We start from the raw sequence: 72,089 nt of genomic DNA, 5'->3' as shown, positions 1-72,089 counted from the left end.
GAATGCCTAAATATGACTTCGTAGGAGGAAGTTATGACTTTTAAAAGTTTCAACACAGTAGCGTGCGACACATAAATGATAATTAAAATTGGTCGATTGTTAGGTAAAACAATCTAAACGAGAGTTGAAGATCTCGTGAATAGGAGTTTAGCAATATATAGACAGTCAAGAACGAATGTCGTATGAAAGAGTTACGATTTTTATACGGACTTTAACAATCTAATGCTAAGTAAAATATAACTTAAAAAATAAAGTGAGAATTAGTCGATGGAGTCTAAATGAAAGTTGTAGTACTCGTTGATAGCTACGTGTTGATATAAATAACATCGAAAATAGAGATCATATGAAAAAGTTACGAAATTACAAAATTTACATTTAACGCGGCGCACAAAGAAGCACGACACATGCTTCTAGAAGCATGGAATGTGGACCACATGGAGCTTGACGCATGGCATAATTATGGAGAAACAACATAGTAGGATTATGCACAACGCTCCTTGAAAGATGTGACACGCGTCCCAAAATCCGCCTTTAAATAGCAACTCATGCCTTATTCTTCCTAACACTATTCTTTAAACTCTCTCTGAATCGATTCTCTTAAGGTGTTTAGATCTCCCATGGATTTTTAACTAGCGGAGCCCTGATTCATCGAAGGTTCCGACAAATAGAAGCTTTCAGATCGGAGTTCTGTCAACGCCTTTTCCAGTTTTCGCTAGAAACTCTCTGTAAGTTAGGCTACACTTACTATGCTTCAAGTGTAACTTATATTTATATTCATAGTTGTTGTATGAATGTATAAATAAGATTTATCAATAATTCCAATTACAATATTGATTGATCTACTTGTTGGATTAGGTGTTTAAGCCCATAATTATAATTGGTATATACTTGAATTGATAATACTACAGTCCTTTTTGGGTTGCCCTCATAACTAGCAACTAGACATGATGAATTTTAGAGAGTGGTTGAATTTATTATTTGAATAATAAATTGAAATAAATGATTTATTAATACATTTGGGGACAAAAGTTCATAATATCATCATATACACAAGATATAACAAACTAATCACCAACGTATGAACTTTATATCTTCTAGATATTGAGGATGATGCAAGACTTGCAAATCCAAGCTTGCTTCTAGCTTCCAAGCTTCACCACCACCTTCATCTTCTTTTAAAACACACAAAAACACACTCTTAAGCTTCAAAATGCAACAACGGGGTTAGGATTTGCAAATGACAACGTTTTAAGTGATGAAGGATGGAAATGAGACTTAAGGTTTAATATATATATGGTGTAAACCCTAAAGATTAGGGGTTATGTCTAGACGGAGTACGCCCAACATACTCCCAAAACAGCGTCGTTCCACTTATACCCCCCTTACGCTCAACATACCCACTAGGTACGCCCCGTGTATGGGCCAAAGTTGCCAAATTCATAAATTAAAGGATTAGAAGGGGAAATTTACCAGGATTTGAGTATAACATCAAATCTCTAGATTCATTATATATATATATATATACACACACACACACACATACACGCACACACACACACTTCGGTTACACAAGATGGTATAATATAAACACAAATTCTTCTACGCAAAATTTGCATTTAATTTATGAGAACCAAATGTATCAAAAAGTTATAAGTAATTTTCAGGTATATCCGAATATCCCTGACCCGAATTAAAACCCCATCTACCTGAACCAAAGTACCTAGAGTACCCGGAGTGTAATATAGGTCGGATATCAGTTATTATTATTTCTTTTAAAAGCCCAAACTACCTGAAACCCAAAATCTATACCCGATCAACATCCCTACTTGTTGGTCCCAACTATGTAGGTCACGGTTGAAACTGTGATATCCCCATTTTCATGGACAGAAAAGACCGATTTTGTTTATGCTTTATAAAAATCAGAGTACCTCTTTTAATAAAAACGTTGCAGAATTTGTTCCCAGTAAAACATGATAAATACATTATCAAAGCATTTCCAAAGAAAAGTATTTTTATTCATTTTAAAACATTTGAGATGTCATCGTCAATACAGAAACTTAAGCATATACAGAACTTACATTCATTATCACTAGTGATTTATGTCTCCTTAATCTCTCAGTGTAATGTGACTTCATACCAACACCTGTGATATAAATAAAATGAGTGGGTCAGGTTGAGGAACCTGGTGAGTATATAGAGTTTTCAACCCACAATAATATAATTATTATGTTTAAATAATCAAACAATCAACCCAATTACCCATCCCCATTATCTTTTTTACTCTTAAGGATCTATCCTAAGATTTATATATCTTGCATTTGTTTATTTCGAAGTCCCTTGCTTCCAGGGTTATAGGACTGGCACTAAATCCATAGCTGCCAATACTCGTTTGTAAAACACTAATTCCATAGCTGCTATAGTTTATTCATCGGGTACTAAATCCACAGCTACAAATGTTTATCTAATAGGTACTAAGTCCATAGCTACCAATTCCTAACAGGTACTAAGTCCATAGCTACCAGTGTTCGTCCAATAGGCACTAAGTCCATATCTGCCGATGTTATTTATTAGGCATTAAGTCTATAATTGTCAATGTTTACTCACATCATCTTTTATCTCTCCTCGTTCATCTACCCATGTCATACCCAACATATTTGTATATATAAAATACGTATACAACTTAAATCATTTAAAACATGTATAAAAATGTTCATCCAGCATAGACAGCAAATATTCAGATAATATGCACACATAGCACGTAGTTTATATTAAATACTTCATATCTATGTGTAAGATGAAAGTAACTATGCACTCACCTGATAAGGTGATGACTTGATACTTGGACAACACTTTTTTACTATTAAAACAATTTCACTCGGACAAAACCTAGTATCATTACCACTAGAGTTTAGTCTAACGTTAACCGCAACTAATTAATAGTCTATATATTATTACTATTATATAAGCGTTAAGAAACACTCTTATATAACTCATAATAGTATCCCAAATACTCATTATAAGTTCCTAATAACGTTACTATATTAAAACATAAGCTATACTAAAGATAGGGTAGGTATAGCTCACTTACAACTAGTTTCCTTGGAAATCGGGCTCTGCCGGAGCAGAGTTTCTGAGCCGAAGGCTCTTCCTTTCGGAGCCGTCAGGCGCTCCGGGGCTTCCGCCTCATGCTAGGGGGGTCCCTAGGCTTTTTTTGGGGAGGGGGGGGTTTCGAGAGGTTTAGAGAGTGTTTCTAGAGAGAGAAAGAAGGGGTGAAGGTGTGAGGTTGGGGGTTGCCCCGACACCTCTATTTACAGTGCTCCTGGAGCGTCACCACGTCGTGGTGCCTCTCACCACGTTGTGTGCTTGAATAAAACAGACTCAATTATTGGCTTCTTAGTAACCTTGTGACTTTCCCTGATCTAAGTGTGATTCCTGTGCTTCCGGTAGTATATGCATCTACTACCTTTCACACCAACTCATACTCGTCCCAAGTATTGTCTCGCAGTTTTCCAAGTCATCATGCAAGAAAATCACATAACAGTTTAACACATTAGATACAAAACGAAGACTTTATTATTTCTTGAAACTATTACATAGGTGTTCAAGTTCACCCTAGACTATGCCTCTAATAGGCTACATCATATTGTTCTATCTCTTAAGCTACCTCATAACTCGATCTTCGGGTGTGGATTCCTCATCCTTGGTTCCTCGCGTTGTTTTCTGCTTAATCGAGGATCATGTGGAATGCCTTTGGCCTTGGTGGCGTTTCTGGTCTTGCTGCTTTATTTTTCCTCGGGCAGTCTCTAGACATGTGCCCCTTGCCTCCACATCCGTAGCATACTTTATCATTATGTGTACAATCCTTGGAATAGTGACCAGTCCTTCCACACTTGTAACAAGTCACTTCTTTGTTGCACTTCTCACAATGCTTCTTCTTGCATTTATCACACCATCTCGCTTCACCTCCTTCTCCTCCTCCAAGCTTTGAGATTTCTCTCTCCTTGTTGATCCTTGAAGATCCTTCAAACTTCCGCTTCTCTCCCGCCTTATCTTTTTCTAGACCCTTTTCTCTTATCTGGGTCTCTACATTCTTAGCTGCCCTAACAGTTGTTTTCAATGTAGTTGCCATTTTAACCATTGGGCCAAAGTCAGTTGGCAATCCGTTAGCTAACCTATTAATCTTTGAGAGTTCACTAGGAACCAAGTAGGGAAATAGCTTCATCCTCTCAGTAAATGTGGTGGCATACTCATCAACACTCATCTGACCTTTCTTCAGGTTCTGAAACTCGTTGTTCATGTCTATCAGATCTATCTCTGAGCAGTACTGCATTCTCAACTGTTCCAAAAACTCTTCCCATGACATCCTTAGGGCTTCTCCTCATGGCATCGTATCTGCCAGTAGCTTCCACCAGCTCAAGACTCCTGTTTTCAGCTGTATTACTACAAAGACAATCTTCTGTTTCTCGCTACAACTGAAGCTCTCAAACACCATCTCCATCTCAGATATCCAATCCATAATCTTAACTGGCTTCGGACTTCCTGAGAGACTCAGTGGTTTTGAACCCAAGAAATTCTTGTACATTTGCCCATCCTTGTTGTTTCCCTTTTTCGGGCCATTCCTTCATTCTCTTTGAGTTCCAACTTGACTCACATGGCGGCTATAGTTCCCTTCCTTTGCTTGCTCGGGAATCAGCTCGGGTTGCTCTATGAGCATGGTACATTCGTCCCTATTTTCGTGCAACATCCGCCTCATTTATTCCCTTTGTTTAGCTAACATAGCCCGAATCATGTTTTGTACTCCAGCCATGGTGATTGGCTCGGGTACATCTTCTACTACAACAGGTATTTGCTGAATCACTGGGGGTTGATTCCTATTCCCATTTGTATTCCCAGCTCCACTACGGGTTCTTGCCATTTTGATATATACACTGAATAAGGTGAATCTAGATCTTGATTTAGGATTGATGTTTTAAATCATCCTTATCACTCATAAACGTTTATATGCTAGTTCTAATATCGTATTTGTACGTTCAGAATCCTAAACAAATAAGGTTTCCAGATTCGGTCGGCAACAGACCATAGATCCGATCAAACAATAGCATAAAGTATAACAAATCATTTAGCACGTAAAAGCAATTTAGGCATCATTCCTAAAATAAGCTAGTGCTTGTGTCTATTCAGGTGTATTACCTAAATCTATTAGACACAATCCTCACAATCATTGCTTAACATTCTAAGTTTAAGTTTAGAAATAAATCCTTATTCCTAGTTCGCTTAAACTAATGCTCTAATACCAACTGTGACATCCCCATTTTCACGGCCAGAAAAGACCGATTTTGTTTATGCTTTATAAAAACCAGAGTACCTCTTTTAATAAAAATGTTGCAGAATTTGTTCCCAGTAAAACATGATAAATACGTTATCAAAGCATTTCCAAAGAAAATTATTTTTATTCATTTTAAAACATTTGGGATGTCATCGTCAATACAGAAACATAAGTATAAACAAAACATACATTCAGTATCACTAGTGATTTATATCTCCTTAGTCTCTCAGTGTAATGTGACTTCATACCAACACCTGTGATATAAATAAAATGAGTGGGTCAGGTTGGGGAACCTGGTGAGTATATAGAGTTTTCAACCCACAATAATATAATTATTATGTTTAAACAATCAAACAATCAATCCAATTACCCATCCCCATTATCTTCTTTACTCTTAAGGATCTATCCTAAGAGTCAGTTATCTTGCATCCGTTTATTCCGATGTCCCTTGTTTCCAGGGTTATAGGACTGGCACTAAATCCATAGTTGCCAATAATCGTTCGTAAAACACTAATTCCATAGTTGCGATACTTTATTCATCGGGTACTAAATTCATAGCTACCGGTGTTTATCTAATAGATACTAAGTCCATAGCTACCAATTCCTAACAGGTACTAAGTCCATAGCTACCAGTGTTCGTCCAATAGGCACTAAGTCCATAACTGTCGATGTTATTTATTAGTCACTAAGTCTATAGTTGCCAATGTTTACTCACATCATCTTTTATCTCTCATCATTCATCTGCACATGTCATACCCAACATATTTGTATATATAAAATACATATACAGTTTAAATCATTCAAAACATGTATAAAAACATTCATCCAGCATAGACAACAAGTATTCAGATAATATACACACATAGCACGTAGTTTATATAAAGTACTTCATATCTATGTGTAAGATGAAAGTAACTATGCACTCACCTGATAAGGTGATGACTTGGTACTCGGACACCACTTCATTACTGTTAAAACAATTTCCCTCGGAAAAAACCTAGTATCATTACCACTAGAGTTTAGTCTAACGTTAACCGCAACTAATTAATAGTCTATATATTATTACTATTATATAAGCGTTAAGAAACACTCTTATATAACTCATAATAATAGCCCAAATACTCATTATAAGTTCATAATAACGTTACTATATTAAAACATAAGCTATACTAAAGATAGGGTAGGTATAGCTCACTTACAACGAGTTTCCTTGGAAACCGGGCTCTACCGGAGCAGAGTTTCTGAACCGAAGGCTCTTCCTTTCGGAGCCGTCAGATGTTCCGGGGTTTCCGCCTCGTGCTTGGGTGTAACAACCCAATTTTCTCGTCCGAAAAATTTCGTTTTGAAAACATTACTTTAGAAAACATTAACAATTAAAAACATTGTTTGATCAAACCATAACACAACGTAAACCATGTCTAAAAGCCAAACCATACAACCCATCAAAATATCAGAGTACAAATCCCAGTGAATCTCGTAAATGCGGAAACCAGAGTGTGTGCATGATGTGCCGCTACCGCGCCAGCTCCTTCCCTTTCGAAGAAGAGGTACCTGAAACCAAAACTGTAAAACGTAAGCACAAAGCTTAGTGAGTTCCCCCATCGTACCACATACCATACAAACACATAACATACATACTGCCAGGCTATTCGCCTGACTACCCGGTACGACCATTCTGGGGTGCCGACCTACCCATACGGCCATTATGGGGTGCCGTCCTACCCGTGTCAAGCCATTCCGGGGTGCTGAATACCCATGTCAAGCCATTATGGGGTGCTGACTACCCATCGGTCCTAACAACCGATCCTTGGGGACTGGTCCCCTCCTACTACCTCTATCGCATAACATAACAGGCCAACATACAAACATATCATCACATACTGTCAAACATTTCTGGGGTGTCTGACTACCCTTCGGTCCTAACAACCGAACTCTACTACTATCACATATAACGTATCATGCTAGCATATAACATATCAGGTAGTAGCAAACCTAGATGATATTACAAAGACAATCATCTATCACACGTCTCCTACTGGTGGGCCGGCATTGTGGCCTTAAACCCACCACTACTGGAAGGTAACTCACCTCAAAGTAGCTGCTGAACTGATCGGGAACTGACTGACTGCTGCTGCTGCTGCTCCGGAAATCCTCCGGCTGCAATGCCCACAACATACTCAATCAAACACTGCTAACTGTCTTTGGGTAAAATGACCATTTTACCCCTGGTCAAGCCCTAAGTCAAGGTCAGGGTCAACTTTCAGTTAACTCGACTCGCCGAGTTGGCTCTCCAACTCGCCGAGTTCCTATCCAGACGATTGTCCTGAGTCCCTGTTTCTACTCGTCGAGTTAGGCTATGACTCGACGAGTTCTTCTTCTAAACTGACATTCAAGTCCTTCATCCTACTCGCCGAGTTGTATGAACAACTCGTCGAGTTCATCTTCATCCTATGAACACTTATGCGGAGACTCGTCGAGTTGTATGAACAACTCGTCGAGTCTGTTCTTGATCTAAGGAGATTGCCTTGAACTCACCAAGTCAGGGAATCGACTCGCCGAGTTCCTCCATAGATGAGTTCAGCTTCCAACTCACTGAGTCACACCCCGTGACTCACTGCACACTCGACACTACGAAAATGGGACAAATTCGGAGACTCGCGAGCAGACTCGCCGAGTCACATGAACGACTCGTCGAGTCATTGCCATGCACCTACAAAATACACAGATTTGCTCGATTCCAGTCAATGCCATTCACAGATCTGGGTTTCTAGTGTATGGATTACACGTAAAGTTTCCAACTTTACATGTAGATAATCACCAATGAAGGTTTTAGGGCTCAAAGTGCACCAAAAGGGGTAGATCTAGGGCTTTCATGCAATATGACCCCATAAAGGCATTAGATCCAAGCTCCAGGGACTAAATCATGCCTAGATCTAGAGGCTAACAACTTATTACAACCCACAATGCACAAACAAGCTTGGGGAATGGCTTAAGAAGGACTTTCATGAAGCTAAAAGAGACTACAAGCTTGAAAACAGAGGGGAAACCAGCTATACCTCAAGGAAAACGTTGAGATGACACAAAGATGCCTGGCCTCCTTCTCCTCTTCTTGATCTACTCTCCTTTCTCCTCAAAATCTTCAAGAACACACCAAAACACTTCAATCTCACAAGGAATAAGGGTATAAATGATGTTGGGAGCTCTGAGGGTGAATGGGGGCGAGCTTGGGGCGGAAATGAGGGTTTAAATAGGGTGCAAACCCTTGAAATTTAGGGTTTCATCCAACAACGGTGACTCACCGAGTCCAGGATATGGACTCGCCAAGTCGCCAACTTAAACGTGTCCCGGGTCCCGTCCCTACTCGGCGAGTCGGATCTATGACTCGCCGAGTCCAAGGCTAAAAATGGAAAATACCCACATAAGATTTATATACCAGGAACCAGGTGCTACAAATCTCCCCCACTTATTTTAGACTTCGTCCTCGAAGTCTGCTGCTCGATCCTGAAACCGCTCGGGGTAATGCTCCATCATCTCGTCCATCGGCTCCCAAGTCCATTCCAAACCCTTGCGGTGCTGCCATTGCACCTTCACTAGCTCCACCCTCTTGTTCCTCAAATCCTTCGACTTCCTGTCGAGGATTGCGACTGGGCGCTCAATGTAATTCAGGCTGTCATCAACCTGAATATCCTCTAACGGCACTACTGCTGAATCGTCCACTAGGCACTTCCGCAACTGAGAAACATGGAAAGTGTTGTGGATCTGACTGAGCTCGGCTAGCAGATCCAGCCTATATGCCACCTTGCCCACCCGGGCTACAACCCTGAACGGTCCGATGAATATCGGGCCCGACTTGCCCCGCTTCCTGAATCGAATGACGCCTTTCCAAGGCGACACCTTCAGGAGAACCATATCCCCGACTTGGAACTCCAAGTCGGATCGACGCTTGTCGGTGTAACTTTTCTGCCGACTCTGAGTGGTCTGAAGCCTGCTCCGGACCTGTTGGATCCTCTCGGTCATCTTGAGCACCACTTCGGTGCTCCCAATGACCCTCTGGCCAACTTCACCCCAGCATATCGGGGTCCTGCACCTTCGTCCGTACAACAGCTCAAAAAGAGGACGGTCAATACTCGCGTGATAGCTGTTGTTGTATGAGAACTCGGCCAGGGGAAGATAGGTATCCCAGCTACCACCGAAGTCTAGCACGCATGCCCGCAACATATCCTCCAAAGTTTGGATGGTCCGCTCGCTCTGGCCATCCGTCTGCGGGTGAAAGGCGGTGCTAAAATGCAAACGAGTGCCCAACTCGTCATGAAATCTCTTCCAAAACCTGGAAGTAAAACGCACATCCCTGTCCGAGATCACTGATACCGGCACCCCGTGCCGCGCCACGATCTCCCTGATATAGATGTCGGCCAATTTGTCGGCCGATATGCTCTCCTGAATCGGAATAAAGTGAGCACTCTTGGTCAGTCGATCCACGATGACCCAAATCGAATCCACTCCACGCGCGGTCCTGGGAAGCTTTGTAATAAAATCCATTGTGATATCTTCCCATTTCCACAGTGGAATGTCCAACGGCTGCATCTTACCATGCGGTCTTTGATGTTTGGCCTTGACCTTCCTACAGGTCAAGCACCGTTCAACGTACCACGCCACATCCCGCTTCATGCAGGGCCACCAATAATCCAGACGAAGATCCCTATACATCTTCGTCACCCCCGGGATGAATAGAGAATCGGGACTTGTGCGCCTCCTCCATCAAAATCTGGAGCACGCCCCCGTGATACGTCACCCACACCCTACGGTGTAGTGTCAACAGTCCCCGGCTATCATAATCAAAGGAGGACACCTGACCCACCACGCGCTCACTCTTCCGATGCTCCTCCTTGATAGCCTCCTGTTGAGCCTCCCGAATTCGCTCCAATAGGGGAGTCACTACGGTCATCCTCATGCATACGTCCCTGATCGGCGCTGCCTTGCGGCTAAGCGCATCGGCCACCACGTTGGCTTTCCCCGGGTGGTAAAGGATCTCGCAATCATAATCCTTCACCACATCCAACCACCGACGTTGCCTCATGTTCAGATTCGGCTGATCCATGAGGTACCTCAGACTCTTGTGGTCCATGTAACAACCGAAAAATCCAACCAATTTAAATTTTTCAAAAACAACCCGATTTCATTAAATTATTACAAAAAGGTTTTCAATACAAATCATTTAGAGTATTCCCAGAATCACATTGCTACAAAATCATGAGGAGTGGTACGATCACGCCTTCGCCTCGCCACAGTCTCTTGAAGAACCTGAAAAACATTAAACCAAAACTGTAAGCCCGAAAGCTTAGTGAGATACCCCCAACATACCAACCACATATGCCATACACGTAACATGCTATCTCATAACGAATCACATAACAGTCATGCATATCGGGTCTACTGTGGGACTGGTCCGCCTGGTCGGGCCTTCAGTCCCCTGGTCCACCCTCCGTGTCCAATCACGTACCTCAAGTCTGCAGTGTGGTTGGTCCGCCCGCGTTGGGCCTTCAACTCACCTGGTCCACTCTCTGAGTCTACAGTATGACTGGTCCACCCGCATCGGGCCTTCAGTCGGCCTGGTCCACTCTCCGAGCCTCGGCACGTCTGGTCCGCCCGCGTGGGGCCTACAGTATATCCAGACCGCTCGCTGGGCCTTCGGAATAACTGGTCCGCCCTGGGTATCTTGGCCTACAGCACAAAGCAGGACCCGCCTCAACCCATCTCCAGTCCAAACAACCATGTGCACATAAACATATAATCATATAATAGTTCTCATTCAAACAAACCGATCTAACAGATCACATAGCATAACATACTCTAAGCAGTATACTGACCTAACAGGTCACTAGCATAGCATTTCCCTATCTCTCAGGATACCGATCTCAATCAGGCCTCTAACATATACCGTCCTAACTCTCAGGATGCAAGCATATCACAACAACAAAATAACAACAACTACCCGGATCTCAATCCGATAAGGGCCGACCTTGGTGCCTTAGACCCTGTTGATATAGTGAGGATAACTCACCTCGAAACTACCGGCTGAAAGGATAAGATCCCGCTGCTCCGAACTCCTCCACTGAACACCAAAACACTCAACTCAATATATACCCTTAATTACCAAAATACCCCTGGAAGACAACTGGTCAACCTTGGACAAAGTCAAAGTCAACCCCCGACTGACTCTACTCGCCGAGTCAACCCGATGACTCGCTGAGTCCCTATGCTCAGAACTTCCCTCAATCCGCGACCCAATTCGCCGAGTCACCCCAAGACTCACCGAGTCCAACAACTCTGAGTCCACTCCCACTCAACTCACTGAGTCATCCCTTGACTCACCGATTCTCGACTCAACCAGAAAATATTGGGACTCTTTGACAAGACTCGCCGAGTCCAAGAACAGACTCGCTGAGTCTAAGGCTATCTTCAACCTACTAGTCGAGTTGTTCATGTTGGATAAGGTGTCTAAGTCCATAACTTATTTGGTATATACTTGACCCGACCGGCATGGTCCATTTGGGTTGCATCTCATCCAAACTATTATGGATAATTTTATGAGAGTTATACACATATGTTTATTAATATATTATGAGTTATAATATATTAATATGAAGTTACGTTATTTAATTAGTTTTAGTCTTAAATTAATTATGAATTAATTTAGAGATTAAAAGGAATACTAATTAAATTATGGGCTATTTGTTTTATATAGTGTAGGCTAATACTCATTTGTTAATGGGCTAGGCTTATGTGGAAGTCCATGGATGATCCATGGAGCTTTTAACCCATGGATCCTTGGAAAAGGAAAAGACATGGGTTATTAGGGTTTCACCCTAACCATGCATACTATATAAGCATGCTTATGGAGCATGAAATGAAGCTTAAGAGAAAACTAGTGATCTAGTGTGTGTGTGCATGTGTGTGGCCGAAAATACAAGAGTGTGTATACTCTCTCAAAGTTTTCCAAGAGTTTGTGGTGTTTGTGATTCCATTTGAGGCATTCACACTATTGGTGCTTGGCCCTCAAACTCCTAAGAACCCAACTCACCAAAAGGTATGTAATCTCTTCTAACTCTTTTATGTTGAAATGTTCCCCATGCCATGTTAGATAGGTTATAAACCTTGGAAAATTATTATTTTGCATGTATTTAGACAAACATAGATCCAAGGTTTATTAGGGTTGCATGCACACTTAGGAAGTGTTAGATTGCTCAAAACCCAACAGTGGTATCAGAGCCTAGGCTTGCTTGTTTGATACTTGATGCAAAATAGTGAAAAAAGTCGAAATCGTTGCTGTCTGCATGGTGGACTCGCCGAGTCCATTGGGGGGACTCGCCGAGTCCAAGGCAAACTTCAACCTACTCGGCGAGTAAGTTCGTGCACTCGACGAGTAGGATCGAAAGAATGCAGAATCTCGACTTTTGCTGCTGGAAATGGACTAGAAACATTACCCTAAATTGTTTTGGTGTTATAAAACTTATTTTAGTTGGTGTAATGGTTGTTCTAATCCATTTACAATAGCATATATCAAAATTCCATGATTTTATGTGTTCATATAATTCTTGAATTTTTGATGATCATGTTCATATTCTTATGAATTTAGAAAATGATAGGAATTATTTGCTGAATTGTTTAGGATTAATTCTTTATCATTTATGTGTTTTAATGGAGTCCATAATTTGTCCTCAAGTTATGGATTACCAAAGGTCACTTTCATTTAACACACACTTAAAACACATAAGTTACATGAAAATGAAGAGTCTTCATTTTTATGAACCTTTAATTCATAAGTTATGAAATGAAGAGAGCAAAGTTACAAAACTTGCCCTCAAGTTTTGGAATTTGTAAAGTTTCACACACTTTAATAAACTTTAATTCCAAACCTTAGAGTTTTAATAGTTAAAATTCAACCCTTATACTATTTATAACATTAATGGTTAATTATTATATATATGTATAAGAATAAGTCGTTTTACCGTTAGTAGGCCTCATTCACGAAGCCGGTCTATAAGGTGGGTATAAGGTTGTTGCCTATAAAATGGCGACTTAATGGGTGTATACTCTCACCCACCGCTTGCTTGATCGGTGGAGGGTCGTTAGCCGAACGGGTAGAACAATGACTTTAAATCCTCATTAAAAGTATAATGGATATTATAAAATAACTAAACTCTTTTAATTCCCAATCTTAGTTATTTTAGGAAAATGTGAACATGGTGCTAATCCATGGAATTCACACTTTGTACCTTACCAAGTCGTTGGTGGAGCGTGTGTGGTTAACCGGCACACTAACTAGGACTAGTAAGGATCACGAAGGGTGACTTAATGTTTGTCATAGATCAATGGAGCGTGTGTGGTTAACCGGCACATTGATTAGGTGATAATATTAAGAGTACCAAGTGAATTAGCATGGTTATTCACACCTTGTTTTGTGATCCTCGGCATCCCAGTCACAAAACTTGAAGGGCACAATCGAGATTGAAACATGCCATTGAAAAGTTCAATGAATCTCAAAAGAATCTAGGAATTTCAAATCCAATTAAACCTAATAAATCATTTCGTTTTCATGGTGGAAATTGGTGAATCGTCATTCACCTACCTTTCAAATATATTATTACTTAGATTACGGCATCCCTCTTCTAAGTGTAATATATTGTGATTGGATCCTAGCCTTAATATTACATTTGGGTGTCTTATTAAGGATCCTAAATATCTAATCTAAACTTACTTTCTTCTTTCAGATGTCTTCCAACACTAATGCTTCAGGCTCTAACCCAACTGGTTCTTTCTCTCTCATGAATCTTTGTGGGAGGGTCATCTTTGATGGTTCCAACTTCATGGATTGGATTAGGAACATCAGGATGGTTACTCGTTACGAGGACAAGGAATATGTCCTCAATAAGGAGTTAAAAGAACTTGATGAGTCTACTGCTACTCCTGAGGAGATCGCTGAATTCAGGACTCATGAGAGAGATGCTACTAAGGTGGCATGTATCATGATGGCCACGATGACAGCCGAGCTCCAAAAGTCGTATGAAGATTTCTACCCTTTTGAGATGCACCAAGACTTGATGGAAAGGTACCATCAGAGTGCTCGTCAGGAGCGGTATGAAATAATCTCCTCCATAATAACTACCCGCATGAAGGACGGTGAATCCGTCACGGGCCACATGCAAAAGATGCAAAGGTATGTGGACCGTTTGCTGAAGCTGAATGTTAACATCCCCGAGGAGTTGGCAATTGACATCATTTTGCACTCCTTGCCTTCTTGTTATGATCATTTTCGAATGACATATCATATGAACAAGGAGGAAGTTACCCTCAGCAAGCTTCAAGGACTCTTGAAGACCGCGGAAACCGGTCTTAAGGGTAAAGCGGTTGTTACCTCTACTACTCCTACTCCAACTTCTACCCCTGTTTTAGCTATTGGGCAAGGCAAAGGGAAAAACAGGAAGTGAAACCCACCTATGCAGGTATTTACACTATATTGTCTAATTACTCAACATATTCCAACTCTTGGGTGCTTGATACAGGATGTGGTATTCACATATGTTCTGATTTGCAGGGCCTAAGAAGAAGTGAGGATGTGGAGCACGGGAAAATAAACTTAATCATGGGGAATAGGAAGGCTTCACCTGTTTCCAAGATTGGAGTTTATACTTTGTTGCTTAATAATGGGTTAAAATTAGATTTGAATAAATGTGTGTACTCGTCTGAAATGGCGAGGAATATTATTTCTTTTCATGCTTTGTACAAACAAGGTTTTACCTTTTCGTTTGATAATGAATGTGGTGGTATTAATGCTTTCTTTAATAATGTGTTTTATTTTAAAGCATTACCTTGTGATGGCGTGTATGAAACTGTGTCGATTGTAGACAACTTAGGAAATAATGTGTTGTATATTGATTCTTCTACTAGCCTAGATAAAGCATCATTGTGGCATTGTCGTCTTGGACATGTAAACAAGAAACGCATAGGCCAACTCCAAAAGAGTGGAGTCTTGGAATCATTTGACCTTAAATCAGATGATAGTTGTGAATCTTGTCTACTTGGAAAAATGATGAAATCACCCTTCACTGGAACTTGTGAGAGGGGTGAAGGTTTGTTGGACCTAATACATACTGATGTATGTGGGCCATTCAAAACCGCCACAAGGGATGCTAATCGGTATTATGTGACTTTTATTGATGATTTTAGTAGATATGGGTATGTCTACTTAATCAAACACAAGTCCGAAACCTTTGAAAGGTTTAAGGAATTCAAGCAGGAAGTAGAAAATCAATTGGGCAGGAACATTAAGATACTTCGATCCGATCGAGGTGGTGAGTATCTTAGTACCGAGTTCCTTGACTATCTTAAGGAGTGTGGGATTGTCTCACAATTGACTCCTCCCAGGACACCACAGCTGAATGGTGTAGCTGAGAGGCGTAATCGTACCTTGTTGGACATGGTTCGCTCTATGATGAGTCGAGTTTCGTTACCAATCTCTTTTTGGGGGTATGCCTTAGAGACTGCCGCCCATATCCTTAATCTAGTCCCTACAAAGAAGGTTACCAAAACACCTCATGAGATGTGGACTGGGAAGGTTCCCAATTTGGACCACATCAAAATTTGGGGTTGCGAAGCCTTCGTGAGGCGTGAAACTCATGATAAGCTTGAACCCCGAAGTGAAAGGTGTATTTTCATCGGCTACCCACAGAAATCCTTCGGTTACCTTTTCTACAGACCCAGTGAGAATGTGGTCTTTGTAGCACGAAGAGGGATCTTTCGCGAGAAAGAATTTATAAGCCAAGGAGACAGTGGGAGGCAGATTGATCTTGAAGAAATTCAAGAATCAATTGATGAAGGAACCTTAGACACTAGCAATCAACCTGAGGAAGAAACTCCTGTTGATCCAGCTGACGAGTCTGTACCTCCGAGACGTTCCACACGGGTTAGGAACACACCTTCGTTTTATTATGGTTTTCATATTACTACGGAAGGTGATACGTTTATTAGTGATAGTACACTAGTAAATCTGGATGAACCTAGCAGTGTTAAGGAAGCCATGGCAGGCCCGGAGTCTGCTAAATGGAAGGAGGCTATGGACAGCGAGATACAGTCCATGTATGACAATCAAGTTTGGAACTTGGTTGACAATGTACCGGGCCGTAAAACAGTCGGGTGCAAATGGATCTTCAAGAAGAAGACAAACATGGAAGGAAAAGTGCATACTTATAAGGCTCGACTGGTTGCGAAGGGTTTTACTCAAACTCAAGGTGTTGATTATGATGAAACCTTCTCGCCGGTGGCCAAGATTAAGTCTATTAGGGTTATGTTAGCCATTGCAGCATTTCATGATTATGAAATATGGCAAATGGATGTCAAAACCGCTTTCCTTAATGGAAAGTTGGCTGAGGATGTGTACATGAATCAGCCAGAGGGTTTTGTCAATGCAGAGTACCCTAATAGAGTATGCAAGCTTGAGAAATCCATTTATGGATTAAAACAAGCATCTCGTAGCTGGAATCTTTGTTTTGATGAGAAGGTAAAAGAGTTTGGCTTCTTGAGAAGCGAAGATGAGTCTTGCGTGTATGTCAGAGCTAGTGGGAGTATAGTTAGCTTCTTGGTACTGTATGTGGATGACATACTACTCATAGGAAATGACATCCCAACCTTGCAGGAGGTTAAGTCCTGGCTTGGGAAGTGCTTTGCTATGAAGGACCTAGGGGAGGCTACCTATATCCTAGGGATAAGGATATTAAGAGAAAGGAGTAGAAGACTAATTGGACTTAGTCAGAGTATCTACTTGGATAAGGTGTTGAAAAGGTTCAACATGGAGAATTCCAAGAAAGGAGATTTACCGATCCAAAGCAATACCAAACTGAGTAAGACTCAGAGTCCGAGTACAGAGGCAGCGATAGCTGAGATGAGCCAATTACCATATGCTTCCGCAGTTGGCTCGATCATGTATGATATGACTTGTACCCGTCCTGATGTGGTATTTGCTTTGAGCATGGTCAGCAGGTTTCAGGGGAACCCTGGCAAGGCTCATTGGACCGCGGTAAAGAACATTCTCAAGTACCTGCGGAGGACTAAGGATTGGATTCTTACCCTTGGTGGCAGTGATGACTTGAGAATATTAGGGTATAGTGATGCTGGTTTTCAGACTGATAGGGATAATTTCCGCTCTCAGTCGGGCTGGATCTTTACCTTAAATGGAGGGGCAATTTCTTGGAAGAGTTCCAAGCAGGAGACTGTGGCTGATTCGACTTGTGAATCAGAGTATATAGCAGCGAGTGAAGCAGCGAAGGAGGCGATATGGCTAAAGAACTTCATCGGAGACCTTGGAGTTGTACCAGCTATTAAGGAACCTATAGAGATTTTCTGTGACAACAATGTTGCGGTTATCTTAGCCAAGGAACCAAGAGATCATGGCAGATCCCGACACATTGACAGAAAATATCACTTCATAAGACACAAGATTGAAGAAGGACTCCTTGTGACAAGGAGGATATCGTCAGATGAGAATCCTGCAGATCCCCTTACGAAGGGACTGACGAGGGTTAAGCATTTTCAGCATGCAAGACGCATCGGGCTGAGGGACGATATTAGTTTTACAGATTAGATAGTTTTCCTGAAACTTGTAAAATGTAATCGACGTTTGATGATGAATAAAATTTGTGATTTATTTATGAGTAAAGTGTTACTATCATTGTCAATTATTTACTATTGTTTCAGTTTTGCATGTTTTGACTTCCAGAATAATTAATTTATTCAAACCTCCACAATCGATCATACGTCGGAAGTAGGTATGAATCAAGATTGTCATGAATTGGGTTTGTAGATGCCTTAAAGGTGTTTAGACATGGCAATGGTTGCTGCAACATTCATGAGTACTCATAAGTTATGAGTATTGGTATAAACCCACGCTCACTTGTATCACTTCATGGAATTTATCTCGAGGGATCGTGAGACGATAACATCATATAAATCTTTAAACCTAGAGATATGAGTTGTTACCTATGAGTTGGTTGTGCATTGATTGCACGTAAACGCATCAGTAACTTGATGTTATAAAACGTGCCTTTGTGTACAATTCAATGAGTAGTAGAACAAGCATATCAGTCGAAGTTTATCTGTTCCTTCTAGAAATAGAAGCGATATCCGGGCCCCTCGATGATTTTGTGTTGACCCATGTACCAGGCCTGGTCAGAACTAAACCGATGTGTTCAGTGAAGTTCTTCGTCAAACAAATCGGAAAATCGAGAAACAACTGCTAGACAATAAGCAAGACATAGTTCCATGTGTTTGTCCGGCTGATATCATGAGAACAAAGGATTATGTGATCACTTATCTAAAATGGCGCTTCATAGTTCGACAGAGTCTTCATTGTTCGAGGGAGTTTTCGAGAGCTACGATTGTTGGTTGGTTCCTGAAGTTATAGGCAAATATAGTTATTAGACTTATCCAAGTGGGAGTCTGTTGGATAAGGTGTCTAAGTCCATAACTTATTTGGTATATACTTGACCCGACCGGCATGGTCCATTTGGGTTGCATCTCATCCAAACTATTATGGATAATTTTATGAGAGTTATACACATATGTTTATTAATATATTATGAGTTATAATATATTAATATGAAGTTACGTTATTTAATTAGTTTTAGTCTTAAATTAATTATGAATTAATTTAGAGATTAAAAGGAATACTAATTAAATTATGGGCTATTTGTTTTATATAGTGTGGGCTAATACTCATTTGTTAATGGGCTAGGCTTATGTGGAAGTCCATGGATGATCCATGGAGCTTTTAACCCATGGATCCTTGGAAAAGGAAAAGACATGGGTTATTAGGGTTTCACCCTAACCATGCATACTATATAAGCATGCTTATGGAGCATGAAATGAAGCTTAAGAGAAAACTAGTGATCTAGTGTGTGTGTGCATGTGTGTGGCCGAAAATACAAGAGTGTGTATACTCTCTCAAAGTTTTCCAAGAGTTTGTGGTGTTTGTGATTCCATTTGAGGCATTCACACTATTGGTGCTTGGCCCTCAAACTCCTAAGAACCCAACTCACCAAAAGGTATGTAATCTCTTCTAACTCTTTTATGTTGAAATGTTCCCCATGCCATGTTAGATAGGTTATAAACCTTGGAAAATTATTATTTTGCATGTATTTAGACAAACATAGATCCAAGGTTTATTAGGGTTGCATGCACACTTAGGAAGTGTTAGATTGCTCAAAACCCAACAGTTCATCCAACTCGTTGAGTTCTAGCTCATCTTCAAGCAACTCGTCGAGTCCACCCATGTGACTCGCCGAGTACCACCGGTCTGAATCCATACAGAAGCACTCCAGGCCATGCAATTGATCCAAAACACAGATCTACTTCTCCTAAGGCCATCCGTCACGTAAAGTGGAAATCTTTACGTGAATCCATGAAGATCTAGGTATTATACACATTAGGGCTAAGGTTTGGGACAAGATAGCTTCACTACATACTCAATTACAGGGACTTTCAGGCATTCCAACCCTTCTCTATTCCAGATCTGAGGTAGCAACCTCAGATCTAACCTCTAGACTCCAAAACACCAAAAGATATGATCTCAACACCCCCAAAAATGAAGAATCTAGACAATAGCAGCTCAAGAACGAGATATTACCTCCAAAGAATGCCCCAACAGCAATGAAACTCGGATCCAAGCAAAACCCTTTGATCCAAGCCTCTTTTCCTTCAAGATTTCTTCAACAAGCACCTCTCCAAGCTCCAATTTGCTCAACAATGGTGTTCTTCCATGCAATTAGGGTTTATGGGACTCAAGGGGGATCAAAAAGGCTGGGGAGGAAACATAATGTTCTTTATATAGGGCTCATTCCCCGGATTTAGGGTTTTCTTCACCCAACACCTACTCACCGAGTCCATCTTTGGACTCGCCGAGTAGGCCACTTGACACGCAACCAAAGTCGCGACTCTACTCGCCGAGTCCATCCATGGACTCGCCGAGTCGCCCTTCGAGACTTACACTTTTAGCCCTTCAACTGTACTCTTGCTATTCCGGGATGTTATAGTCCGTGTAGATGGTACATCGAACCCCGTAAAGGTAATGTCGTTAAATCTTGAGAGCAAAAACCACAGCCCCCAACTCCAAATCATGCGTCGGGTAGTTCGCCTCGTGAGGCTTGAGCTGCCTCGAAGCGTAGGCAATGACATGCCCCCTCTGCATCAGAACTGCGCCCAACCCTGAAATGGACGCATCACAGTAAACCACAAAATCCTCTACGCCCTCTGGCAGGGCTAAGACCGGCGCCTCGTACAGTCTCTGGCTCAGTGTCTCAAATGCAGCCTGCTGCTCGGGTCCCCACCGAAAGACCACGGCTTTCTTCGTCAGCCGCGTCAGGGGTACGGCTATCTTGGAGAAATCCTGGATAAATCTCCGTAGCCTGCTAATTCCAGGAAACTCTGAATCTCAGATGGAGACTTCAGAACCTCCCATCTCATCACGGCCTCGACCTTGGCCGGATCGACCAAAATCCCGTTCTGGTTGATGAGGTGCCCAAGAAATTGCACCTCGCGCAGCCAGAACTCACACTTGGAGAACTTGGCATACAAGCTCTCTCTCCTCAGGGCCTCCAGCTCCTCTCTCAGATGTTCCTTATGCTCCTCCTGAGTCTTGGAATAAACCAAGATGTCATCGATAAAGACTATCACAGACCGATCCAGCATTGGTCTGCAAACGCGGTTCATGAGGTCCATAAACGCGGCAGGAGCATTGGTGAGCCCAAACGGCATCACCGCAAACTCATAGTGGCCATAGTGCGTCTGAAATGCGGTCTTCTGCGTATCCTCCTCCCTGACCCTCATCTGATGATAACCCGAACGCAAGTCAATCTTGGAGAACCAAGATGCTCCCTGAAGCTGGTCAAAGAGGTCATCAATCCTCGGGAGTGGGTAACGGTTCTTCACCGTTACCTTGTTCAACTCCCGGTAATCTATACACATCCGATGCGACCCATCCTTCTTCTTCACAAATAGAATCGGGGCTCCCCAAGGCGAATTGCTCGGACAAATGAATCCCTTGTCTAGCAGCTCCTGCAGCTGCGTAGACAACTCCTGCATCTCGGGAGGAGCCAACCGGTACGGTGCTTTGGCTATCGGAGCCGCACCAGGGATAAGGTCAATCCTGAACTCCACCTATCGCTCCGGAGGTATCCCAGGTAGCTCCTCCGGGAAAACATCTGCAAAATCTCGAACCACCGGAACCTCGCTCACTGTCGCCTTACCCGCCTCCCGGGTATCCATCACATACGCGACATATCCTGCGCATCCCTGCTGAAGATAGTGCCTAGCCCTCGCTGCTGAACATACAGTGGGTCCACACTGCGGCCTTTCGCCATGAATCACTAACTCTCCCCTGCTTGGGGTCCTGACCCGTACTAGCTGCTGCACGCAGTCTATCACCGCCCCATTAGGGCTCAACCAATCCATGCCAATAATCACCTTGTTCCCACGTAATGGAATGGGAACCAAGTCCACCAGGTAACGTTCCTCAAACAGTTGCAGAACGCAATCTCGAAACACCATCGATGCTCGCACCGATCGATCATCAGCAATCTCTACCTCTAAAGGGAAATCTAACTCGCCTGAAGTCTCATGAAACCTCTTGCTAAGCGCAAGAGAAACGAACGATCGGGATGCACCCAAGTCGAACAATACCTGAACTGGGATGCCGTTCACATGGAACGATCCTAATGCATACATATACACACAGAGCACATATCAATATCATAACATCATAAAACAAAAGATAGAGGGAAAGAATCATACCTGTCACCACATCGGGTGCGGCGCGTGCCTCCTCGGTAGTCAACTGGAATGCTCGGCTCCTCACCACCGGAGCCTCTGCCTTGCCCTGCCGGCCATCCGTGATCCGCAAGGTCGCTGGAGCTGGCGCCTTCACCGACGTTGAAACTGTCAACTGGGGGCAATTGGCCTTCTTGTGGCCCCTCTGGTTGCAGTGGAAACACAACAACTCCGATGTCTGAATAATTGCTGCCGGAGCAGTGCAATCCCTACTGATGTGCCCTGACTTGCCGCACTTGTAGCAGCCTGATGATCCCACCCTGCACGCCCCCTCGTGCGGCCTGCCGCACTTCCTGCAGCGGCTCGGTCCTGACTGGCCTTTCGGCCTACCATCTGATCCCTTGGGCTTCTTCCCCGAATCCCCTCCTGCCTGTCCCTCCTCTAATTTCCGTTTCCGGATGTGCTCCAAAGCTATCTCCCTCTCCCTATCCCTGGCAATCATAGAGTCCAAGGTAGGGTAAGCCGAAAAGCTAACATGCTCCCAGATGTCAGCTCGAAGCATATCGTGATAACGAGTCCTCCTCATATCCTCGTCACCAGCATACTGGGGCACCAACAAAGCCCTCTCCCGGAACTTGGCGGTGATCTCCGCCACAGTCTCCGTCGTTTGCCTCATATCCAGAAACTCCCTGGCCAGTTATTGAAGCTCGACAGCCGGTGCAAACTCTGCCCTGAACCTGGTCACAAAGTCCGACCAGGTCATAGCCTCGATAGCTGAGGCTCCCAACGAGTCACCCACTAACTCCCACCAATCCCGGGCTCGGTCCTGTAAACACCTCACTGCATATCTCACCTTCGACCCCTCGGGGCAGAAGCTAGTCAACTGTGCAGACTCGATGTCCGCAATCCATCGCCTGGCAGCAATAGGGTCTTTCACCCCATGGAAGTCCAGCGCACCACTGCCCCTGAAGTCCTTGAAGGACAGTGTGCGAGATCCCGACTGGCTAGATGCCAAATCACTCCTGAATCCCCACAGGCGATCCTCCATCAACTCCATAATCCCTTCCTTGATCGACCCAAAGAGAATGGGGGTCGACTCAAGAATGCCTCTGGTGATCTCTGACGCGATGAACTCGCGTAGCCCCTCATCTACCGGCTTGGAACCTGATCTCGAACCTGACCCCTCTCCAGAACCGCCATCCACCAGCCTCGATCGAAGTACCACCATTCTGCAATACATCACAACAATCATTAGATATACTGATACTTCCTGAGGGATCACAGCTACTTACAAGTTCCCTGGTCTTGTGTTGGCCTTCCTTGGTTCGGGTACGGATCCTCTACTTTCAGTAGTACGGGCCCATACTACCTTCCACATCTATCTGTACCTTCTTCAAGGACTGCATCGACTCCACCAGGTCCCTTACACTAAGGCTGGTTACTACTATACTCATCCCAGGCTCGCCCTAGGGAAATCTCCGGCTCTACTCGATTCAGTCCTCAGCTGTTGCAGGCCTCCTTGTAATGCCAATTAGCCATCACGCGAATACCATCACATGCGACGAGACTCAGATAATCCTTCGAGTACCCGACTCGCCCCTACAACGGTTGGACTCAAACAAGAGCTGCGCAGTAGGATCCAATCCAGTACTATAAGATTATTCAACTCTGATCACATGTGATGTGACGTATTCGCCTAATGGCTAATTCCCATTATTCGGAGTCCCACGTAGCACGAAGCAGGTAACATTCAGACAAGGGAAACAATCTCAAGCAATTCCACTCTCATAGAGAGAAACTGAACTAGCACACCATGCTAACTCATACTATCAGGCACACCCTAACAGGCTACCCTACTGTTGTCTACTCTATACTAGCATGCAATTCTCATGTAGGTGGAATACATAAACCAGACACATAAGGCATCACTCCTAGATCCTTAGTCCTATTCTAGCATGTTGTTCTACAAAAGCTGGTAAACATAACATAAACTTGTATGGGTACTTTGGGGAATACTTACTTGAGCTCGGCCGGTCGCGCACATCAAACACACTTTGTTCTTTCTTAAGCTCTTTTCTCCATTTAGAAAACATTTTCTTTTTAAAAAAAAAATCTTTTAATCCCTCGATTTGAGTTCAGACACCCCCGAAGGTGAGTCCGAATCCCTCAAACCAGGGCTCTGATACCAACTTGTAACAACCCAATTTTCTCGTCCGAAAAATTTCATTTTGAAAACATTACTTTAGAAAACATTAACAATTAAAAACATTGTTTGATCAAACCATAACACAACGTAAACCATGTCTAAAAGCCAAACCATACAACCCATCAAAATATCAGAGTACAAATCCCAGTGAATCTCGTAAATGCGGAAACCAGAGTGTGTGCATGATGTGCCGCTACCGCGCCAGCTCCTTCCCCTTCGAAGAAGAGGTACCTGAAACAAAAACTGTAAAACATAAGCACAAAGCTTAGTGAGTTCCCCCATCGTACCACATACCATAAAAACACATAACATACATACTGCCAGGCTATTCGCCTGACTACCCGGTACGACCATTCTGGGGTGCGGACCTACCCATACGGCCATTATGGGGTGCCGTCCTACTCGTGTCAAGCCATTATGGGGTGCTGACTACCCATGTCAAGCCATTATGGGGTGCTGACTACCCATCGGTCCTAACAACCGATCCTCGGGGACTGGTCCCCTCCTACTACCTCTATCGCATAACATAACAGGCCAACATACAAACATATCATCACATATTGTCAAACATTTCTGGGGTGTCTGACTACCCTTCGGTCCTAACAACCGAACTCTACTACTATCACATATAACGTATCATGCTAGCATATAACATATCAGGTAGTAGCAAACCTAGATGATATCACAATGACAATCATCTATCATACGTCTCCTACTGGTGGGCCGGCATTGTGGCCTTAGACCCACCACTACTGGAAGGTAACTCACCTCAAAGTAGTTGCTGAACTGATTGGGAACTGACTGACTGCTGCTGCTCCGGAAATCCTCCGACTGCAATTCCCACAACATACTCAATCAAACACTGCTAACTGTCTTTGGGTAAAATGACCATTTTACCCCTGGTCAAGCCCTAAGTCAAGGTCAGGGTCAACTTTCAGTTGACCCGACTCGCCGAGTTGGCTCTCCAACTCGCCGAGTTCCTATCCAGACGATTGTCCTGAGTCCCTATTTCTACTCGTCGAGTTAGGCTATGACTCGACGAGTTCTTCTTCTAAGCTGACATTCAAGTCCTTCATCCTACTCGCCAAGTTGTATGAACAACTCGTCGAGTTCATCTTCATCCTATGAACACTTATGTGGAGACTCGCCGAGTTGTATGAACAACTCGTCGAGTCTGTTCTTGATCTAAGGAGATTGCCTTGAACTCGCCGAGTTAAGGAATCGACTCGCCGAGTTCCTCCATAGATGAGTTCATCTTCCAACTCACTGAGTCACACCCCGTGACTCACTGCACACTCGACACTACGAAAAGGGGACAAATTCGGAGACTCGCGAGCAGACTCGCCGAGTCACATGAACGACTCGCCGAGTCGTTGCCATGCACCTACAAAATACACAGATTTTCTCGATTCCAGTCAATGGCATTCACAGATCTGGGTTTCTAGTGTATGGATTACACGTAAAGTTTCCAACTTTACATGTAGATAATCACCAATGAAGGTTTTAGGGCTCAAAGTGCACCAAAAGGGGTAGATCTAGGGCTTTCATGCAATATGACCCCATAAAGGCATTAGATCCAAGCTCCAGGGACTAAATCATGCCTAGATCTAGAGGCTAACAACTTATTACAACCCACAATGCACAAACAAGCTTGGGGAATGGCTTAAGAAGGACTTTCATGAAGCTAAAAGAGACTACAAGCTTGAAAACAGAGGGGAAACGAGCTATACCTCAAGGAAAACATTGAGATGACACAAAGATGCCTGGCCTCCTTCTCCTCTTCTTGATCTACTCTCCTTTCTCCTCAAAATCTTCAAGAACACACCAAAACACTTCAATCTCACAAGGAATAAGGGTATAAATGATGTTGGGAGCTCTGAGGATGAATGGGGGCGAGCTTGGGGCGGAAATGAGGGTTTAAATAGGATATGGACTCGCCGAGTCGCCAACTTAAACGTGTCCCGGGTCCCGTCCCTACTCGGCGAGTCAGATCTATGACTCGCCGAGTCCAAGGCTAAAAATGGAAAATACCCAAATAAGGTTTACATACCAGGAACCAGTTGCTACATAGGGGGTTCCCTAGGCTTTTTGGGGGGTTTCAGGAGATTTAGAGAGTGTTTCTAGAGAGAGAAAGAAGGGGTGAAGGTGTGAGGTTGAGGGTTGCCCCGTCACCTCTATTTATAGTGCTCTTGGAGCGTCACCACGTCGTGGTGCCTCTCACCATGTTGTGGTGCCTCTCACCACATCGTGGTGTTACGTAGGCTCTAAGTGTTCACCTGGTGCTGACACGTGGCATCGCACACAGGGTGCAAATCAGCCGATTTTTAAAAATTCATAACTTTCGCATACGAACTCTGTTTTTGACGTTCTTTATATCCACGCATAGGTAAAAATAAGATCTACAACTGTCATTTAGACTCCGTTGGCTAATTCTTGACCGATCTTAAATTTAACAGTGAGAGGAGATTATATTGTTAAATGTCCGCGTAAAATTCATAACTTCTACATACGGACTCCGTTTTCGTCTATGTTTTTACTGTTGAGTTCCTATTAATGAGATCTTCAACTCTCATTAAGGTTGCGTAAGCTAAAAACCGCTCGAACTAAAATTCGAGTTTCGAGCTGTACACCGATAAGCCGAATCTTAGAAAAAATCATAACTTACTCATACGAAGTCAGATTTGGGCGTTCTTTTTATGAATGTTCTCGGTTTAATGTATACTACAACTTTGGTTTAGATCACTAAGGCTAAAACGTCCTCCATCGTAAATTCACTATTTACGTCTCCCGATGCTGTGTCGGTTTTGTCGTAAAACTTCGACGAACCATAAATTCTTTGTTATAACTCGAATTTCGGCGTTCTTTATATGTACGGAACCCTTGAGACATATTATACAACTTGGTTAAGATTATTTATTCTAATTAATCTTTTATCGAAAAGTCATTTTCGACCCCTATTATCTCTAAATCGACTAGCCCGTATCTACAGGCGTTACAGATACCCTCTTTTCGAGTCCAAGCCACCACTTCGAGTCATGCCATAAGCTCAGGTGTAATACTTACTCCCAAAAGCAAGCTTGTAAGAGGAGAGGACACTTAAAATTTATAGGCCACAAACTCATTTTACTTTTGATGTGAGATCTTAAAACCGTTATTTTGTATACTTTTACTTTGTATCAACATATTGCTTCAAATAGATTGTAATTTGACTGATGATTATTTTTCGTGTGTATAAAATCTTAAAATCAAGATTGAAACTTTTAACAACATTGATTTCGTTTTCATTTATTTCTAAAACAACTATTTGTAACTTTTATTTGCTTATTTTTAGATTGTTATATTTTAAAAATCTACATCTACATAAGTAAATATAAATATGAGCAAACAAAAAGTAAAAAAATACGTTACTTCATTTAACATGACAAAAGTTACTTCGAAAATAGCTGTCACAGGCAAGAGAATGAATACTCGCGGTATGACTGTCAATCGACCAGCAGCAGGAAATCGTCGTTTGCACCTCCCATTTCTCTCTCATCTCTCTTTCTCTCCCTTTTTCCGATCAACAATTTTACAAATTAAACCCGTACCCTAAATCATTCATCACCATCACAATTCAGGAATTATAGCTTTCTTTCCACTACATCTTCGATGAATTCACATCGATCATAAAAACGGAATTCCATCTGGCTACCTCCGCTTTCTTCAGATTGTTGTTATAATTCCGTCTTATTCATCAAGGGACTCAGTCTTATCAAGTGAGCAATTACTAGAGTCTTGATATTTGATTGCTTATTCTGGCGTTTTAATATCGTTAAACGAAGGAAGATTTTGACAGTTTTTCTGGAAAATCAGAGGGTTTTGTTTTTGATTGAGTTACTTTGAACTGCTTGAACAGGATTGTGATTGATCGCTTCAACAATTGATAGTAATATAGGGTTTTGATCTTATCATCGTAGATTTTCTAGGGTTGAGTTGTAGTTAAAGAAGTTAAAGCACTTTGTCATCTATTTACAATGGAATTCTTGGAGATAATCTGTACGAGTGTTTAGATTTTGATTCGTAGGGGTTAAGTCACTGATTGCCCCCTCTCCGGGGACCTTTCAGAAGAACTGGGTGCGAATCAGTCCCGTCAAAGACCGTCGGCAAGGCCGGCTGGTGCCGGTACGGGATTATGGTCATTTTTTCGACCTAGTCCTCCTCGACCATATTCCCTTCAATATCTCCCGCAAATGGACTTTGTTTTCCGACACACATCCGATCACACCTCTCATCCGCCACCGGAAGCGTCAACAAGCTCACCGACCTCACCTTCCCGGCCTCCACCACCACAACCATCTTCCATCGAAGAGCCTGAGTACTTAGCCCGGTACCTTGTTGTCAAACACTCATGGCGGGGTCGTTACAAGAGGATACTGTGTATATCAAATTACACTATAACAACTCTAGATCCTACGACATTATCAGTGACCAATTCTTACGACGTGAGCAAGGATTATGAAGGTGCTTCTCCTGTCATCGGGAAGGATGAGAATACATTGGAGTTTACTGTCAATGTAAGAACTGATGGACGTGGTAAGTTCAAAGGAACAAAGTTTTCTTCCAGGTACAGAGCAAGTATATTGACTGAGTTGCATAGAATAAGGTGGAATAGAATCGGCACTGTTGCAGAGTTTCCAGTACTTCATCTTCGAAGAAAGACTGCTGAATGGGCCGCTTTCGTAAGTTCTACACTATATTTTTGATACACTTTCCAATGGTTATATTCATTTGCATGTGTTCAATTAATTGAGATAAACGGCTTCTTCTTCTTCTTCTTCTTGTCGCGTTATCTCAAACTCTTTCTGCATAATGACTGGTATTTTACATGTGTCAATAGAAACTGAAAGTTACATATGTTGGAGTTGAACTTACTGAACAAAAATCTGGGGATCTGAGATGGTGTTTGGATTTTAGAGACATGGATTCCCCTGCTATTATTCTTCTTTCTGATGCATACGGGAGGAAAAATGCTGAACCTGGAGGTTTTGTTCTCTGTGCTCTTTATGGAAGAAAATCTAAAGCTTTTCAAGCTGCCTCAGGGACTTCAAATTCTACCATCGTAGCAAATTTGGTAAGCACATTCCTCTATATTTCAAGATCATCTCTACAACACTATCTTGAAGTGCATTACATCCTTTATAGTTCATTTCTCTTTACTGCTTTAGTGTTTAACACTTTGCATTTAGTTGACATCCTTTAATGTTTTTAATCAGACAAAAACTGCAAAGTCAACAGTTGGAGTATCACTGTCTGTTGACAGCTCTCAATCACTCACAGTTAGCGAGTATCTACAACGAAGGGGTAAGTATGGTATTGAGTGTTTGAGTATATGTACATACATTTAAGGGTTGTTTCTTCTCCACTTAAAGAGCTTTATGGGTTAAGCACTTAATCTGAAGAGCCATACCTTGTTGCTTCTTCTTGACTAAATCTAGACATAACGACTTATTGGGTTAAGCCAAAAATCCTGACTCCTCGCATGTTAAAATTGACGTATATTGTGAAAGTTGTTTGCTGGAATGGAAGGGTAAAATGGTCATTCTAATGATATGTGTAAAATCCAGCTAAAGACGGTGTAGGAGCTGAAGAAACTCCTTGTGGTGGTTGGTCTGTGATGAGACTGCGAACCGCTGCTCATGGGACACTTGGCGCACCGGGATTGGGTTTGATAGTTGGACCGAAAGGTGGACTTGGGGAACAAGGTGATGCTGTTTCCCGCCAACTTATCCTAACAAAAGTTTCACTTGTTGAAAGACGCCCCGAGAATTATGAGGTAATCTGATGTCATCTTTTGTTATACTTAAATTCTTTTCAAAGATTAATCTTCTAATCTTTACTTATCTTTACACTTCCAACTTCTCAGGCTGTTATTGTGCGTCCTTTATCTTCAGTGAGTTCTCTTGTTCGTTTTGCTGAAGAGCCACAAATGTTCGCAATTGAGTTCAATGATGGGTGTCCAGTACATGTGAGATTTTTCACTTAAAGATTGTGCTATATCTAATAAGTTGACTTTTTATGACCAAAGTTTCTGTTTTCAGGTATATTCTAGCACATCTAGAGATGGTTTACTAGCAGCAGTACGCGATATGATCCAAACAGAGGTATGTAATTTGAAATTGTAATAAACTTGCAAATGAAATAATTTTCTAAATATGCATTGTAAATTGTACAGGGTCAGTGTTCAATCCCTGTACTACCTAGACTAACAATGCCAGGTCATCCAATTGATCCGCCATGTGGCAGAGCTCACTTACAGTTCCCACAAGTATCCCAACGGTCAAGAGCTGACATGGAAACCGCCACCATGCATTTAAAACACCTGGCGGCAGCCGCCAAAGACGCGGTGGCCGAATGCGGTTCGATCCCGGGATCACGAGCTAAACTTTGGCGGAGAATACGCGAATTTAACGCATGTATTTCATACATCGGAGTCCCTCCAAATATCGAAGTCCCTGAAGTTACATTAATGGCTTTAATCACAATGCTCCCTGCTGCTCCAAATTTACCCCCAGAGAGTCCACCTCTCCCACCACCTTCACCTAAAGCAGCTGCAACTGTCACAGGGTTTATCGCGTGTTTAAGAAGATTAATGGCTTCCAGAACTGCCACGTCACACGTCATGTCATTTCCCGCAGCTGTTGGAAGAATCATGGGTTTGTTAAGAAACGGGTCCGAAGGCGTAGCAGCGGAAGCTTCTGAGCTTATCGCGGTGCTCATTGGCGGTGGGCCCGGGGATAACAACTTGTTAACTGACTCGAAAGGCGACCAACATGCAACAATCATGCACACGAAATCGGTTTTATTCGCTCACCAGGGTAATTTGGTAATTTTGGTCAACCGGTTGAAGTCGATGTCGGTTTCTCCGTTACTATCGATGTCGATTGTTGAGGTTTTGGAGGCGATGATTTGCGAACCACACGGTGAAACAACACAGTATAGTGTGTTTGTTGAGCTGTTACGCCAGGTGGCGGGGTTGAGGCGGCGGTTGTTCGCGTTGTTTGGACACCCGGCTGAGAGTGTACGGGAGACGGTGGCGGTGATCATGCGGACAATCGCGGAAGAAGACGCGATTGCAGCCGAGTCTATGAGGGATGCTGCTTTACGCGATGGAGCTTTATTAAGACATTTGTTAAGTGGTCTTTTTCTTCCCGTTGGTGAAAGAAGAGAAGTGAGTCGACAACTTGTGGCACTTTGGGCGGATTCCTATCAACCTGCTCTTGATTTGCTTTCTAGAGTATTGCCACCTGGCCTTGTTGCGTATTTACACACGCGCTCAGAAGGTGAAGCACCCGAAGAGGATTATCCGGAAGGTTCGATGATGAGCAGTAGAAGGAGACGGTTACTTCAGCAAAGAAAGAATCACACAGTAAAAGGTGTAAATTCACCTAGAAACAGTGAGTTGCCCTCTACAGGTGTGCCTTCCATTCAGCCTTCTTCCACCGTTTTCACAGGTGAAAACTTGTCAAGTGAAATCCCATCGGTCGACCAGTCAACAGCGATTGGCTCTCCTGATGTACAATCGGTTTCTGATACTTCGTTCCTTGAATCGGTTGTAACTAATTCGGTTGATGTGGAGAATGCGAGTGGGGTCCAGAACTTGGATTTAATTGCGCCAGCTCAGATTGTGATTGAGAATACACCGGTTGGATCAGGGAGATTGTTGTTGAACTGGTTGGAATTTTGGCGGGCTTTTAGTCTGGATCATAACCGGGCCGACTTGATTTGGAACGAGCGGACCCGGCAGGAATTACGTTCGGCTTTACAAGCAGAGGTTCATAAACTTGATGTTGAAAAAGAGCGAACCGAAGATATTGTTCCTGGGGTTGTATCTGTATCCAGTGCACCCTCGGAGACAAACGGAGGGCAAGATGCTCAACCTCAAATATCTTGGAATTACACCGAGTTTTCTGTTAGGTACCCTAGTTTGTCAAAAGAAGTATGTGTGGGTCAGTATTATTTACGGTTGCTACTTGAAAGTGGGACGAATGCGAGAGCTGAAAAGTTTCCTTTGCGGGACCCGGTTGCGTTTTTCCGAGCACTGTATCACCGGTTCTTATGCGATGCTGACACGGGTCTTACTGTTGATGGAGCTGTTCCTGATGAAATGGGAGCTTCTGATGACTGGTGTGACATGGGGAGACTAGATGGTTTTGGTGGTGGTGGTGGGTTTTCGGTTAGGGAGCTTTGTGCTAGAGCAATGGCGATTGTTTATGAACAGCATTATGTCACAATCGGGTCGTTTGAAGGTACAGCACATATGACAGTTCTTTTGGATAGAACTGATGACAGAGCATTGAGGCACCGTTTGCTGCTGCTTCTCAAGGTTTTAATGAAGGTTTTATCGAATGTGGAGGCTTGTGTGCTTGTTGGAGGGTGTGTTTTGGCTGTTGATTTGTTGACTACAGTTCATGAAGTCTCTGAAAGAACTGTTATTCCTTTGCAATCTAATCTGATAGCTGCTTCTGCTTTCATGGAACCCTTGAAGGAATGGTTGTATATTGATAAAGATGGTGCACAGGCGGGCCCGGTTGAGAAAGATGCTATTAGAAGGTTTTGGTCAAAGAAAGATATTGACTGGACGACAAAGTGCTGGTCTTCTGGAATGGCAGACTGGAAAAGATTACGTGATATTCGTGAACTTCGTTGGGCACTGGCTGTGCGGGTCCCGGTCCTCACTCCTCCTCAAGTAGGTGAGTCAGCATTGTCTATATTACACAGTATGGTATCTTCACATTCAGATATAGATGATGCTGGAGAGATTGTTACCCCAACACCTAGAGTTAAACGAATCTTATCAAGCCCACGATGTCTTCCCCATATTGCACAGGTACTTTTTTTTGACTATTATAACAATTGTCAACTCTTGCTGCTGTTGTTTTATTTACATATGTGATATGAATGTAGGCCATGCTTTCCGGGGAGCCAGCTATTGTGGAGGTTTCAGCTGCTTTGATAAAAGCTGTTGTTACAAGAAATCCGAAAGCAATGATAAGGCTATACAGTACTGGTGTGTTTTATTTTGCTTTAGCATACCCGGGGTCCAATCTCCTTACAATTGCTCAGCTTTTCTCCACCACCCATGTCCACCAAGCTTTTCATGGTGGTGAAGAGGCGGCAGTTTCTTCTTCTCTACCCTTGGCAAAACGAAGTGTGCTCGGAGGGCTTTTACCAGAGTCTTTACTGTATGTTCTTGAGAGAAGTGGTCCAACTGCATTTGCTGCAGCAATGGTGTCTGATTCCGACACTCCTGAAATCATATGGACACACAAAATGCGAGCAGACAATCTCATCCATCAAGTTTTGCAGCATTTAGGCGATTTCCCACAGAAGTTATCGCAACATTGTCATTGTTTATATGACTATGCTCCTATGCCACCTGTCACGTATCCGGAGCTTCGAGATGAGATGTGGTGTCATCGTTATTACCTTCGCAATTTGTGTGATGAGATTTTGTTTCCTAATTGGCCGATTGTTGAACATGTTGAGTTTTTACAGTCGTTGCTTGTGATGTGGCGGGAGGAGTTGACTAGGAAACCTATGGATTTATCTGAAGAAGAAGCTTGTAAAATATTGGAGATTTCTTTGAGTGAGGTGACTAGAGATGAATCTGATAAAAGTTACTCTAATGGGAATTTGGAGGATACTTCTAGCTTATCGAAGCGAATTGAGAACATCGATGAAGAAAAGTTGAAGAGACAGTATAGAAAGCTTGCAATGAAGTATCATCCGGACAAAAACCCTCAAGGGAGAGAGAAGTTTCTTGCAGTTCAGAAAGCATATGAACGTCTACAGGTGAATTTTATTGCATTTGTTTCTTGAACTTACTAGAAACTTTAAGGTTAAACATAAGAAATAGCGATGTACTTTCGTTGCTTTGTTCATTATTGCATCCGACTTTAATTTCTTCCTGTTACAGCATTATACATTGAAAAATCTGCCAAATTATAGCAATGTGGCAGTGTCATTGAATTTCAAAGCATTTTTTATTGCTTCAATTGGGTAGATTTTTCAAATTGTATTTTCTTAATGAGAAAAATTGTAAGTGCAATGCTCTTATAGGGTAGATTTCTCAAAATAAATAAGAAAAAATTTGGAAGTACAATGCTATCATCATAGGGTAAATTTTCTAAGGTATAATTATTTATAAGAAAAAAATGGAAGTACAAAGCTATTTATGTATAATGTCTTCAATCTTAATAAGAAAAAAAGTAAAGTACAATGCTATTATGGTAAGTTTTTCAAAGTCCAATGTTTTAATAATAAAAAATGGAAGTACATTGCTATTAACACAATATAATGCATTAATAATGAAAACATTCAACTGTAATAGAAAGAAACGAAAGCAGGATGCTGTAAGCCTGTAACACACAGATGACAAATGAATGAAAGTACATGGCTATTTCTTGCTTTAGCCTGAAACTTTATGCTGTTTGTTTCTATGGAATTGTACATACTTGTTAAAACATAATGATTCTTCTTTACTTCATAGGCCACAATGCAAGGTTTACAAGGACCACAGCCATGGAGATTGTTGCTTTTACTGAAAGGACAATGCATTTTATATAGACGATATGGAGACGTTCTTGAGCCATTTAAATACGCTGGATACCCAATGCTATTAAACGCTGTAACAGTCGATGACGATGACACAAATTTCCTATCCCCAGAACGTTCCCCTTTACTTGTCGCAGCCTCAGAGCTCACATGGCTCACGTAAGTGCATCATAAAATCAATTTTAAATTTAAAAAGATTTTATGTTTATGCATCATCATCATCTATGATTGTAGGTGCGTATCTTCATCATTAAATGGAGAAGAGCTTGTGAGAGATGGTGGCATACAGCTTCTCGCAAGACTTCTCGCACGCTGCATGTTAGTAGTTCAACCCACCACACCAGGAAACGAACCATCCGCCATCATAGTCACAAACGTGATGCGAACCTTTTCTAGCCTGAGTCAGTTTGAAAGTGCTCGAACCGAGATCCTTGAGTTAACCGGGTTGGTTGAAGACATTGTCCACTGTACTGAACTCGAGCTAATCCCATCAGCTGTTGACGCAGCCCTTCAGACTATCGCTCATCTCTGCGTGTCATCCGAGTTGCAAAATGCTTTGTTGAAAGCAGGGGTATTATGGTATTTGTTACCGTTGCTCCTTGAATACGACTCAACAGCTGAAGAACATGATACCACTACAGAGGCACATGGAGTTGGTGTTAGTGTGCAAACTGCTAAAAATTTACACGCGATACGTGCTGCAAACGCGTTGTCCAGGATTAGTGGCATGGCTGTTGAAAGCCCAACACCGTATAATAAGGAAGCAGCTGATGCTCTTAAATCTCTCTTGACTCCTAAACTCGCCAGCATGTTGAAAGAAGAGCTACCGAAAGACCTTTTGATAAAATTAAACTCTAATTTGGAGTTGCCAGAGGTAATTATTTTATTAGTTAAGAGGTTATATTTCAATTTATACTATGGTGTATGATGTATCTTTTTTTATTGATGTTGCACAGATTATTTGGAACTCTTCAACGCGAGCGGAGTTATTGAAATTTGTAGACCAGAAGCGTGCGACATTAGTACCTGATGGTTCTTGTACATTGAAGGATTCACATGGCTTCTTATATGAAGCTTTGTCGAAAGAGACGCTTATTGGGAATGTTTATTTAAGAGTCTATAATGATCAGCCTGATTTTGAAATCAGTGAACCGGAATCTTTTTGTGTTGCTCTTGTTGAATTTATATCAAAAATTGTACATAATGAGATTGCCAATGTGCCCGAGTCAACTCATGAGCCTGAAACCAATCATGATGAAGAAGAGAAAACAACAGATGATTCTGTGAACAAGGAGGATTTGGGTGTGGTTGGCAACCTTCAGCTTGGGCTCACTTCTCTCCAGGTTTTTATTAAATAAAATTTTTTGTTGTTTTTTTCTCTTAATGAATTGGAATGGGTACTTAACTTTTTGTTTGTTTTTTTTTTTTTAATACAGAATTTGTTAACAAGTGACCCTAATTTGGCGTCTGTATTTTCATCGAAAGAGAAGCTATTGCCTATTTTTGAATGCTTTTCGGTTCCTGTTCCTTCCGGAAGCAAAATTCCTCAACTATGTTTGAGTGTACTGTCACGCTTAACCACTCACGCCCCATGCCTTGAAGCCATGGTAGCAGACGGGTCTAGTGTCCTTCTTTTGCTGCAAATGCTTCACTCCTCTGCCAGCTGTCGCGAAGGGGCCCTCCATGTTCTTTACGCCCTCGCAAGCACACCGGAACTCGCATGGGCCGCCGCCAAACATGGCGGCGTTGTGTACATTCTAGAACTTCTCCTCCCATTACGCGGTAACTCTCCTCCCCGTTCTGTTCCTTTTAATAGGGTTTAGGATTTATAAAAAGTTTTATATATTTATTTATATATATTTGCAGAAGAGGTGCCATTACCTCAAAGGGCTGCGGCTGCTTCTTTATTGGGGAAGCTTGTGGGGCAACCGATGCATGGGCCTCGGGTTGCGATTACACTGGCGAGATTTTTTCCAGATGGATTGGTGTCTGTTATTAGGGATGGACCTGGTGAGGCTGTGGTAAGTGCTCTTGAACAGACGACTGAGACTCCAGAGCTTGTATGGACACCAGCCATGGCGGCTTCTTTGGCGGCACAAGTTGCAACAATGGCATCCGATGTTTACCAGGAGCAGATGAAAGGTCGTGTTTTTGATTGGGATGTACCTGAACAAGCCTCTACCCAACAGGAACTCAGAGATGAACCTCAGGTTGGTATATATTGCATTGCTATTGCTATTGCTATTGCTATTTCTCATTTAATTTTATTTTGTACTAACTGAAGGCTGATGTGAAATTAAATAGGTTGGAGGAATCTATGTAAGGTTATTCTTGAAAGATCCGAAGTTCCCACTGAGAAATCCGAAAAGATTCCTGGAAGGATTACTGGATCAATATCTTTCATCGATTGCAGCCACACATCATGACATTCATGGGCCGGATCCAGAACTCCCGCTGCTGTTATCTGCTGCTTTGGTATCGTTACTGCGGGTCCACCCTGCACTGGCGGATCATGTGGGGTACCTTGGCTATGTCCCCAAATTATTGTCAGCAGTAGCCTTTGAAGCAAGGCGTGAGATGACCATGTCATCAGAAGAAGAATCAACAAGGGCGGATGAGAATCCATCACAAACACCTCAAGAACTTGTCCGCCTCAGCTGCTTACGTGTCCTACATCAGCTTGCTGCTAGCACAACATGTGCAGAAGCCATGGCTGCTACTAGTGTTGGGACAACTCAGGTCTCTCTCTCTCTCTCTCTCTCTCTCTCTCTCTCTCTCTCTCTCTTTTATTTTTCTTTTACAGTCTAGAAAAGAAACAACCTTTATCCAGATACACATCATTATTTACCTATGTTAGGAGGAAGGGCTTACTTACTTTTTCATTTTTTTTTCTAAATAAATTACAGGTGGTTCCACTGTTAATGAAAGCTATTGGATGGCAAGGTGGAAGTATACTAGCTCTTGAGACACTAAAACGTGTGGTGGTTGCTGGAAATAGGGCACGGGATGCACTTGTTGCACAAGGTCTTAGGTCAGTAATCATGTCATGTGTAAAAAAGCATTAAACTTCTAATCTCTAAAAATAAAATGAAAAGAACAAACACAGAAGAAACTTTCCTTTTCTAGATAAAGACATACTTTAAGGACTTGACTATTATTATTTTCTCTAGTGTAAAGAAACCATGAAAAAAGCACAGTGTGTACTTTCACCATTTTATTGATTTAGCCACTGAAGTATTATTTTTTTAATAATTATTATTAGGTTTAATGTCATATATGTTTTTTACTTGAAGTTGTCAGTCTTTGTACTGGTTGGAAATTATCTTTTCTTTATTTTTTTATGTACAATTAAAATGATAGTGACAAATCATGGACATGGGACATGGTTGATTACCCATATGTGACTAATGACCTTAATCCTTATTATAATAATAGTTGAATGGCTAAATCGGTAAAAGTAAACAGCTGGATGGCTAAATGGATAAAAACAATAAATAAGAATGTTTTTTTTTCTAAGTATAGAAAATAGTTAAGCGGGTGTAAAATCTAATATAAAGTGAAATAATGATGTGTTGTTGTAGGGTTGGGCTGATTGAAGTGCTGCTTGGGCTTCTTGACTGGAGAGCAGGAGGGCGAAATGGACTTTGTTCTCAAATGAAATGGAATGAAAACGAAGCATCCATCGGTCGGGTGCTTGCAATTGAGGTTATCTATCTCAATTCTCAAATCAATAATTTTCTTTTCTTTTTTCAATATTTCATGTTCATTTAGAATTGAAAAAAAAAACAGAAGAAATGTTATTGCGTTTTGACATTTGTATTGGTGTGTATAGGTTTTGCATGCATTTGCAACAGAAGGAGCACACTGCACTAAAGTTCGCGACATACTAGATTCCTCTGAAGTAAGTCAAAATACTTTTATGTATGTGTGTGTATGGTATGTATGGCATGGGCATGATTAGTTATAAAATTTGGTGGCAGGTATGGGCAGCATATAAAGACCAAAAGCATGACCTTTTCCTTCCTTCAAATGCTCAAATAGCAAGTGCTGGGATTGCTGGACTCATCGAACACGCCTCGTCATCAAGGCTTACTTATTCCCTAACTGCACCACCACCGCACCCTAACTCCTCAACTAAATCTCCTACTTCTGAGTCAAATGGGCTGTCATGACCATAGGAGGCTACTTTTAAAAAGCTTGAAAACTCTTTGATAATGTAAGGACTAAGGAGAGCATAACGATGTTTTTGACCAAGCAACAAATAACAGGTCATATTGTTTCCTTGTATAGCCACCCCATTGTACAGTTTTCTCTCTCTCTCTCTGTCTTTCCTGAGATGAACCTAAGAGAATTAATGGTTTGTGTAAAGAACCTTTATATCAACTGTTTTTTATTTTTTAATATTTTTGCAATAGGTAGGTGAGAGGTGATTTTGGTTTTCATGTATCTGACATTGGTTTTGTTTGTGTCGTGTGTACGTATGCTAAGTTGCTTTCCTTTTTCTCTTGGGCTTTTTATGTATAGTTTATACATGATATAAAAGGGTATATGGCCCCCAGCTTTCTCTCCAACATGTGAAAAGGTTTATTGCTCTGTGAAGTAGGGATGTGGTCTGAACTGGTTATGGAGGTGCGACTGATAGACCCCAACATAATCGTCTTGGACCCGTTCAGTCTTTAGCCAAACGCCTTGGTTGAGACTCGTCTTGGACCTTTTTTTTTTTATTTTTATTTTTATTTTTTATTGGTCTGACAGTCTTTGGATTCAGCTTCGGGTATTCTTTTCCGGTTTTGATTACAGTCTTATTAGGTGGTTTTGTTTTACAACATTGATAATATAAACAATTTCAGAAGATGTTTTAGCATTACATAACTCGTAAAACTATAACATATCATTTAAACAACACATTTCAAGGGAAATTCTTCTAATTATAGATAGCATTATCGTATGTCATATGTGGGTGTGCTGTAACAATCTTTTAAGTTTAAATAAAATGTAGAAATTTTTACAAGTATTTTAAAGAAAAGCTGTTGATCTGAGTCTGTATGAACTATGAAGAAGTTATTATTAGCATAGCATTTATGTTGACACATCCCTTGATTATTGGGATATTAGTTGTAATCAATCCCTTGATTATTGTGATATTTGTTGTAACTAAGGCTATCTAAGCCATGATCATATTAATAAAATGCAAATGATTATATTTAATAACATGATATCAGATCTTTAGGTTAAACCTTATGTTGCTGATCACAACTATTTGTCGCCCACCTTCTCTAGTTGTTGTTGGAGTGCATTGTCTGTTTTTTTTTTTTCTTTATCTCCCTCTCTTTTAATCTTATATGGGTCTTTGAAGTAAAGGGTCATGTTGAGGGTAAAGCACATTACTGAAATATGAAAAATGAGAGAAACACAGCCGTGCTTCTGGGTTGAACACTACAAGACTTTAGTTTAATGAAGTAGATTGCTATTTTAAGATGTTTTGGCCAAAATACAGATCTTGGTTCAAAACATGGTCATGTAACCAAGTTGAGGTCCGTATATTATGTGCTAATTCGACCATTACTTCCTCATTTCAACCATACACCGTTTGGGAGCTAAAGAGAGGCAATTCTCAGACCGAGAAATTATAACTTTATCCTACGGTTTCTAAGAGAAATGAGAATCAAAGCTTCTGCTGCTTGAGTTGAAGGTAATCACTTCTTATTGTAAGCTTTGAAGTGTTTTAATGGTAGAATTGAACACTTTTCCCATTTGCGATACATGGCATAACACTAATAGTTTTGATCAAATGAAATCTTTAAAAGATTAAGTATAAGTTGTATATGAATGGAAAGATAAAAGTATGCTATAAGCTTTAGGCTTAATGTTTTAAACTTGTTGATGCTTTGATATGTTAATCTACTATAATAAATGAAGGTTTTTTTTGCCACATGTCCTCTTCTCCTTCATTTGGATACTTGGCATTTTCTAAAATTTTTAAATTTTCTATTTTTCACTTGTCATTCTATTGGATTTTTCATTTTATTAAATTAAAATTCCAAATTTAATGTGTAATGTAATATATATGTAAAGTATTTATTAGAAAGGGTTTATATATGTAATGTATTCAATACATTAAAGTTTCAATAATTTTAATAATTCAAATTTTTTTTTTTTCCATTTTTCTTATAAATTCAAACTTTTTGTTAAAATTTTATATTTTTTTTAACTAAACACGTGTAATACATAGGTCTCACACCTAGTTGTTTATATTATGCAAATTGATATTGTATGCTATATATAGAGCATGAGATTTATATGGAAACAAGATTCCACGTCACTTTTTGACATCCCTAGTGATTGGAAGTCGGATTTATGTCTACTTAATATCCAAAGACTGTGGACTGAAATAATGCTAGCCTTCTTCCTTGTAAACATATAGACTTCTATAACTTCGCCAACTATTGTTTTGGAATTCATCTACTCACTAAATATTATACTCTCATGCTACATTAACAAATAAATTGCTAAACCTCAATAACAATAACGGGAAGCTTAAATATTTTTGCAAGTATAGTACATCAAAAAAACATAAAAATAACTACAAAATACATATAAAAGACGGAGGAACAAGATTTTCGCAGGTTGATCTCAATGTTCATTTTACAATTATAATACAACATAAAGTAAAAATATTACATCAAACGTATAAAATATACTACAGACGGAAAAACTTACTGTAAGTGGTAAATTGTTGCTTTGTTCCATTTTCTTCAGAGAGTTTCAGTGGATGCAAAATGAAAGTGTAAAAAAAGAATAAAAAATGATTTTTTTAAAACTTATATAAGGGGAGGGTGGAGGATCACATGCATGCGCATTTTTTCTCAGTCTATTTGATGATTTTGCAGATGCGATCTGTGAAATCAAATTCGTGCCTATTTTTTAAAATATTCTAACTTTTGTTTAGATCTTGAAAACTGGTAAATGAGATTGACACAACTTTTTTTTTTTTTTTTTTTTTTTTTTTTTTTTTTTTTTCTCTCTTAAAATAATCTAATTTTTATTTAGATGGTGATGACATACCGTGCGATACCATACCACGACATCGACTAACGAGACCCAAAGGCTAATGCAACAAGTTCGTGAGTCCAAACTCATAACGCATGTGGGACCCACAACAGCTGACACTTGACACATTGGAAAAATGTACGTTTATTACACATTTAATTCGATTCAATTCATCTGTACATACCTAACTTGGTAAACAGTAAATAAAAAGACACAGACAATCATATTTAACATTTTAACTCAACTCAACAGAATCTCATCCGATTACACCAACAACATAACGTTCAAGTTAGTTAAATTCCTTTGATTTTTCATGCTTGTTGCTGATTCGAGTCTTCTGTAGATGAATTGTCGTTACTACCCCCGATCTCAAACTTGCATAATGGACACGATGCGTTGATCTTCAGCCATTTGTCTACACATTGTATATGGAAGAAATGCGTGCAAGGAAGCTCTCTCAACAAATCATTATCCGCATATTTTGCCAGACATATGCAACAAACCTATCCACCATTTATCGGTTAAACAAAAGGGCAAAATGGTCATTTACTCACATTCACACATTTCATTATGCAACCACCTACATCACTCGCCCTTCTTTTTTTTTTTTTCTTTCTCTCAAATCCTTTCATGATAAAACTGATGAATATATTGAGAATGATTTTTTTTGACATGTAAGGGTAAAATGGTCATTTAGTCTCGTAACAAAACTGTGGAGTGATAAGTTAGAAGAACTTACAGCATCTTCCCCAGAAATGACACGTTCTTTTTCAGTTCCTGCTGCTAGAATCCCACCTTCATCAACACCTGAATCATCATCTTTCATCATCTCATTATTATTATTATTATTATTATTATTATTATTATTATTATTTGTGTTTTTCTTTAGTTTAAATTTGTGTGTTGGTAAAGCACTGATGGAATCTTCACTTGCTCCTCTCATTTGATTCATATCCTCACGAACACCAAGGATTGAAATGATACAAGGCAAACAGCAACATATCATTCCACATAAAATGAAAGGCATCGCGTATCCAATACAGCTAAACGTAAGAAACACTATACATAGCCTGCAATTGATCAACAAACAGCACCACTCATTTGTTATTTCAAGGGTAAAATCGTCATTGTTTCACTCATGTTAAAGTACCTGTACAAATTGGGAGCATCAGCAGAGGATGAATGTCCTCCAAATATCCAGACATTTCCAACTACAAACCATACAGCAAAGAAGCAATCTAAAGCCATTTTGAAATGGTCCACAAGCATACTAAGCCTGTTAACAATTAATTGAATTTGAATCACATTTATTGCTAATGATATAATAAAGAAATAAAATGATGCTATGATTACCTGGCATTGGACCCCACATTAAGACCATTCCAAGTGTCTGGAGATGTGGGTGGATGTGTTTCCTCTTCTAAAGAACGAGCAAAGGAGATTGTGATATAAGAATTTGGTTCTGGTGTATGGTTAGTTTCAGAAGGTGGTTGTCTAGCTTGATTTGACCCTGCTTCAGTAGCTTGATTTCTATGGAGATATCGCCAGTATAAAAATGGAAGACTTGCAACACATCCAGCTGCATACCCTACAATCCAAGCAAACAATGGAGTCTGTGGGTTCTCCTTTTGTGATATACATAAGACAACAATGGATGCAATGATTTGCCCCAAAGTGAACACTAATTCGATTGAAATCCATAGCAGTGTGTCGAATGGGCTCCATCTTCGCCTCCCAAACCCTTCTCCTCTCCTTCCAACTCCATTTGATGTTGAGCCACTGGATGATGATCGGATCAGTTGAGAAGTGGAAGCTCTAGGGCTGTTTGATAAGCCATGAGAAAGAGAAGTACTTGATGCATTTGATGAGGAAGAAGCATCGTCGTCATCATCATCATGGCCTCTTTCCAAATCGATTATATGATCGTTTTCATGGTGTACTCGGCTCTCAATGAGCAAAGGGAAACTGTCTGTTGCATGGTCGATGTTCTGTTCTTCGGGGGTTACAGTTACAGCCATTCTAGTTTGGTGAAAGTTAGGGAGGAAACAATCGCATAATTGGCGCTATCAACAACAGATGCTTTAGTCTCCTTCACGATTCCTGCAATATGTAAGCTGGATTGAATGTTATACCTTCTCCTTCGATGATAAATTTCATGAAAAGGGTAAAACAAAGACACACGCAACTTGAATTCAGCTGAATAAACATCACGGCTTCGATTTTAAGCCATAAATTTAATCGTATTCACCAACGAAGCTAGAAAAATCGAACTAAAACTCAACTTATCCATCATCGAAATCTTCAATATCGCATCAATTTTGTTAGGATTACAGGAAACCGATGATAAATTAACAACCGATGAATAACCTAAAATCGTAAGACTCAAACGAAAAACCTTTAACGAAATTTCACCAACATCATAAAGAATAACAACAAGAATCCAACGATCAGTTCATATACCAATTCCGTATCAGAATGAAATCCACAAGATGCGATAATGAAATTCAAAACCAAGAAATTGAAGAGCAGATTACAAAGAAACGGTACGAAATTGAACAAAAGAATCTTTCAAAAGGCAGGGTTAGGAATTAAAGAAAACGTACCAGTGATTTGAGGTCAATTAAAAGATTTTTGTAGAAAAAATGACCTTAGTTGCGGTTAAATTCTCTTTTTATTTTCTTCCCCAAGAAAGAATCACAGCTTTTATCCCCTGTTTGTTGAGAAAACCGGTCAAAAGGGGGAATTTTGAGCAAAAGTCAAACGTTCATGCCCCAAAGGCCCAACCCTTCGATCAATATTTCCGTCCCCGCCTAACAAAGTTATTTCAATATGATACGATTATTTCTAGACAAAAATACAAATTTGGTCCAGGGGTTTGTGATTTTAAGTGATTCGGTCCTCATGTTTTAAAAAATGTAAATTTAGTTATTTGAGGCAATTTTCTTGTGGTTTTGGTCCCTAAAAATAACATTCATTTAACTTTTTTTGTTAAATTTTGTGAAATGACAATTTTAGCGCCTTTTATATATAAAATAATTTATTTATCTATTATGAAAATCAAATAATGGACCAAAGCGCCTTTGACCTAGCGGTAAAGAGTGCTAATCTCATTTGAGATGTCATTGGTTCAAGTCTCACCGGAGACATAGGTGGGAGACATAGATGGTAGTTAGGAGTAGATTGGTTTGTCATTTCAAAATAAAAATAAAAAATGGGCCCAACAAAAACCTAATGCAACCCATATATCTCTCTTACATCTTCTTCTTCGACTTAACCGTTCAACATTTACCCCTCTTATCATCACTTCCGCTTCACTTTCTCTAGATCTTTCCAGAGATGTATTCGTTCCCTTTGGCCCTAATACCTTCTAACACTGAAATATTTTCAAGCTCAACAAGAAGCTTGTTCACAATCGGCTAGAAATCATCCTCACATAAAAACAATTATGATTTTCATCAAGAATTTCTCCTTCATAAAAATGGAAGAAATGTTTGAATGATGGGTTTTGATTTGTAATTAACATAAGGTTGCAACAACTAAGCATGCGTAGGTGAAGAGTATCTTTTTATTCGACTCCTCATCTTCTTTGTTGCACGATTTTGGAAATAAGTAAAGAGTGCGATTTTGATTACATATTGGAGATTCTTTAACTCCATCAGAAAGTGATAGTCTCGAATAGGCCTTTAGGGAAGATTTCGATCCTAAAACTGAACTGATACATTGAAAACCGAAAATGAGGAAATATGGAAACCGCAAACCAAACTGAAAATACCGGTTGAGTTCTGGTTCTGATTTTTCAACTCTAGAACTGTAATGAATCGAACTTCTAAAGTACATTGTCATTTCCTACATTTAAGGTAGCATTTTCATATTATCTAGTGGTTTAATTTACCATTACAATGTCATTGATATAAAATTAAAAACATTGTTGAGAAAAAACCAACAACCCATATTTACGACTGTGTAAATAAATAATTTCTTAACTATTTTAACTATTTTTTAAGACTAAATTGTATCCAAGACAGAGGGATACAACATGGAAAAAAATCAGTTCATTCAATGTTCGTATGAAGGAGTTATGATCGTTAAAAGTTGGGAAAAATTATAAACAATGTTGATAAAGAACATACAAGCATAATACCCTTTGTTTAGGAGTTGTGCAACACAACTATTTCTTAACCAATTTACGTGTTATTTGAGCCTAAATTGTAGCCAAACACAGGGCTAAAACTTGGTAAAAAATCATCTAATTCCGAGCTTGTATGAAAGAGTTACGGTCGTTCAAAGTTGCAAAAAAATTATAAACAATGCTGAGAAAAAACATACAACCCTAATAGCCCCTATTTAGAGCTATGTAACTCGGCTATTTTTTAACTAATTCAACTATTTTGTAGCCTAAATTTTAGCCATATAGAACATGGGAAATAATATGGTTAGTCGAAGCTTGTATGAATGAGTTATGGTTATTTAAAACTGAGCAAAAATTATAAACAATGTTGAAAAAACCCCTTCAAATTTGCGCCCAATTTAGGCTCGGTTCGATTTATACTTGAGAACCGAAATCCAAGAACCAATTTCCCTTTACGGTCCTAAAACATAAAAACCCAAAATCTGTTGGATCTATATGCTTAATGTAACAACCCAAAAACCAGGATCAAATTCTTCATTTTAAATAAACACAAAAGTTACAATCGTCACATTGTTCCAAAACTATTCATTAATAATAATGTCAAAACATCAAAGTAAAATGTCAAATTGCGGAAAACTAGTGAGGAATGAATGTGTAACATCCATAAAATTCATGCCAACTTTAAATTTTTTAAAACATTTTCAAAACCAAGATCATTACAAAACATGTTTTCAAAATAGTATAATGTCAGAGTATCCCAGAATCAAATCATAAAACATGAAATATGAGGAGCTGTACGATCACTCCTTCGCCTTCCTGCGATCATTAGAGGTACCTGAAACATAATCAATAACTGTAAGCCCGAAGCTTAGTGAGTTTTCCCAATATACCAACGACAAACAAATATAACAATATCATATAAACATATAAGCAACAACATGCATAATAAGCCATCAGTCTGACTGGACCGCCTCCCCAGGACCTCAGTCTATCTGGACCGCTCTCCGAGCCTTCGACACGTCTGGACCGCCCTCTCAGGGCCTTCAGCATATCTAGACTGCACACATCAGAACCCGCCTCAACCTTTTCCCCAGACCAACAAACATGTGTACATACATATAAACAAGTAAAGATGCAGATCTAACCGATCACTAACATAGCAACCATCCTATAATTTGAATAGGAAAATTTTGTAGTTTGATGGTTCATAGTATGTTGCATTTATTTGAAAGACATAGATCCTTCTTAGGTTGCATGTGTCCTAATCATTTAATTGCTAAATGTTTTTCCACTTAGAGCATTGTTTTTATAACCTTCATAAACCATCAGTGGTATCGGAGCCTATGACTATCTTTCATGTGATTGCACATTGGTGAATCGATCAAAACTAAAATTTTTGAATTAATCGCATCTCACGACGTGAGCATTGATGCTAATGGTGTGAGATCTGACCAGTTTAGATTTTTCATAATTATCTTCCTAATCTGTTTTGTTTGGTAATTATCTGCCTTAAATATCTTTCAAATCCGATTTTGCTGAATATTTGATGATAACTAACAAGCCTAAAACTTAGGAGATAAATCTTTGACTTGATTAATTATTTTACTGATTAATATGATTGATTTTTCAAGTGTGTAAATAATTGATTTTGATATTAATTAATCCTAATAATTAGTTTCAAATATTATTTGGTTTACATTAAATTTAAATTAGATAAATTTTCGAAATTATTATAAACCTAGTATTTTTTTGAAAATTTTCTAAAAGATATACCTTATACTATATGTACGATTAAAAGTTTAATAATCACTATATGTGTAGCACCTGGTTCCTGGTACGTGAGTTTTGTCTAAGTATTTTGTGTTTTTGGCCGTGGACTCGGCGAGTTGGAGGCCCGACTCGCCGAGTAGAGATGAGACTTTGGGGGCGCAGTTAAGATGGCGACTCGATGAGTCCATATTATGGACTCGGCGAGTCCGCGCTGTCTGATGAAACCCTAATTTCCAAGGGTTTGCACCCTATTTAAACGACCACTTGCACCCCAACTCCGCCCCATTCACCCTCAGAAGCTCTCCATACGTTCTAGCTCTTGTTCTTGTGAGTTTGAGGCATTTTAGTGTGTGTTCTTGAAGATTTTGAGAAGGAAGTGGAGTAGATCAAGAGGAAGGGAAGGAAGCCAAGCATCTTAGTGTTCTCTCAGTGATTTCTTTGAGGTAAAACTCATTTTCCCCCTGTCTCTATGCTTGTTACTCCATTAAAGTCTTTCTTGAGCCCTTCCCCAAGCTTGTATGTGCATTATAATTCGTAATAAGCTGATTGGCCTCTAGATCTAGGCATGGTTGAGCTCCAGGAGCTCAGATCTACTGCCTTTATGGACCCATGTTGCATGAAGACCTTAGATCTACTCTTTTGGTGCATTTTGAGCCCTAAAACCCTCATGGATGAATATTTTGTTGGATTAATGTCTAAGTCCATAACTATAATTGGTAAGACTTGACCCGACCCGGCATGGTCCATTTGGGTTGCATACCATCATGCACTTGGATAGACTAAATGAGAGAAATAAGACACTTATGGTTATTAATATATTATAAGTTCTAGTATATTAATAATAAGAATAATGAGATTATTTAATTAGTATTGATCAAGAATTAATCTATCATTAATTGAGTGATCAAAAGAAGACTAATTAAATATGTGGGTTGATTGTGTAAATCATCCATACTTGTATAGTGGGCTAATGCTCCATCGATTATCTAGCTGGGCCAAAACCCATATGATGCTCCATGGATGCTCCATGGTGTATTTGAACCCATGGATCCAAGGAAATGGAAAGTCATGACAATTAGGGTTTACCCTAATTGTATAACTATATAAGCATCTTATTCTTGAGGAAAATCGGCCACTAGTGAGACTAAGAAAGGGCTAGCCGATTTCATGAAGTGTAGAATTCTCTCTAAGTTATTCTAAATGTTTTGATGATTGTGAACCATTTGAGGTGTCACACTTGGGGCACTAGGCACTCAAGCTTCATGAAGACAAACACCATCAAAGAGGTATGTATTCTATCTTGTTATATTGATAGTTTTGTATGCTAGTTTAGGATAATACCTTGGATATTCATATTTGCATGTATAATAGAGAAAACATAGATCCAAGGTATTTAGGGTTGCATGTACACTTAGGAGTGTTAGAATGCTCATAACCCAACAGTGGTATCAGAGCCTAGGCTTGTTTTCTTGTTATACTTGCAATGGAAGCTGAAAAATCGAGTTTTGTTGCTGTCTACCCAGCAGACTCGCCGAGTCCATGAAGGGACTCGACGAGTCCAAGGCAAAATGCATCCAACTCGCCGAGTTGTGTTCATGCACTCGACGAGTTGGACCCCAGACAACATATTTTCGAGGTTTTTGGCTAGATTTTTTCAAAGATAGTTGTCAATAGATTCATGTTTTGTATTAGTTTAAAGGTTAGACTAATTACATGAAAAAGTTTGATTTGAATTATCTTGTTCTTATGAGTTGCTTAGATTAATAGAAAAGTTAATTGAAATAGTTGCTTTCAATCCATTTTAATCTAAGAGTTGAGTATAAAATGTGTTTGTGTAACTTGTCCTCAAGTTACATGAAGAGTCACATTAAAGACTCATAAAACTCATAAAGTTGGCAAAGGTTACAAAAATGAAGAGTCTAGTTCTAATTAATTGGAGTTATGACTCCATAATTTGTCCTCAAGTTATGGAGGACCAAGAGTCTCTTCATTAAATAAATAAATAAAAAATAATGTAACCTTAATTAATTCCATAAGTTATAAAATAAAGAAATGTTAATTCTTTATTAGTTTAAAGTCTTCCATAATTTGTCCTCAAGTTATGGAACTTGAAGAGTTTTTGGATTAAAACTACTTTAAATACATAAGTTATGGAATTAATTAGTTTTGAATAGTTTCAAAACTTGCCCTCAAGTTTTGGAATTTGTAAAGTTTTCTCTTATGAATACTTTAATTCCAAGTTAGCCCTTAGAATTTTAAGAGTTAAAATTCAACCCTTATACTTTATAATATTATAAGTTAATAATAATAATAATATATATATATATATATATATATATATATATATATATGTATAAGAGTAAAGTCAGTCTTACCGCTAGTACGCCTCATTCACGAAGCCGGTCTATAAGGTGGGTATAAGGTTGTTGCCTATAAAATGGCAGCTTAATGGGTGTCCACTCTCACCCACCGCTTGCTTGACCGGTGGAGGGTCGTTAGCCGAACGGGTTTGACAGGACTATAATTCTCCCTTCATTAAAAGTATTAATGATAAATACTAAGTAACTAAACTCTTAATAATTCCCAATCTTAGTTACTTAGGAAAATGTGAATAAGTTGCTAATCCATGAAATTACACTTTACACTTTGTCTAAGTCGTTAGTGGAGCGTGTGTGGTTAACCGACACACTAACTTGGACTTAACAAGGTAGGTAAAGGGTGACTTAATATTTATCATAGTATCGATGGAGCGTGTGTGGTTAACCGACACATCGATTGAGGGGTAATTTATTAAGGGTACCAAGTAATTTGCATGGTTACTTCACACCTTGTTTTGTGATCCTCGGCATCCCAGTCACAAAACCTGAAGGGCACACTCGAGATTGAAACATGCCATTGAACAGTTCAATGAATCTCAAAAGATCTAGGAGTTTCAAAACCAATTAAAACCTAATAATACATTTCGTTTATCTTGGTGGAAATTGGTGAATCTTCATTCACCTACCTTCAAATATTTTATAGCTTGGATTACGGCATACCTCTTCTAAGTTATAAAATAGTTTGTTGGGTCCTAGCCTTAATATTTCATATTGGGTGTCATATTAAGGACTTTAAGATCAACTATATTGAATATCTCCCAAAACATGTCTGGTTTAGACATTTATGATCTTCCCAAATCTCTTGACACAAGTTTTCCTAAATGAAGATGATGTCACATGGAAATCATACTTCTATCACCTCCTCCAATTATTCTCCCTACCCCACAAGTTCTTGAAAAGTTTAAGGTCACTCAAGCCCTATTGGCAAGGCAAGGTCTAGGTGTGATCATATCTTGGAGATGTAGTCACATATTGACAAGCCGGGAGAGTTGGGTGTCAAAGTCTTGAGAAAGTTGGTGGCTCAACTACTTTCTAAGTCACATAGTGAGTTCTTTTGGAACACCTATGAAACAGACTATGACAAGACCCTTAATGATCTTATCTATTTGTTAAGATCAACTTCCTGAAACTTTATGGACATTGACAATGGTGACACTGGAAATACAGAAAAGGCATTCTCTTCCCAATGGAAATGGATCGGCCATAGTCAACTCGGTTGAACAAATGGTAAAGAGAAAAACTAAGTCTGTGATAGTCCCGTGTACCATTATCAAAGGGTCCATATGTTTATATTGCCAAAGAAAGGGTCATTAGTTGCGAAGCTGCCAATTTACCTAAGGATGTTAAAGTCAACAAGTTTGACTCTACTTCAGGTAACGTCCACTAATCTAACTCTGTTAAGTTTCTATTATGAGATTCCTGATACATGATGTGACTGGGTCACATGGTAATGTTTTAAGAATCAAAGAAAAGTAAAGGAACTTAAAGAAAGAATATGCTGAATCTGATCGCATAGATGGATTTCTATCGCGTAGTTTGAAAATCGGATTCTTGAGCTACTTCTTAGGAGTTATGAGATATTGCTTAGGAATAGATAATAACAAGTTTTCATATGGATTGTAAGGATAAGTTTTTCCGCATAGTTTTAAAATAAAAGAAAATTTTGATTTTATTTTAAAATATCCTTACAATGGCATTTGAGAAAAAAATTGTTGCTTATATGATTCCATTAATAGCAAATTGATTGTGGTAATGTCTAAATTTACCAAATAAGGAAAGATTCTCATCATCCAAAGTCTCAATTGGACCGGGACTTGGAATCATGCAAGTTGTATAGCATGATGAATGAGAACTTTCAAGTATTGGAAAAAATTAAGACTAATTACTTGTTCACATGGATGTGTGAGTCAAGTAATGGACTAAGGGATCAAGTACATAGTCATGTGCACTGATTAAGTCCACCACAAAAGATATTAGGCTATTCGTCATAGTTTACTAAAGCTTAGTAAATATGATTATACTTACAAGCTTAAGTGTAGCTCTGATTGGAAAAGGTTCCAATGCATGGCAGAGCGAATAAGAAGAATCAAATTAGGCAGAAGGATAAAAGTTTCTCAAATCTGAAAAGATGGGAGAGTACTTTAGTATCAGTTTTGTGATAATCTTAATGATTAAGAAACCATATCAAAATTAGTTCTCTAAGGAAGTCTTAGTGCATTCTTATGACTAAGAAGAAGGGATCTTGAATTGTTAAAATGGTTAAATCAAGAAGATGAGTCATACTTCGTTCCAATACAAGTCTTAGAGTCATACTCCAAGATTGTAATTTGAGTGACATGTCTTAAAGAAGGTTTAAAACACTTGACAAATGTAAGAGTAAAAGTTTTCTACTCTTGTACATTTGAAATTGGTAAGTTGTGATGTTTTGGATAAAACAAAGACCAACTTCGGCCAATTGTGTGAAGTGTTTGTCTTGATTAGAATCCACACTATCTCTTGGATGTTTGACAAGGGAGTCTTATAGGTCAAGAGGACAGTGGGAGTCTTAAAGGTCTTGAAAGTCTCAAGAACTAATCAAGAATAAAACCTAAAGTTCTTCACTAGCACACGACTTGAGGTTTATAACCTATCGTGCTGACATAGTCTGTGCCCATTCCAGTTAAAGTTGAGTTCTTAGAGTTCTCAATTGGTTGCACAACAACTTGGAAGCAATGGCAGGCCCTTGAGCTGCCAGGTGGCAAGAAATTAAGATTGAGTTCAATCCATATGGTTTTAGATTTGTCATTATCTTTGTCTTGTGACTATGGTTTTGACAATTCACATGGATAAGAATACATACACCATTAAATCTAAGTGTCATAAGGTTTCTCTCCGATTCATGAAAATGATGGTGAGGAAACACTTTCACTAAGTAGATTTTAGTTAGATAGCAATTGTGATATTTGCATTCTCAAAGTCGTTAGTGGAGCGTGTGTGGTTTACCGACACACTAACCTGGACTTGTGAGAAGTGGCAAAAAGGTCTAACCATTATGATTACGGCATCCCTCTTCATAATTGTTTAGACATACAAGTGTGCTATCTAAGGGAAGGTGTATGTTTTTGATAAAGTCTTATCAAAACAATCTAGTATCAGAAATCTGAACTTTGGTAAGAAAGTCAATAAAGTATTGATTTCTAGAAGTCGAGCTTTCTGAGTACATGTCAAAGCTAGTGGGAGCATAAGTGTTATGCTAATAATCATCATGTTAGTGGGAGCATGATAATTATGATAAGTATTGCAAGTTAGCAATGTTAATTATAGAAAAAAAAGGTTTCAATTGGGAAAAAGTTGTTTTGCTATAATTAAGGGAGAGGAAATTATACTTCATCTCAAATCTATAAGCATAGATCGTGAGGTTTTAATCATTTAGTCAAGGATATATATAAATTTCATGTTGGAATGGCTCAACATAAGGAAATTCTGTATATGGGTCCATTATTTGCGTTCTAAAATTCGATTATGATTACGACATCCCTTTTCATAATCTGAATTATGAGAACTTGGCAAATAGAAATGGAAATGTTATAGCAAAAGACTGGTTTAGTCTTTATGTGAGACATCATGAATCGTGTCCCATACGCTTCGGATATAGGATCGATTACATGTGCTATATTCATCCTTTCTAAAATTTTTTCAAATGCCTGGGGCATTAAGAAGGGAAAAGGTTTAGAACTGGATACGACTAAAAGGATTAAACAATTGTCGTGGAAAATCTAAGGTTTAGCAAAGATTGGTTGCTCAAGGACAATTGGAAGTATAGTGATAATTTTGGAAGGACCATATTGACATAATCTGTAAGGAGGCAACTCTTGTTTAGAAGTGATAGTCAAAATGAATCTGGAAATGTTTCAAAGTCAGAGATTTCAATCTGTGTAAGATTAAGGAAACTTAATGCAAGAAGGATGTTTCCAAGGAATTAATCTCCTTTGGAATACTCTGTAATGATTGTTGCCAAGTCTTTATGACTTTGTGCATAATCATTACAAAAGGATCAATGCATATAAGTTTAGAATCTAACAGATTTCAGTAAATGGCATGAATTTGGAATTCTTGCATTTGCAGTAAGGATTTGGGAGTGTGAAAAGAGAATCATTGAAGTTATGTTCAATTGATCTAGTTCACAAAGTAAAGATCATAGACAAACATAGTATGCATACTTGGTGTATGGCATGACTAGTGTTTAGAAAACATAGTGTACATGCTTGGAGCATGGGACAACTATTGTTTTAAATTCAAGAATAAAGTTGATAGCTGAAACAGTATACAATGAATAATGTGTAATCATATGGTGATAAATAAAAAGTGTTTTATTTATATTCATAAGTTCTGAGACCATATTGGATTCAATTATTATTGTGTTTCACTTTGCATGTTTTGACTTCCCGAATAAACTAGGTTATTCTTTCGGAATGACTAAGTTATTCAAACCATCCACAGTCGGTCATATGTTGGAAGTAGATATGAATTAAGACTGTCATGGGTTGGCTTGTAGAGGTCTAAGTTGTTGGACAAAGGGCTACAACACTCATGAGTGCTCATAAGTTATGAGTATTGGATTCAACCCGCGCTCATTGGAATCACTTCATGGATTTTATCACGAGTGATTATGAGACGATAATATCTTATATTCTTCAAACCTAGAGATATGAGTTGTTACTATGAGTTGATAGTACATTGATTGCACGAAACCGCATTTGGTAACTCGGTGCTATAAAACGTGTCTTTGTGTATGATTCAACAAGTAGTAGAACAAGCCATATGAGTCGAAGTTTATCCATTCCTTTTACCTTCGGGATAAAAGCGATATCTGTGGGCCCCTCGATGATTTGATGATGACAAATGGAAGTGCTCGGCCGAGCCAGGACTGATTTGATTTGTTCAATTAGTCAGTCGTCATAAATCGGAAATTGGGAAACAACAAATGGACAGAGAGAATGATTATAATCCATGTCTCAGTCCATATGATATCTATAATGGAGGAATATATGATCCGTTATCTAATGGACAAGTCATTGACAAGATCAGAGTTCATCTACAAGGTCAGAGTTCAACAGAAGCTTTTGAGAGCTACGATTGCCAGTTGGTTCCTGAAGTCATACGCAATAATAGTTTTAGACTTATTCAAGTGGGAGACTGTTGGATTAATGTCTAAGTCCATAACTATAATTGGTAAGACTTGACTCGACCCGGCATGGTCCATTTGGGTTGCATACCATCATGCACTTGGATAGACTAAATGAGAGAAATAAGACACTTATGGTTATTAATATATTATAAGTTCTAGTATATTAATAATAAGAATAATGAGATTATTTAATTAGTATTGATCAAGAATTAATCTAGCATTAATTGAGTGATCAAAAGAAGACTAATTAAATATGTGGGTTGATTGTGTAAATCATCCATACTTGTATAGTGGGCTAATGCTCCATGGATTATCTAGTTGGGCCAAAACCCATATGATGCTCCATGGATGCTCCATGGTGTATTTGAACCCATGGATCCAAGGAAATGGAAAGTCATGACAATTAGGGTTTACCCTAATTGTATAACTATATAAGCATCTTATTCTTGAGGAAAATCGGCCACTAGTGAGACTAAGAAAGGGCTAGCCGATTTCATGAAGTGTAGAATTCTCTCTAAGTTATTCTAAGTGTTTTGATGATTGTGAACCATTTGAGGTGTCACACTTGGGGCACTAGGCACTCAAGCTTCATGAAGACAAGCACCATCAAAGAGGTATGTATTCTATCTTGTTATATTGATAGTTTTGTATGCTAGTTTAGGATAATACCTTGGATATTCATATTTGCATGTATAATAGAGAAAACATAGATCCAAGGTATTTAGGGTTGCATGTACACTTAGGAGTGTTAGAATGCTCATAACCCAACATATTTACACGTAAAGTTGGAAACTTTACGTGTTATTCATGATCTAGGAACCCATATCTATGAATGGCATGGACTGGATTCGAGCAAAATCGCGTATATGGCTCTTTCATGAAGCCGACTCGGCGAGTCGCTCATCTGACTCGACGAGTCTAGTCGCGAGTCTCCGAGTTGTCCCCTTTTTCATTGTGCTGAGTTGTGTAGTGAGTCTAGGGTGGACTCGGTGAGTTGGAAGCCAAAACTCACCCATAAGAGAACTCGGCGAGTCGATGGCCAGACTCGATGAGTTCAAGGCAATCTCCTTAGATCAAGATTAGACTCGGCGAGTTGTTCATACAACTGGGCGAGTCGCAGCATAAGTGTTCATCGAATGAAGATGAACTCGCCGAGTTGTTCATACAACTCGGCGAGTAGGATGAAGGACTTGAACATCAGTTTGGAAGGAGACCTCGTCGAGTCAACGCCTAACTCGACAAGTAGAAACAGAATCCAGGTCAGTAGATTGGACAGGGACTCGGCGAGTTGGCGAGCCAACTCAGCGAGTCGGGTCAACTGAAAGTTGACTATGACTTTGACTTAGGGCATGATCAGGGGTAAAATGATCATTTTATCCAAAGGACAGTTAGCAGTGTTTGATTGAGTATGTTGTGGGAATTACAGCCGGAGGATTTCCGGAGCAGCAACCGCAGCAGTAGGCAGTCAGTTCCCGATCAGATCAGCAGCTACTCCGAGGTGAGTTACCTTCCAGTAGCGGTGGGTCTAAGGCCACAATGCCGACCAACCGGTAGGAGATGTGTGATTAGATTATTGTCTTTGTGATATTCATCTAGGGTTGCTACTACCTGTGTTATGTTTATGTGTTAGTGACAGTAGGGGGAGATAGTTCCCCAGAATACCGGTCGATAGGGCCGAAGGGGCGGTCATGCCCAACCATGCTAGATAGACTATGTGATATATGTGTAATGTGGTAGTAGTAGGGGATGAAATAGTCCCCAGTATCCGGTCGAGAGGACCGAAGGGGAGCCAGCACCCAGATATGCTAGGCAGTATCCGGTCGAGAGGACCGAAGGGGAGACCTGCACCCAGATATGCTAGGCAGTATCCGATCGAGAGGACCGAAGGGGTAGGTCGGGCACCCAGATATGCCTGACAATTTATGTATGTTATGTGATTATATGGTATGTGGTACAATGGGGGAACTCACTAAGCTACGTGCTTACAGTTTTCAGTTTTGGTTTCAGGTACCTCTTCAGCTAAGGGAAAGGAGCCGGCACGGTAGCAGCATATCACACACACTCTTGTTTTTCTGCACTGTGGATTTTCTGGGATGAACTCTGAAATATTATTATGATACTACCGGTTTTCAGACACGGAATATTATTATGAATGATTTGTAATGATGTCTTTATGTATTAACCTAATTTAAAAATGAAATTTTTAGCCGGTATTTTTGGGGTGTTACAAGTTGGTATCAGAGCCCAGGTTTGAGGGATTCGGACACACCTTCGGGGGTGTTTGAACTCAAATCGAGGGATTAAAAGATTTTTGGAAAGAGAAAATGTTTTCTAAAAGGCTAAGTAAAGGGTTTTAAGAAAGAACAATGTGTGTGATGTGCGCGACCGGCCGAGCTCAAGTAAGTATTCCCCAATGTACCCATACAAGTTTATTTATGTTTATCAGTTTCTGTAGAACAGCATGCTAGAATAGGACTAAGGATCTAGGAGTGATGCCTTATGTGCCTGCTTTATGTGCTTCAGTATATGAAAGAGTTGCATGCTAGAGTTGAGTAGATAGCAGTAGGGTAGCCTGTTTAGGTTATTCCTGATAGTACGAGTTTAGCATTGTATGCTAGTTCAGTTCTCTCTACGAGGATAGAGTTGCTTGAGATTGTTTTCCTTATGTCCAAATGTTGTTTGCTTTGTGCTATGTGGGCCTTGAAGTGATGGGAGTTAACTGTTAGGTGAATACGTTAAAGTCACATGTGATCAGGGTTGAATAATCTCAGAGTGTTGGATTTGACTCTATTGCGTAGCTCTTGTTTGAGTCCTAACCGTTGTAGAGATGAGTCCCTTACTCGAAGGATTATCCGAGCCTCATCACATGTGATTGTATTCAGGTAATAGTTAATTGGCATCACCAAGAGGCCTTCAGCAGCTGAGGACTGGGTTGGGTGGAGTCGGAGGTTTCCTAGGGTAAGCCTAGGATAAAGAGTAGCAGTGATCAGCGGTAGTGGAAGGGACCTGGTTGAGTCGAGGCGGTCTTTGGGGAAGGTACGGATAGACGTGGAAGGTAGTATGGGCCCGTACTACTGAAAGTAGAGGATCCATACCCGGACCGAGGAAGGCTAAGATAAGACCAGGGAACTCGTAGTGGGTGGGATCCCTCCAGGGGTATCAGTATCGCTAACAGTTATTATTTCTTTGTATTTCAGAATGGTGGTACTACGCTCGAGGCCAGCAGTTGGCAGTTCAGGAGAGGGATCGGGTTCGGGATCAGGTTCCGAGCCAGTAGATGAGACGCTGCGCGAGTTCATCGCGTCGGAGATCACCAGAGGTATCCTTGAGTCGACCCCCATTATCTTCGGGTCAATCAAGGAATGGATCATCGAGTTGATGGAGGATCGCCTCAGGGCATTCAGGAGCGACATGGCATCTGGCCAGTCGGGATCTCGCACGCTGTCCTTTAAGGACTTCAGGGGCAGTGGTGCGCCGGATTTCCACGGGGTGAAGGACCCCATTGTTGCCAGGCGATGGATTGAAGACATTGAGTCTGCACAGTTGACTAGCTTCTGCCCTGAGGGGTCGAAGGTGAGGTATGCAGCAGGGTGTTTACGAGACTGAGCTCAAGATTGGTGGGAGTTAGTGGGTGACTCTTTGGGAGCCTCAGCTATCGAGGCTATGACCTGGTCGGACTTTGTGACCAGGTTCAGGGCAGAGTTTGCGTCGGATGCCGAGCTTCAGCAGCTGGCCAGGGAGTTTTTGGACATGAGACAGACGACAGAGACCGTGGCGGAGATCACCGCCAAGTTCCGGGAGAGGGCACTGTTGGTGCCCCAGTATGCGGGCGATGAGGACATGAGGAGGACCCCCTATCATGACATGCTCCGGGATGATATCCGGGAGCACGTTAGTTTTTCATCTTGCCCCACCTTGGACTCCATGATTGCCAGGTGTTGAAGATTATTGTGTTGCGTCTTGGGCCCTTATGTTTTACAGCCGGATTGGGCTTGTCAATCCGTGCTTATCTAGAATAGCTTTCTTTTTCTTAGGAAAACTGTTAGGGTTGTCTTATATATATATATATATATATATATATATATATATATATATATGCATGCATGTATGCGTATAGTAACGGTGGTCACTCTCATTGATTATTTGTAAACCCTAAAATCCTCTACAGTTGATGTTCTTTATCGAGCTCTTCTGAGGATTGTTTATCAAATCATTCGACACCTTTTGATCCATTTACTTGTACTTAATTGATTATCTAGTTGTTTCTCTACCTGTTTCATTGATCTAATCGATCTTCGAGTTTGTTTTAAAATTCAACAAGTGGTATCAGAGCGGGTCTTTGAAGATCTATTGATTTTTGAAGAATCGGTTCTTGATTTGGTGATTTTCTGCACAAGTTATTGAAGATTATTAGTGTTTTGGCGACTTGGAATCAAGCTTTCTGTTCAAGCAACTTGGAATCAAGCTTTCTGTTCATTCCTTGAAAATTATGTGTTCTGTTACTGTTCATCGGTTAAAGACGAATTGGAGACTCAATGATTTAAGTTTTTTTTTGAGTTACCAACATATGTTGCGAATCAAGAATACAAATTATGCAGTGTGATGAACCGATGGATATGAAGATGTATTTAAATTGAAAGAGGCCTTTGATCTGAAATTGATTTGAAGAGAATGACTTTGTGTTTGTAAAGTATTATGTTCAGATGAAGGGTTCTACAATCGGGTTTGGAATCTAGCTGAATTGATTTAAGGTTGTTCTTGGTGGTCAATGCAAAATTCAAAATTAGGATTGAATCTTGATTGAATGAGTTAAGGACGAACTGTTGGTCAAAATTGAAAAATCAAATTCGCTGTGGAAGTCCTAACGTGTGAATGAATGAAATCCAAATCGTAACTCCATCAGGGTGAACAAGGGCGAAAGTCTTACATACGAACGTATAAAACCGGGGTGATTTGAGCGCATGTTCTTACAAGTCAAACTTGAAAGTCAAATTAGTTTGATCAACCTCACCTGCGAACGTTCGTTTACTGTGATTTCACAAACGAACTTGTGATTGGATTCGTTTTTGTGGAGATTCGCTTTGGGTGTAATAGACGGATTCAGAACGAAAGGTGGGCCTTTGGATTCGCATCGTGATGCTCGGAAGTCGGAACGAACCTGGGTTCGTGTTCCTGTCGGCTCTCAATATGAAACAAAACTGTACTCGGATTTGTTTTTTTTTACTAGGAAACGATGGAATCGATTAGTATCGGTACTTTGGCTTTCGTCTATGAATATTCATAATGGGTCGTTCCAGTAGTTCTTTTAATCACGGGTAATGTGGAGAAGAAAGCATATGTTTCAATTTTGGTCCCTGCAACTTTAGGGATTTGACTGTTCTGGTCCATGAATTTTTCGTAACTTGGCACTTTTGAATTATATTCAGAAATTGTTACAAATAAAGGGGAATATTGATGCAGAATTACCATTCCAGTGTGACAACTGCCAATTCAGGTCATTCTTGGACTCATGCATCTTTATAATAACCATTCATGCACAACATGCCATGACCTAGTAGTATAAATTAGGTCAAAAATCTTGCATAAACTAGGATCCAACTAAGGTCTAGGACTAATATACTTGATACTTACAATTCTAGTAAGTTGCTTAGCTACAATAGGAAATGCCAATACTATAATTAGAATAAAGCTTCAAGCTTTGTTATAATTGAAATAGGGTATAAAACTCTAAAAATAAATTAAAACATTCTAATTATACTTCAACATGTTGTTGAATATCAAACAATATTCCAAAAACCCTAAAGAGCCAAAAATCCAAAGTTATAAATTATAAAGCTTAAAAACTTTATAAAATTTGGCTATAAACTTCCTAATATCAAATTTTATTAATCAAATTATGGATTATACCAATGAACTAGAAATATAAATTACAAGTATTAATCATAAATTATTTGTTGAAAACAAGATTTTTAAATAAATCAAATTGCTTAATAAACATTTTATAAAAATGAATGTTTTTATATAAAATATAGGAGGGAAGTTTATAAAGTTTAAAATTTAGGAGAGAGGAGGCCAAAATGCATGCAAAAACCGGCCATCACCTCTCCCCATGCCCTCTCTCTTCCCCAAAACACAATCATTAAGCTTAAACCCTTACTCCACCTCTTCCCTCTTCACTCTCTCACTTCACTCTCTTCACACACTTCACTCTCTTCTTCCCTCTCTCTAAACTCACGAAAATCCTCTCATTTCTCTGCAAAATTTCGAGATTGTGAAGCCCTTGAAGTGTTCTTACTTCTCTCAAGGTCAAAACCAAGGTAAACAACAACATCTTCTTCCATAGTTTCATGGTTAAACCTCTTTTTCTTCTTAGTCTTCTCTACTTTTCGGATTCTATGCCTTTCCATGGCTAGAAATCTTTATTCTACCCTTGTGGTTTGTAGATTCTCACCATAACACAATGCATGTGTTAGAGATGGTGAAAATCCGGGATCAAACCCATGCAAGGAGTGGAAAAGATGCACATATGATCATGTGACATCAAAACCTAATATTTCATGTTCTTCTCCATTTCTTTTGTGTTCATGCATGAACAAAAGCATTTAAACCATTTCTAGTACATCTTGGATGCTCATTCATTCCATGCATGTGTTAGAAATCGGGCCTTACCAAAGACATGCATGATGTTCTTGTTGAAATACCCTAATAATGCACACAAGCAAACATGCAATCTGCCAGATTACTTTGTTCGACTTTGAACAGTCATAACTCAGTCATTTATTAACCAAATCATGATATTCTTTTTGTATTGGTTAGTTCCACGAGTTAACTTTCAAACCCAACTGGTCTCACTGTAAAATATTAAATATCCGATTTTTAGCAGATTTTACAAAAAGGTTGCGCATACAGCTCTTTTTCTGTGATCACTATTTTTATCTTGCTTAAACAATGGCCTTAAACCCAACCATAAATCTGAGGAAAAATACCTTAGAAACTTAACATATCTAGTGAATTATGGTTGAAATTTCGTGGCTTAAAACCTCACTGAATGGGCTACACAAATTCATGAACTTCAGCCACATTTACACTTCATGCATTATTGCATGCAACTTTTCTTAAATTGTTTGAAATCATTACCCTCATTTCTCTTATGAATACATTTTTTACATTTTTCCTTTTGAAAGCCCTTGCATGAATGAGATAATCTGGAAAATTTCAAGAGCTTTTGTTATTTCTTTGATTTATTAGAATTATTGCTAAAACCAAGGGCATAAATCATATAAAATACTTCCAGAGGTCAATAAATCCTAAATAAATTCATGGATGATCCTTATGGGGAATAATGACCCCTCACCAAATTTCAGCAATTTTTGTTACTGTTTCATATGATTTCTAATTTTCTTTTATTTAGGACATGATAAATTACAAAACCACTTTATAGGATGTGAAAATTGTATCTAACAATTTTCGCATACCTTACCTGTGATGGGTGACTCCAGAAAATAATTTCAAGATTTTCCATCATGTTTTACTATTTTTCCCAATTTTTGGTAATTATAATGGTCTAAAAATGGGAGAAATAGTTCTGATTATCCAAAATTCATGAAAATTTACCAGGATATAATATTATAGATTAGGAGGTTACATAAAAATTTTGAATATTTTTCTCTACTGTAAACTATTTTTCTCTTATTTTCTAAAGTTAATTGCACTAAAATACACTTAAATATACATAAATACCCAAAACCAGTTTATACATTATGAAAACCACTTTTGATATTTTTCCCAGGATATTTATACTGTAAATGATGTTACAAAAATTTATGGTGATTTATTTTAACTGTTTAATATTATTTCTTTAATTAATGACTATTTAAAGGAATAAAGTAAGGAAAAATAGAAATACCCACTGAAAAATATCTTTTATATTTTTCCCAGCCTATTTATGTATAATAACAATTAAATAAAAAGTTTGGGTAATTTTGGAAACTGTTTTCTATTTATTTCAATTTTTATTGAAATAAATACTCAAAAATCATAAAATATAATTAAACAGCTTGGAAATCCATTTTTATAATTTTCCCAGCTTAGTATTGTGTAATAACAGTTAAATAAAAAGTTTGAGAATTTTTATCCCTCGAATGCTATTTTCGTGAATTTATGTTGTAATAAGGACTTAAAAATTTGGAAAGTTTATATTTCAAGGTTGTAATTTATCGCCCGATATATAGAATTTCATTACTTCAGAAAAAGTGTAACTAATTGATATAAAATCCAATACTAAAACATAAATTGGCATTTCCCTATATGTAGAGTTTACTATATTAGCATTAGATATCGACATGGAAACTCACTAGTGCGTGTGTTTGATGTCGTAGGATCCCGGTAGTAAGACGTTGGTGCATCCCGAAGTACCGCTTGTGTCTACACAAAACATCGTGAGTATTCACGCACTCCCTTATTTTCGGTTTTTATGTTTTGGGGTGGAAAAGCATGTCCAGAAAAACTACTGTTTGCATGTTGTATTTAAATTGAATTGTATCAAACATGATTGCTATTGTATTGCTATGTTTCTTTATGTATGTCTATGCAACACGGAACATGAGAACTTATCGTACTAAGGCCCTTCCCTTATCTCTAACCATTAACTCTTTGAGCCAATGGTCGTTATGGATAGCGCTATTAGGAATTGACAACTCCTCACTTGCCCGAATCGCTGGAGTGCATGATACCATATTCATCTATAGAACGATAAGCATAGATCTCGATAGGGCTTCAGTCATAGGTTTGGTTGAGACTCATTGTTTGCTCATACACATACAAACTCGTTTCTCGTTATAGCAATAAACTTGTATTCATTAATAGCAATCAACTTGTTTATCATTGAAACAATGTACTTGTATTTACGAAAAGCCTTATTGTACGCTCGATTTTTATAAACTTGTGATACTCACCAACTATTTTCATAGTTGACGCTCGTTTTACATGCTTTTTCAGGAAGTAATTAGTAAGTGGATGTAAAGATTCATCATCATAGAGCATGCTGCATCGTGTTGAAGCTATTCTGAAGCTATATTTTGAACAATGTTATTTTGAAAAACTTGTATTTTGTTTCTTTTGAAGCTATGGGTTGTAAACTTTTAAATACTGCTATGGTGATGTATCTTTATCTTTTGCATTGAAACCGTTATCGCTGTCATACCTTGCGTTTCCGCTTTAGCGGGGTGTGACAGAAGTGGTATCAGAGCTAAAGTTATAGAGAACATCGGTTTTTCTTTAAGAAAACACAACCTATAACTAAAACTTACAAAGAAATTCTTTTTACATCAAACATATTACTAGTATAATTAGGTCGAGAGTTGTATTATTGGACCTTGATTAAACATAGCCTGATCACCTATGTTTAATTAAGAAAAGATTTATACAAAGCTTGAGCTAATTATAATGGGAATATGTTCAACAAAAATATTTGAGAAAACTTTATTTCAAAATTTCAAAAGGTTAATTTTGGTGTGTGTAAGCATTGCATATTATAGGCATGCATTGTCATTTATTTCATATCTCATTGAAACTATGTCACAGTCCACTATGTCAACATCGTCATCTTCCCGCGCTACCGCCTCAGCCGATGAATCCGGCTACGTCACTGTTATCCCTCGACGTAATCCCCCCGCCTCGGTAGAAGAAGACCCATCAGAGGATACGGAAGATACTGGGAACTCGGTGGAGATCAGCAATGACAACGCCCCGAGTCAACGATGTGAGGCATCACCGGCATCGGTGTTGCCACAGCCACCGCTCTATGGACTTCGCATTCGGAGGACAGCGAGGAAGAGTGTTCCCATTCCAGGAAGGATACCCGCCAGCACAGCAGGACATGGCACGACAGGACCTAGCGGAGCAGAACCCAGCGATGCAAGACCGAGAGCACCCTCACCTCAGCAAGTCATAGGGATACCTGTCAGACAGCCAGGTATGACCCCGGAGGAGTCCCGGAGATTGCAGTCGATAGCAGCGGGCCTACGTCACAGTCTCGCTGTGATAGCTGGGCATCGAGAAGTTTTGGATGAAGTCTTGGCAGGAATGGAAATCCTGTATCAGCATTCGATGGAGACTGCTGACACTGCTAGTGCTGCTAGACGAGAGGCAGGTCATGCGATGACAGCATATTATGTGTTTGGTGGGCTGTTCCTGATTGTGGTGTTGATGCTTCTTGTTGGGATAGCGATTGGCTTTTGGTTCTGATTTCAGTATTTTGTTTTATTTTGTTTTGAAATGAAAACCCATGTTGGGTGTCTTTTGGGAAAAATATTTAAAACTTTATTTTGGGATTGACGTATTGGTTTGGTTTTAAGATTATTTCAAATGGTAATGAAAATTTTTATTTTATGTTTGAAAACTTTTACTATGAGGTCAAACCCTAAAATTTATTTGGTAAATGGTTGAATAAAAGAGATTTTTCTTTTCTTTCCTTTCTCAAATCTATATGCATAGTATTAATGCAACCCATTAATTTGACAACACTTACGGTTTTCAAAATGGTAGTGAAATACATATTATACATTATTTTATGTATTTATACGTATTTCTTCTCCTGTGTCATAGAACCATGTCAGGAAGGCCTAATCGCGGGCGCCCACAGAACGAAACGCCCGATGTTGCTCAAATGGTAGCACAACAACTCATGCAAGCAATCCCAAACATTGTTACTCAAGTAACTGCAGGACTTAATGCTAACCAAGGAAGTAGTGGAGGAAACCGGGGAAACAATGAAAGAGAATGCAACTACAAGTCCTTTATGGCCTGTAAACCTAAGGAGTTCCATGGAAAGGAAGGTGCGGTTGGGTTACTGAAATGGATTGACAGCATGGAGTCGGTCCTTCATATTAGCAAATGCCTCGAGCGCAACAAAGTTGAGTATGCATCTTGCCTATTCCAAGATAGGGCATTAACCTGGTGGAATACTCTAGTGCAAACCCGAGGCCGTACAGCAGCATATCAGCTAACTTGGGAAGACCTAAAGAAGCTGCTGATAGAGGAGTATTGTCCCAAGGATGAACTTCAGAAACTTGAGTATGAATTCTGGAACCATTCTATGGTTGGAACACAAATAGAGAAGTACACAGTCCGATTTCATGAACTAGCAAAACTAGTACCTCACATGGTTACTCCTGAGGAGAAACGGATAGATCGTTACATCTGGGGTCTGGCACCAGAGATTCGGGGAATGGTTACCTCAGCAAACCCAACTACCATTCAAAGTGCAGTAAGCCTAGCAAATCGACTAACCAATGATGTAATAAGGATGGGAGCATCAGCAAAGGAAAGCTCTAGTAGCAAGAGGAAGCCAATAAATCAGGGAGAGAAGAAGTATGGAGGCAAGTCAGGGAGGAAGCAGAAAGTCTCAAGAAACTTTATGGTAAGAGCCCAGGAGCAAGAACCAGTGAAAACTCAAGGACAAGAAGTGCAGGAGCAAAAGCAGTACTCAGGGCCGCTTCCGAAGTGCAATAAGTGTAACTTCCATCACAAGGGAGCTTGCCCGGTGTGCCAAAACTGTAAGCAAACAGGCCATTACTCGAAGTATTGTAAGGTGAATAAGGAGGGAAAAAGGACATGTTACGAGTGCGGGAGTAATGATCATCTCCGTAGAGCATGTCCTAAACTGAACAATGGACCTGGTAACAATGGACAAGGCCAAGCCAGGCAAAACTTTCAAGGAAATCAAGTTGGACAGCCAAGAGGTGTAGCCTTTGTGATTGGTGCAGAAGAAGCTCGTCAGAACCCTGAAGTGATAACAGGTACGTTCCTCCTGAACAACCATTTTGCATCAGTAATATTCGATGCGGGAGCAGATAGGAGTTTTGTTTCTTTAGCATTTAGACCGTTAATTGGCTTGAAATCGGTAAAGATGAGGAATGCTTATGCTATTGAACTTGCTGATGGGTATGAAATTAGGGCTAGTGATATAATTCCTGGTTGTACTTTGAATTTAGCTGATAAACTCTTTAGCATTGACCTAATTCCTATAGAGCTAGGTAGTTTTGATGTGATAGTAGGGATGGATTGGTTATCCAAAAATAGAGCGGACATTGGTTGTTATGAGAACGTCATCAGAGTGCCTCTCCCTAATGGAGAAACCCTTATCATACACGGTGAGAAGCCAGGAAGAAGTTTAAACATAGTATCAAGCGTGAAGGTTCACAAGTACCTGAAGAAGAATTGTATTGCATTCATGGCCCACGTGCTAGAAAGAGAACCTGAAGCTAAGCAACTCAAGGAGATTCCAGTGGTTCAAAACTATCCCGAAGTATTTCCGGAGGAATTGCCCGGTCTACCCCCTTATAGACAGGTCGAATTTCGGATAGACTTAATTCCCGGAGCGGCACCGGTAGCAAAAGCACCATATCGCCTTGCACCATCTGAGATGCAAGAACTATCCGGACAACTTCAAGAACTTCTAGACAAAGGGTTTATTCGACCAAGTTCTTCACCTTGGGGAGCCCCAGTGTTATTCGTCAAAAAGAAAGATGGTTCGTTCCGAATGTGCATTGATTACAGAGAATTGAACAAGTTGACAATCAAGAATCGATATCCCCTCCCTAGAATAGATGACTTGTTCGATCAGTTGCAGGGCGCTTCCTACTTCTCAAAAATCGACCTTCGGTCAGGGTATCATCAGCTAAGAATTCACGAAGAGGACATTCACAAAACAACATTTAGAACCCGTTATGGACATTATGAGTTCTTAGTCATGCCTTTTGGACTAACGAACGCTCCCGCTGTATTCATGGATTTGATGAATAGGGTTTGTAGACCATACCTAGACAGGTTTGTAATTGTATTTATCGATGACATACTTGTTTACTCGCGGACCAAAGAAGATCACAATAGACATCTAAAGCTAGTGTTGGAGCTGTTGAAGGAACAAAAATTGTATGCCAAGTTCACTAAGTGTGAATTTTGGATTCGGGAAGTACATTTTCTTGGCCATGTGATCGGTGAAAGAGGAATCCATGTAGATCCAGCTAAGATAGAGGCAATCAAGAAATGGGAGGCCCCCAAAACCCCGATAGAAATACGACAATTCCTAGGATTAGCTGGGTACTACAGACGCTTCATTGAGAATTTCTCTAGGATTGCTCAACCATTAACAACTTTGACCCAAAAGGATAGAAAATTTCTCTGGGAAGAGAAACACGAAGAGGCGTTTCAAATCCTGAAAAACAAGCTGTGCAATGCACCAATTCTGGCTTTACCAGAAGGATTAGAGAACTTTGTGGTGTATTGTGATGCGTCTCATCAAGGATTACGATGTGTGCTAATGCAAAAAGATAAGGTCATTGCATATGCTTCCAGACAACTCAAACCGCACGAGAAGAATTATACCACCCATGATCTAGAACTAGGAGCAATAGTTTTCGCCCTTAAGATATGGAGGCATTATTTGTACGGAACCAAGTGCACCATTTATACCGATCACAAAAGCCTTCAGCATATCCTGGATCAGAAAATGTTAAACATGCGGCAGAGAAGATGGGTAGAGTTGTTTAGTGATTATGATTGTGAGATACGATATCACCCAGGGAAGGCTAACGTAGTAGCCGACACTCTTAGTAGGAAAGAAAGAGTGAAACCTTCCCATGTGAGAGCTTTGGGAATGGTAATTCAGACAAGCTTGAAATCTCAAATCATTAATGCCCAGGAGAAAGCGTTATGCAAGGAAAATCTTCCAGGCGAAACTTTACATGGTTTGGAAGAAAGATTTGAAACCAAACCTGATGGAGTTCGTTATTTTAATGACAGGGTCTGGATTCCAAGGGTTAACAACCTGAGAGACATGGTACTAGAGGAGTCTCATCGATCTAAATACTCCATCCACCCTGGAGCAGATAAGATGTACAAGGATCTTAAAGAGTACTATTGGTGGCCTGGAATGAAAAAGGATATTGCCTTGTACGTTGGGAAGTGTTTGACATGCTCAATAGTCAAAGCTGAACATCAGAAACAATCCGGGTTGTTGCAATAACCTGAAATTCCCCAATGGAAATGGGAGCAAATATCTATGGACTTTGTTACCAAACTTCCTAGAACTGCTAAAGGTCATGACTCAATTTGGGTCATAGTGGATCGACTGACGAAATCTGCACACTTTCTCCCCATTCGAGAAGATTTCAAGATGGAAAAATTGGCCCAAATCTACATCGACAAAATTGTTTCTCTGCATGGTGTACCCTTATCTATCATTTCTGATAGAGATAGTCGTTTTACATCTCGATTTTGGTGGATGTTACAGAGGGCACTAGGAACCAAGATAGATTTGAGCACAGCTTACCACCCTCAGACAGATGGGCAAACAGAGAGAACAATACAAACATTGGAAGACATGCTACGAGCGTGTGTCATTGAGTTCAAAGGAAATTGGGATACTCATTTACCCCTAATTGAGTTTTCCTACAATAACATTTACCACACGAGTATCCAATGTGCTCCATATGAAGCATTGTATGGACGCAAGTGTCGTTCGCCCTTATGCTGGATAGAAATCGGAGACAGACAGTTGACTAGAGTCGAACTTATCCAGGAAACATCCGACAAGATTGCTATCATCAAGGATAAGCTTAAAGCTGCTAGAGATCGTCAGAAAAGTTATGCGGATAATCGTCGAAAACCATTATAATTCCAAGTAGGAGACAAGGTACTTTTAAAAGTGTCGCCTTGGAAAGGGCTTGTGCGTTTTGGTAAGAAAGGAAAACTAAGCCCGAGATATGTTGGACCCTTTGAAATCCTTGAAAGGATTGGTCCAGTAGCGTATAAACTCCAATTGCCCCAAGAGTTAAGCGCCATTCACGACACATTCCACGTCTCCAACCTTAAGAAATGTCTAGCCGACGAAACATTGATAGTACCCCTGGAGGAAATTAAGATCAATGATAAGCTGAGCTTCGTTGAGGAACCGATAGAAATCCTTGTCAGGGAGGTAAAACAACTTAAGCGGAGTAAGATCCCGATTGTGAAAGTTCGATGGAACTCAAAACGCCGGCCGGAGTACACTTGGGAGCGCGAGGACTTCATAAAGGAAAAGTATCTGCAACTTTTCCCTTGCGATGACAAGCGATGACATAGAATGAATTTCGGGATGAAATTCTTTTTAAGTGGGGGATACTGTGACAACTGCCAATTCAGGTCATTCTTGGACTCATGCATCTTTATAATAACCATTCATGCACAACATGCCATGACCTAGAAGTATAAATTAGGTCAAAAATCTTGCATAAACTAGGATCCAACTAAGGTCTAGGACTAATATACTTGATACTTACAATTCTAGTAAGTTGCTTAGCTACAATAGGAAATGCCAATACTATAATTAGAATAAAGCTTCAAGATTTGTTATAATTGAAATAGGGTATAAAACTCTAAAAATAAATTAAAACATTCTAATTATACTTCAACATGTTGTTGAATATCAAACAATATTCCAAAAACCCTAAAGAGCCAAAAATCCAAAGTTATAAATTATAAAGCTTAAAAACTTTATAAAATTTGGCTATAAACTTCCTAATATCAAATTTTATTAATCAAATTATGGATTATACCAATGAACTAGAAATATAAATTACAAGTATTAATCATAAATTATTTGTTGAAAACAAGATTTTTAAATAAATCAAATTGCTTAATAAACATTTTATAAAAATGAATGTTTTTATATAAAATATAGGAGGGAAGTTTATAAAGTTTAAAATTTAGGAGAGAGGAGGCCAAAATGCATGCAAAAACCGACCATCACCTCTCCCCATGCCCTCTCTCTTCCCCAAAACACAATCATTAAGCTTAAACCCTTACTCCACCTCTTCCCTCTTCACTCTCTCACTTCACTCTCTTCACACACTTCACTCTCTTCTTCCCTCTCTCTAAACTCACGAAAATCCTCTCATTTCTCTGCAAAATTTCGAGATTGTGAAGCCCTTGAAGTGTTCTTACTTCTCTCAAGGTCAAAACCAAGGTAAACAACAACATCTTCTTCCATAGTTTCATGGTTAAACCTCTTTTTCTTCTTAGTCTTCTCTACTTTTCGGATTCTATGCCTTTCCATGGCTAGAAATCTTTATTCTCCCCTTGTGGTTTGTAGATTCTCACCATAACACAATGCATGTGTTAGAGATGGTGAAAATCCGGGATCAAACCCATGCAAGGAGTGGAAAAGATGCACATATGATCATGTGACATCAAAACCTAATATTTCATGTTCTTCTCCATTTCTTTTGTGTTCATGCATGAACAAAAGCATTTAAACCATTTCTAGTACATCTTGGATGCTCATTCATTCCATGCATGTGTTAGAAATCGGGCCTTACCAAAGACATGCATGATGTTCTTGTTGAAATACCCTAATAATGCACACAAGCAAACATGCAATCTGCCAGATTACTTTGTTCGACTTTGAACAGTCATAACTCAGTCATTTATTAACCAAATCATGATATTCTTTTTGTATTGGTTAGTTCCACGAGTTAACTTTCAAACCCAACTGGTCTCACTGTAAAATATTAAATATCCGATTTTTAGCAGATTTTACAAAAAGGTTGCGCATACAGCTCTTTTTCTGTGATCACTATTTTTATATTGCTTAAACAATGGCCTTAAACCCAACC

At 39.7% G+C, this 72,089-nt stretch overlaps 2 protein-coding genes across 2 annotated transcripts; one reads left to right on the top strand and one right to left on the bottom strand.

The window, feature by feature from the left end:
- The first annotated feature begins 27,813 nt into the window (after positions 1 to 27,813).
- Positions 27,814 to 39,441, top strand: GRV2 (DNAJ heat shock N-terminal domain-containing protein). Its single transcript, XM_078958278.1, has 19 exons — positions 27,814 to 28,102; positions 28,243 to 29,065; positions 29,224 to 29,457; positions 29,600 to 29,687; positions 29,951 to 30,159; positions 30,250 to 30,351; positions 30,425 to 30,487; positions 30,559 to 33,213; positions 33,291 to 34,178; positions 34,876 to 35,099; positions 35,175 to 35,814; positions 35,897 to 36,283; positions 36,377 to 36,722; positions 36,807 to 37,150; positions 37,245 to 37,679; positions 37,847 to 37,971; positions 38,522 to 38,645; positions 38,773 to 38,841; positions 38,921 to 39,441. Exons 2-19 carry the CDS (start codon positions 28,577 to 28,579, stop codon positions 39,110 to 39,112), a joined length of 7,614 nt encoding a protein of 2,537 aa, XP_078814404.1. The 5' UTR covers positions 27,814 to 28,102; positions 28,243 to 28,576; the 3' UTR covers positions 39,113 to 39,441.
- Positions 39,442 to 42,118: 2,677 nt separating this feature from the next.
- LOC144998534 (E3 ubiquitin-protein ligase At1g12760-like) lies at positions 42,119 to 44,791 on the bottom strand. The gene is made up of 5 exons (XM_078958277.1): positions 44,594 to 44,791; positions 43,344 to 44,104; positions 43,141 to 43,266; positions 42,730 to 43,060; positions 42,119 to 42,493 (listed from the first exon to the last, which is right to left on the bottom strand). Exons 2-5 carry the CDS (start codon positions 44,006 to 44,008, stop codon positions 42,302 to 42,304), a joined length of 1,314 nt encoding a protein of 437 aa, XP_078814403.1. The 5' UTR covers positions 44,009 to 44,104; positions 44,594 to 44,791; the 3' UTR covers positions 42,119 to 42,301.
- Positions 44,792 to 72,089: the final 27,298 nt, after the last annotated feature.

This window comes from Lactuca saligna, chromosome 5 (assembly GCF_052625555.1).
Source record: "Lactuca saligna cultivar CGN05327 chromosome 5, ASM5262555v1, whole genome shotgun sequence".
NCBI lineage: Eukaryota > Viridiplantae > Streptophyta > Magnoliopsida > Asterales > Asteraceae > Lactuca > Lactuca saligna.
The sequence above is the reverse complement of the archived record's forward strand: the minus strand, read 5'-3'. Positions and strand labels throughout refer to the sequence as shown.

Bases quoted from the DNA above. Each gene is read 5' to 3' on its own strand.
- GRV2 (XM_078958278.1), top strand. From the start codon at position 28,577: ATGGACTTTGTTTTCCGACACACATCCGATCACACCTCTCATCCGCCA. The intron at 30,352-30,424 runs GTGAGATTTTTC...TTCTGTTTTCAG, and splicing joins ATGATGGGTGTCCAGTACAT to GTATATTCTAGCACATCTAG. The intron at 37,680-37,846 runs GTCTCTCTCTCT...AATAAATTACAG, and splicing joins CTAGTGTTGGGACAACTCAG to GTGGTTCCACTGTTAATGAA.
- LOC144998534 (XM_078958277.1), bottom strand. From the start codon at position 44,008: ATGGCTGTAACTGTAACCCCCGAAGAACAGAACATCGACCATGCAACA. The intron at 43,267-43,343 runs GTAATCATAGCA...AATTGTTAACAG, and splicing joins AATGTGGGGTCCAATGCCAG to GCTTAGTATGCTTGTGGACC. The intron at 42,494-42,729 runs GTAAGTTCTTCT...AATGGTGGATAG, and splicing joins TCATTTCTGGGGAAGATGCT to GTTTGTTGCATATGTCTGGC.